This window comes from Haliotis rufescens, unplaced genomic scaffold (assembly GCF_023055435.1).
Source record: "Haliotis rufescens isolate VD_foot unplaced genomic scaffold, xgHalRufe1.0.p SCAF_12, whole genome shotgun sequence".
Classification (NCBI taxonomy): Eukaryota; Metazoa; Mollusca; class Gastropoda; order Lepetellida; family Haliotidae; genus Haliotis; species Haliotis rufescens.
This window is the reverse complement of record NW_025963802.1, coordinates 13,708,305-13,769,252: the sequence shown is the minus strand read 5'-3', so window position 1 is coordinate 13,769,252 and position 60,948 is coordinate 13,708,305. Positions and strand designations below refer to the sequence as shown.

Below are 60,948 nucleotides of genomic sequence, written 5' to 3'. Positions count from 1 at the left end.
CGTAAATATAAAACGCAAAAGTCTCGATTTTCTGCCGAAACAGGTGAGGTGAGGTGAAATTGGGTTTAACGTCGCGCCCAAGATTATTGCACTTATATAGCGACGTGCATGCACGTGTGTGTGTGTGTGTGTGTGGCTGCTTGTACTAGTCCGGACTGATGCCGATTTATACTGCTAGCCCACTGAGATACCATGCCGCAGTTTAACATAAATACCCCACTCAGACACGGTATACTGACTCCGAGCCGACCAGTCCTAGATTTAGCCCCTTAATGCCTAGCGCCAGACAGGGAATCAACAAGTACCATCTTTTAACATCTTTTGGTATGACGCGGCCGGGGATCGAACCCCGGACCTTCCGCTCTCCGGGCGGACGCTCTACCACTAGACCACGGAGGCGGTCTCTGCCGAAACAGATTCCACTGGGCGTAAAATAGTAAATACAGACTATATGAATGGATCCCTGAATCTTAATGATGACACCGGGTGTTCTTTTAAAGGGAAGACATGTCCTGCTCCGTTAGCACCCACGACTCACACACAATTTGCTTTGAAAAGTAAGTGTTTGTTTCGATGGGGTTCTCGGTGTCACCCTGAGCTGTGATGTCGTCACCTTCTGCATGAATAGTTTCGTAAAATATTAACTGTTCAAATCAAATTATAAAATATAAATTCGTGTACAACTCTTAGGTTGAACGCTCACTTGAAGAATGATAATAAACTTCTTTAAAAATATTATTTTCAAGGTCGCAAGGTCGTTGGCTATCTAGGACTGCAATCTTTATTCTCGGTGAGAGATAATGTTTGATTCGAGATAATGTTCCAGTCACCCATTGGTAAACATGCGAGAACTATTTACCCTACTCGTTTTACACATGGTAAGTATTTTATTGCTAACAAGTTCGTAAGGTGAATATTATTCGTTTTCGTTGAACTATTAGTATATGTATCGTCGGGAGACCTACCATCTCCACAATGTGTTTAATTGTGGCCACAGTGGCGTCTTCTATCACATATGCCGGGAACGGAATAAGGCCAGGCAGTCTTCACAATTGTACTGATAAGAAACAAAGTCAGTTCCTGTTGGGAACAAAAGCGACACTTAATGGAATGGTCATATGTTATGGTGGTGGTGGGTTGGTCAGTGAGAATAAGGGTAGGATCACCCCGATTGTTTTTTAAACATGACAGTCTCTTGGGGAGGGTCATATGTTATGGTGGTGGGGGGTTGGTCAGTGAGAATAAGGGTAGGATCACCCCAATTGTTTTTTAAACATGACAGTCTCTTGGGGAGGGTCATAAACATTAACACACATATTTTGGGAGGGTCATGATAAAATAGACATTTGATAATAAAATATTGGGTTGCTTTTGCATTTTGTCTTTTCAGAGAGGGCCGGGGAAAATATGTACAAGGACATGGGGAGGGTTATCCAAAACATATGACAAGCATTAGGGGAGGGTCACTAGTTTCAGTACATTAGTACGTTAAAAATCCTTGAAACCCACAGAATGACGTACCCTTAAGACACTTAACCATTTTTTACACTTTACCTTGGCTCATTAAGTGAAGGGGTTAGGTAGGGAGGTAAGTCGGCTGATTGGTTATTAAGAGTAAATATGTCGGAAACACAACGATTGAGGGTTGTCTAATTTTGCTCTGGGTGCTTTTCAACATTTGATATTTTTTGTAAATCACCGATGAAAAGTAAGATCAACATCTATTTCCCACAAAGTACGAAATTATTAAAGCTTCCACTCTCCGGGCGGACGATCCGGAAAACATGACATGTACGATGAACATTGCTTGTCGTAAGAGGCGACTAACGGGATTGGTGACTTGGTTGGAGCATGTCATCGTATCCCAATTGCGTAGATCGATCATGATGTCAATCACTGGATTTTCTGGTCCAGACTCGATTATTTACAGACCGCCGTCATATAGCTGGGATATTGCTAGAGTGCAGCATTAAACAACAAACAAATAAACAATAAACTAGGACAGTTGATAATCTTTTGTACACGTGTGTGATGTTGACAGTTATGTTACTTATCCCCTTCCCTTTTCCCTTCACTGTCGTCGGTATCAGGCGCAATCTCACCCTCTGTACCTGACAAAATATTAATTGCATTTTTTTCAGACATTAGGGATATACACAGCCCTTCCCCCACCACCTAATGACGTCACTCAGCATCACGGTAGGTGATCATCAAACATGTTTATTATTGTCTGTAATGTGCAACCAACCCTTTTTACATCATTTAAGAAGTGTCAGCTTAAACGCCATTACAGCGCTGTTTCTAGGCGTTTTCTTGTCAACTAGACCATTGAGAAACATTGGTAAGAAAAGGTTACATTAATGTTAGATTAAATTATACACACAGAAAAGGAATGCGTGTTGTGGGGACAGCTTGGTATGAGGATATAATCCGCAGACTCATTTCGTCATTGTGACTTGAATATTAATGTGGCGACACCGATGATGACGAGCAGTCAAAAAGCTAAAAATATTTAGGGTGGAGTATTTTTGCACTTTACCCTGGAGTATACAAGCAGGTTGTAATGAGCGTCCATTATCTGTGGCAGTAGGGTAGCCTAGTGGTTGAGGCGTTAATCCGTTCGCTCGGGGTCCGATTTTAACGAACTGCTCAATTCAATCTAATTCTCTCCAGGATCTATGGTACATATACCCAATGTGGATCTGTGTGTTCTGTGTTGTTCGCCTTTCCGAATTGAGGTGGCAAAGACATGATACCGAATCTTTTTTCAAAAATGCCATCAAGAATCAAGCATCCTTCATTTAGACATGATGGTTATAGTTCGCTCAGGGTTCATCTCATATGGAGGTTAGAGTGAGTGAGTGAGTGAGTGAGTTGGGTTTAACGCCACTTTTAAAAGTATTCCAGTTATATCACGGCGTGTCAGCTTAATGTGGGAGGAAAGCCGGAAGTGATGCAGGTCTTAGCCGTTTACCACTTCGGTGAAACCCACGAGCACGGGTATGGTGCTTACAAACCTAGAAACATAATCGGGGCGAACCGGGATTCAAACCCACAATCATAGGTTTCTGGCGTGCCCAAGGAACGCAACTCTGCACAGCGAATCGCGGCGCCTTAGACGACTGGACCCCCATCCCCCGTGGTTTAGAAGATAGAGCCTCTGCCCAGAGAGCGGAAGGTCTGGGTTCGATCACCTGGTCGCGTCATACCAAAACACATTGAAAGATGGTACTTGTTGTTACCTTACCTGGCTTTCGGCATACTGCGATAAAACAACGACTGGTCGGCTCGGGGTCACTATGCTGTGTCTGAGTAAAGTATCCATGTTAAACTGAGGCATGGTATCTCAATGGGCTTGCAGAATATAACCGGCGTAAGGCCGGACAAGTACAAATAGCCACATACACGTGCATGCATGTCGCTTTATAAGTACGATCATCTTGAAAGCGACGTTAAACCCCGTCTCACCACACATCCCTATGCTTTCACGCGTGCACCCAGTACACGCCGTTCCTAGTCTGAAGTGATATTTTAGTGTCAATGCACATAACTGCATCCTTTTCCCCACAGTCCGCGCCGACAGTGATGAAGTGCCTATCTGCATCCCCCCGACGAGTATCTGCTCGCTGAACGACAGAGGCCACCTACAGATAGAGTTCTCTGCCCTTGGTAGGGCCTTCAAACTCCATCTAGTTCCCAGCCATCCTCTTACTTCCGCCTACGGGGATTATGGGATACCAATCATGATCTGGGGAAAAGAGAGGAAGAAAGTCAAGATGCTTAAATTTCACGAGGTTAGAATAAAGAGAGTTTCGTATTTCTAATTCAGCCAGTATTATTTATGAGAAGTCGTTGTTGTTGACACAGAAGTCATAGTAGCAGTCAATGTCTGTAGATTTAACAGTAGGGTGAGTGAGTATGGTTTTAAGCCTGTGGGTTTTCCAGCCATATCACGGAGGGGCATGTAACAGTAGAAGTAGAAGTCATAACAACTTTACAACCGTATTAATTATTAATTAACACTTTCATCATACACGTACTCGTACATTAAAGGTGAGGTGAGGTGAAATGGGGTTTAACGTCGCGTCCAAGATTATTGCACTTATATAGCGACGTGCATGCAGGTGCATGTGTGTGTTTGTGTGGCTGCTTGTTCTAGTCCGGACTGATGCCCATTTATAGTGCTAGCACACTGAGATACCATGCCGCAGTTTAACATGAATACCCCACTCAGACACAGTATACTGACTCCGAGCCGACCAGTCCTTGTTTTAGCCCCTTAATGCCGAGCGCCAGACAGGGTAACAACAAGTACCATCTTTTAACGTCTATTGGTATGACGCGGCCGGGGTTCGAACCCCGGACCTTCTGCTCTCCGGGCGGACGCTCTGCCATTAGACCACGGAGGCGGTCTCATACATTAAATCGGTCTCATACATTAAATCGTATTTTCGTGAAGGCCGAAGCTATAATCACCGTTGGAGACTTCAAAAGCGTTCATGTCTTCTTTATATCCACCTCAGCACAACATTCACTTCTACCATGACCAGGACACACTCGGTGCATTTGCCGTCCAGTTCCACGTGTCTGCTAGCGGCACTCAGTTCATATCTCTGGTAAGATTGTTTGATTGTTGTCTAAAGCCGCATTCAGCAATATTCCAGCTACGTGACGGCGGTCTGTAAATTCGAGTCTGGACCAGACAATCCAGTGATTGACATCATGTCCATCGATCTACGCAATTGGGATCAACCAAGTCAGCGAGCCAGATGACCCGATCCCGTTAGTCGCCTCTTGCGACACGCACCGTCGCCTTTTATGGCAAGCATCGGTTGCTGAAGACCTATTCTACCCCGGATCTTCACGGGTGTATCGCTGGATTTTACGCTGACATGGTGAAAATCAACAAATAAATCAATTTTATTAGGTGGTCACGTGTGTTCATTTGATTATAAAAAGTCACTTTAGCATATTGAAAGAAACGCAACGATACAATATACATGTATACTACTCAACTTTTCATAGGATTAATCAGATGTCATTCTATTTAAATATACGCTTGACATATCATGAGAATGGAAAGATACAAATATCCCTAGCGGAGTAGTTTACGATAAGATAGGCGTTCAATCAAAAATAGCGACGTATATTTGCGTTTCATCATCAAAGTTGAAAAGCCTTCTTTTGTAATGGGGATGCTTTTAACAGACACGCAAGGAGTACGTTGGAGGAAATGTGTAATTTTTTAGGACGGCATCCTGCCCGGCATTGACTACGACGTTGTTGTCAGTCCAGTACGGACTTCCGGTTCGAGATGGGCGCAAGATGGCGGCGTCACATCTCTGCACAAAGTCTTGAAGAGAATCCCTGACAAGACTTCACACGCAGTAAGTGTTAGATGCGCCTGTAAAATATCGGATACCTGCCGTCACGTTTATCGTGTATCAGATTTTTGGATCGGGACATTAGGATTTTATTGATTATATTTTGTCCGCGAAGAGTTGGTTGGTTGGTTGTTTTTTTGTTTAACGCCGCACTCAGCTATATTCAAGCTATATGACGGCGGTCTGTAAATAATCGAGTCTGGATCAGACAATCCAGTGATTATTATCATGACGTCGATCCACGCAATTGGGATCGATGACATGCATCATCAACCAAGTCAGCGAGCCTGACCACCCGATCAGTCGCCTTTTACGACAAGCATAGTCACCTTTTACGGCAAGCATGGGCTGCTGAAGACCAATTCTACCCCGGAATCTTCACGGGTCTGTCCACGAAGAGGGCAATAAAAATACATCGAGGTATACAAAACACACAACTGAACAGACATGTAACTAATCCTTGCCAATGCCAACTTAAATTTAAAGTGAAAATTGAGACCTAGTCCAATGTTCGAGATTAAACTATGTATTTTTATCTCGAATTCAAGATAAGCGGTCAAATGTATACGAATTTATGTAGTGGGTTGGTCGGGACCGGAGAATAGGTTCGAGATATCGGTACATTCGTGTTAACGGGGTCCGAATTTAACTGCATGGCCGCATACAAGGCCGCCATATGGTGCTCTCCTGCTTGTCGTTATAACACTGAGGGGGCACGGGTGGCCCAGTCTTCTAAGGCGCCGAGATTCGCTGTGCAGAGTTGCGTCCCTTGGGCACGCCAGAAACCTATGATTGTGGGTTCGAATCCTGGATCGCCCCGATTATGTTTCTAGGTTTGTCAGCACCATACCCGTGCTCGTGGGTTTCACCGAAGTGGTACACGTCTGAAACCATCACTTGGGGCTTTCCTCCTTCAATAAGCTGACACGCCGTGATATAACTGGAATACTGTTAAAAGCGGCGTTAAACCCAACTCACTCACTCACTCACTATAACACTGAATATTTATCTGGCGTCGCCAGCCTTTTGTAAATGTATCCAATAACTGATACTTCTCATCTGACTATACACAAACATACTGCAACGACCATTTCATCAAGTGATGTGGTGGCACGTGGTCCTATGCACAGCCACAGGTAACATCAAATCAGGTGAAGTTAAGCAACGTCGGTCGCGGATAGGTGGCAGAGTTCGGCATCCTGGCTCCTGAGAGTTTCTAGAAAGTCCTGCCCCACACTGAAGCACATGCAGCACATGTGGTGTCTCCTTGGGCAAGTGACTTTGTTCGAATTGTGCCTCAGCAGTAAATGGGTACCCGGTAGGATGAGATGTGGTTGTTAACCTTCCAGCGGGCAGGCAGCTTGGGATGTATACTCCCCATGGAGCTGAGAATGATTGTTGAGCGCACACTGATACATTGACCGGGGTAATAAATATCTAAGCGTTTTGAGCATGCTTTTGCTCAAACTATTATAAGTAGTAGTATCGTACCAGTCACTTGGAGAACAAAAACATTACATGATCAAACAGTGACACTCGTTAAATTACGCATGGGCACCTATTCGACCTTTCAAACCTCATGGGCAATATATATAGGTCAACTATACATGTACCTTGTAAATAGTGGTGTCAGAACGGATTGTTCTCTTTTCAAATAAGGTCTTTCCAAATGTGACGTCAAATACAACTTGAAGTCTTTGATAGACATTTTGAAGTTGGAAGAACATGAATACATGACACTTTGTATGGATAACAGATTCTTTGTCACGACGTTTCAGAGCTATTTCTTACTCCTTCATCGGGTGATTGAGCAAGAAGTAGTTCTGAAACGTCGTGAAAAAGAATATTTAAAAGAAGTTGTTATCCATAAAAAAAAGTCTCAAACACGTCCCATTTTAATTCTGGAAACCCAAAAGTCCAGAAACTCTACGCTCTTTGCCCAGTCTCGGTTAAAGGTATTTACAAAATTAAACATGCCGTTTTCATGGGAACATACCAAGGAAGAAAAAATGAAAAAAAAATTGTTTAAAAACTCAATATTTAGACTATGTCGCCCATGGGCCTGCCCATGGGCGAAGTGTGGCCCATGGGCCTGCCCATGGGCGAAGTCTGGCCCATGGGTAGGCCCATGGGCAGGCCCATGGGCGAGAATATGTTCCTTTACTTAAAACTCATGATTTTGATTCGCAAATACATTTAATGTATTCATTCAAGTATCATGACACAATATTTAACTCATTTTAACTTAATTCAACGATTTTATAGCGATATTGAAATATTTCGCCCATGGGCGAGAAAAAGGTTTGGCCAATGGGCGAGAATGTGTTCCTGTACTTAAAACTCATGATTTTGTTTCGCAAATACATTAAATGTATTAATTTTATTGAAGTATCATGACACAAAATTTAACTCATTTTAACTTAATTCAACGATTTTATAGCGATATTGAAATATTTCGCCCATGGGCGAGAAAAAGGTTTGGCCCATGGGTAGGCCCATGGGCAGGCCCATGGGCGAGAATATGTTCCTTTACTTAAAACTCATGTTTTTGTTTCGCAAATACATTTAATGTATTCATTTAAGTATCATGACACAAAATTTAACTCTTTTTAACTTAATTCAACGATTTTATAGCGATATTGAAATATTTCGCCCATGGGCGAGAATATGTTCCTGTACTTAAAACTCATGTTTTTGTTTCGCGAATACATTAAATGTATTTATTTAAGTATCATGACACAAAATTTAACTCATTTTAACTTAATTCAACGATTTTATAGCGATATTGAAATATTTCGCCCATGGGCGAGAAAAGGGTTTGGCCCATGGGCGAGAATATTTTCCTTTACTTAAAACTTATGTTTTTGTTTCGCAAAATACATGCAGGTGTTCTTACTATTTTCATGGCACATATTGTAACACAATTTTACTCAATTCAGCTATTTTACAGATTTATTGAAATAGTTCGCCCATGGGCGAGAAAAGGTTTTGCCTTCGAAATCCTTGATTATTATATCATGCCAGAGTTCTGACATTCAGTGACAATGCTGTTGAACAGTAGAATCTGATTGACGTATTTTGCAGAACCTGTTTGACACTATGGGTTCCAGGACCACTAACACTCGGAGCTGAAAAAGTTTGGTCCTAACCGCACCCAACATCTTTAATGAACCCGGCCTTATCTCTCAAAACGTTTTGGCAGTTTATCATACGAATTCATGTGCGTGTACAACATTAAATTTTAGTTAGTTTCTATTTCATTTCCCATTTTATGACCCGTTGATACATCCCACTGTGCAATTACGTGACAGGTACGCGTGCGCGTATTTTAATGGAAAGAAACTATTCGTCTTTTATTGCATAACGTTTGGCTGAATATCTTACATTCTAACGAAATCTCGAAATAATTATTTAATTACAAGCAGTGTCGAACTGACCAGTAGGAATTATGTTTCAATGCGATTGAGGAAAACGTGAGTGAATATTGTGACACTAAAGCAACTTTTAACTGCATTGTCACTTTTGGTATGAAAATGGTAATAGTTCAGAAAAACGTAACAGCCTTCTTATGATAATTCTCATTAGTACGTTGTGTCTAATTACAGTGTCGGCCTTATTTACAGGTGATTCTACAATACTTGTTGTCGGTCAATTACAATCTGCCACACCACGCGTGAATAAACAGTTATGCATGTGTTGCTGTGGGCAAATACCTAGCCTGTACATGTATATTTTTGTGGATACATGTATTACATATTTTCGTTGATATGTGGATATATTAAGCACCAAGACACAAAAAGTTTATGAAAGATGAATTTGTGCCTTGATATATATATTCAACGCGAACGAAGCTTGTATTTTCTCCGCGATCCTGATGTGTATCATCGTTTAATTGGTCATTCATTAAAAGTATGTTGTGAGGCGATATCAAAGGAGCCGCTCAATATACACAGTGTCGTCCGTTTCGCGTGAACTACCACCCTACCCTGTCAGTAAGAGTTATGTAATCGGTACACAAATATATTTGGTGCGATGTCAGTGTGGAAGGAGTTTGAATTACGTCCGCCAGTGGCCACAGAAAGTATAGTACCAATCAACAAGGCCAATGCCGTACTAATAACCTAGTGACTCGCGTAACAACGGCTGTCAATATGTCTGCTACATCTACCATACCATCATCCCTGTCACAACTGGCGTATTAACGGCTTATTCAAAATATTAATTGTAGAAATGTCGTTACCAGACTAACGTACGTCGTATTCAGTCCTCAACTGGATGTTACATTCCTTATATCAGTTAACAGCCCTGTTTGTGAAAATATTTACTAGACATAAGATTTAAAGACTAATAAAATCAATTGTAAGACCGCATAGACCATAAAACCGAATAAAATATGTCTTGGTATCATCTCTTGTGTATTAGATGATGGCAATGACCGGAAATGTTATAACGTTAGATTAAGAAGGAGAAACATTAAAGTGTTTTACAATACTTGGAAACATGAGCAATAAGATGTAGCAACATAAACATGCATGGAATAGGGAAAAAGGATGAAAACAAATTGAAAAGGATTTTAATACAAAATTATCGAACTAAATAACTTGCCTGAACAGAAAGGGTACCCAAACTTGTTTGACAGTTATTCGTGTGTTGTAGACTGTCGAATGGGACACATGTGTGTACGTAGGGTACGCATATCTATTGCAAGTTTTAGTACTCATACACTTTCTCTTTTTGTGTTTTGTTTGTTTGTTAGTTGTATAACGCCACACTTAGCAATATTTCAGCTGTATGACGGCGGTCTGTAAATAATCGAGTCTGGACCAGACAATCCAGTGATTGACATCATGTGCATCTTTCCACGCAATTGGGATACGATGACATGCATCAACCAAGTCAGCGAGCCTGACCACCCGATCCCGGTAGTCGCTTCTTACGACAAGCGCTGTCGCCCTTTTACGCCAAGAATGGTTTGTTGAAGATCTTCACGGGTCTATTGAATGCAGGGATTTGTGTAAAGTCATTCAGACAGCATACAGTGCCAACTAAAAAATTATACTCAGTGTCTCCGCAAAGTAATATAGTACGGTACTTAGAGTACATGTGAGATTATACTCAGATTAGGGAGATGTTTTATCCATATAACGTGTTATTATTCTACCTAACAATGTATTTAGTGAAATGAATGCAAAACAAACTCAACGGCTAAAAGGTTTCATTGAAAAAAACTACCCCTAGTCTTGACTAATAAAACAACTGCAACCCGACACAGATTAAACGCAACTTACAAACACAATCATAATCTGGTTAGTCTGTATCACTCAACGAGGCCGCTTACTCTGCCCACAGTATGACAGTATTGGGCAGTTCAGTAATTAGGAGCCAAAACCAGGCAGGTACGCTGGTCACACTTGACTGGTCTGACTGATGATTAGGTCGTCTGACAATTGTGAGTGAACCATAGCAAGAAGTATCTGCGAAACTATTTGCTCCTTTTATGGGACCGATTAGTTTTATGACCATGAGCCTCGGCACAAGCGTGGTGTTGGAAGACAAGATATACATGTACATCCGATATGGTGACTGTTTTTCGCTATTCATATTCTAGATACATTCATAATACCACAACATTTTAGTACTCCTTGAAACTTTACAATCACTTCAATATGTACAATAGATTGAACGAGAACACTTGATATATTGCAGATTATTAAATCATTGTCTCTATTATCAGCCGCTACGTTTGTATCGTTTGCATTGTACAAAGAAATATTTTATCTGTCCTTTTGCAGATTTAGCCTCAGAATGTGCTCATTCGAATTAGGAACGAAAATAATTGCTTATCATGAGTATATATGATACAGTTAAAAGTTGCTTGTACACTGTAGACGTATTCACTTTAAAGTCGCATACGACCTTCGCGAGAGAGTTGAATGATCCAGGTTAATTGGAACGAAGTCTAGAGAGGGTTATACAGTTTTGTATTTGGTAATGTGTAGGTTTGTTAAATATAATTTTTTAAATTCCTTTTATTTCAATATGTAAAAACATAACTATGCGCTTAAAAACAGAGCTGACTTGATGGGAGATAGCCACCTCAGATTGTCTGTTGGACACGGTTTAACCTTACTGTGTCCTCACCCTGGTTGTTGTTACCGTTGTTATAAGGGATTAAGAGCTACGGCTCATTGCATTTTTGGTTACAGTCTGTATCCCTAAAGTGGACATGTGCAGGTGAACTCTGTTCAATTAGTATATGAAATGCCCCAAAATGTGAACTCCAGACAATAATAACCTGAGGGTAAATCCACGTGCGTCTGCCTTTCCCCTCGTTCACCTTCGAAATCCTTGATTATTATATCATGCCAGAGTTCTGAAATTCAGTGACAATGTTGCTGAACAGTAGAATCTGATGGACGTTTTGTGCAGAACCTGTTTGACACTATGGGTTCCAGGACCACTAACACTCGGAGCTGAAAAAGTTTGGTCCTAACCGCACCCAACATCTACAAGTTTGTAAGCTTGTAGACATCATTAAGAAGTAATTAACAGTCCCATGCTGAGACCTTTCTCAAAATTCAGACCGGTGGCAGGCTGCCAACAAAGAGAAGAAAATATCGCAACCCCGACACGAGTGTGCTCAGTCAATCAATGAACTGACGACCGGCAGAAAACAACACCAGTTGAGTATGCCGATGCTGTATCTCAGCCGTGTTGGCCTGAAAATTTAAACATGCTAATTAAATCCAAAATCGTATAATTATTTTTAATAGAAACCGTATCTTAATTGTTCTTGCACTGCATCATATCGTGTATTTCATCTGTATATGTGTAATATGTATATGTATCAATGACAACACTTATACCGCATATTCTGCAACAGACTATAATTAATCACCTTATTATTGTCTCTCCATTTACCATGGCTGACTGCACTAATACCCTTTTAACAGTGGACACCGATATCAGTATACATGTAGGCTTTTTGTTCAAAAAGGAATATGCAGGAAGTTATATGTAACAATTAACTGTGTACTAATTACATGTTTGAATGTTATCAGTTTTACGTTCTGAGATACAATGATCTAAGCATCTTCTAAAATCTTCTAAAAATATAATAAAATACAAAACTCTCTGCCGTAATTTTTTGTGGAAATCATTCGATCAAGTAAAAAATGACTGCGTGACAAGACGAATCAACTATTTATACCCGATAAAAGAAACTGCCGTATTTTAGGAACAGTGCTATAACAAGACATTTGAAATTTCTAACAAGCAGATACATTAGAGACAGTGACTAGACTACAGGTACGTAATCCGTATCAATCAAAGGTGTAAAAAAACTGAAAATCATATCTGTCGGGGACCTACCAAATTACCAAGTTTTATCATTACTATATTTATTACAATGCAAATATTTTAGTGATACATTTTTTAGAGGAGAGGGCATACACACAAGTATATTGCTTCCGTGTGTGAATGCAGGTTGTACTTGGTATCTCAGTTCTCAGTTTCATACCGGTTGTATAACTGAATTTGTATATGGAACCATGCGTACAGCATGACAATTACTTGCTATTCGTCAGTTTACAACACACATAACACGGTCAAAAATTTTAGGCAACGCTTTTGCGAGTTATGTAGTACAGTAATGTTTTATTAAAATCTATTTCAATTTGTTTTCACCATTTTCCCTATTGACAGTCGTTGTTACGTGCGTCACTAGGTAATTAGTACGGATTGACCTTGTTTATTGTTTCTATACTTTGAGGATTTCTGTGACAACTGGCGGACGTAATTCAAACTCCTTCCGCACTGACACCGCATCAAATATATTTGTGTACCGATTACATAACTCTAATGGACAGGGTGGGGTGGTAGTTCACCGGACGACACTGTGTATATTGGGCGGCTCCTTTGATATCTCCTCCAAACATACGTTTATTGAATGACCCCATTAAACGATGATACACATCTCGATGAATATATCAAGGCACTAATTCATCTTTCATAAACTTTTTGTGTCTTGGTGCTTAATATATCCACATATCAACGAACATTTGTAAAACATGTATCCTAAAAAAAATAAACATTTTCAGGCTAGGTATTTGCCCACAGCAACACCTACATAACTGTTTATTCACGCGTGGTGTGGTAGATCGTAATTGACCGAGAGCAGGTATTGTAGAATCACCTGTAAATAAGGCCGACACTGTAATTAGATACAACGTACTAATGAGAATTATCATAAGAAGGCTGTTGTTTTTTCTGAACTGTTACCATTTTCATACCAAAAGTGACAATGCAGTTAAAAGTTGCTTTAGTGTCACAATATTCACTCACGTTTTCCTCAATCGCATTGAAACATAATTCCCACTGGTCAGTTCGAAACCGCATGTAATTAAATAATTATTTCGAGATTTCGTTAGAATGTAAGATATTCAGCCAAACGTTATGCAATAAAAGACGAATAGTTTTTTTCATTAAAATACGCGCACGCGTACCTGTATATTGCATACCTGGTGTCACGTAATTGCCCAGTGTGATGTATCAACGGGACATTAAATGGGAAATGAAATAGAAACTAACTAAAATTTAATGTTGTGGAAAATAACTCCAATGAATTGGAGTACACGCACATGAATTCGTATGATAAACTGTCAAAACGTTTTGAGAGGTAAGGCCGGGTTCATTAAAGATCGCTACAATATGTAAAACAGGTGAAATTTGTAGAACTAAAGGAAACATCCAACCAAATGCCCTTTTTAAATAGTAATGTAATGATATAATATAAAGTATATTTCACATGATACAATATACTTTGCAAACAGTTAGTTGATGCTTGAAAGGGACTGACGTAAACATGGGCGAAATATTTTAATAACGCCGTAAAATAGTTGAATTAAGTAAAAATTAGTTAAATTTTGTGTCATGATACTTGAATAAATACATTTAATGTATTTGCGAAACAAAAACATGAGTTTTGAGTAAAGGAACATATACTCGCCCATGGGCCAAACCCTTTTTCTCGCCCATGGGCGAAATATTTCAATATCGCTATAAAATCGTGGAATTAAGTTAAAATGAGTTAAATTTTGTGTCATGATACTTTAATGAATACATTAAATGTATTTGCGAAACAAAAACATGAGTTTTGAGTAAAGGAACATATACTCGCCCATGGGCCAAACCCTTTTTCTCGCCCATGGGCGAAATATTTCAATATCGCTATAAAATCGTTGAATTAAGTTAAAATGAGTTAAATTTTGTGTCATGATACTTGAATGAATACATTAAATGTATTTGCGAAACAAAAACATGAGTTTTAAGTAAAGGAACATATTCTCGCCCATGGGCCAAACCTTTTTCTCGCCCATGGGCGAAATATTTCAATATCGCTATAAAATCGTTGAATTAAGTTAAAATGAGTTAAATTTTGTGTCATGATACTTGAATGAATACATTAAATGTATTTGCGAAACAAAATCATGAGTTTTAAGTAAAGGAACATATTCTCGCCCATGGGCCAAACCTTTTTATCGCCCATGGGCGAAATATTTCAATATCGCTATAAAATCGTTGAATTAAGTTTAAATGAGTTAAATTTTGTGTTATGATACTTCAATAAAATTAATACATTTAATGTATTTGCGAAACAAAATCATGAGTTTTAAGTAAAGGAACATATTCTCGCCCATGGGCCAAACCTTTTTCTCGCCCATGGGCGAAATATTTCAATATCGTTATAAAATCGTTGAATTAAGTTAAAATGAATTAAATTTTGTGTCATGATACTTCAATAAATACATTAAATGTATTTGCGAAACAAAAACATGAGTTTTAAGTAAAGGAACATATTCTCGCCCATGGGCCTGCCCATGGGCCTACCCATGGGCCAGACTTCGCCCATGGGCAGGCCCATGGGCCACACTTCGCCCATGGGCAGGCCCATGGGCGACATAGTCTAAATATTGAGTTTTTAAACAATTTTTTTTTCATTTTTTCTTCCTTGGTATGTTCCCATGAAAACGGCATGTTTAATTTTGTAAATACCTTTAACCGAGACTGGGCAAAGACCGTAGAGTTTCTGGACTTTTGGGTTTCCAGAATTAAAATGGGACGTGTTCTCATGTATTCAGATGAAACTTGTATTGCTGATTGGTAAGTACATGTACACGTTTCGTCATTTACTGAACAAGATCGGTTATACAGGGAAACTAATACCCCTGACGCATGCCTCATTTAGGTTAATAAAATATTCACGTGGGTTATATTGATGAACGTTCGCATGACCAATTTACAATTTCATCATATCTATTTTTAGCAAAAATCTGTCTAGACATGACTGGAGATTTCTTTTCCGAAACGCATAGCATTCACTGTTATCAAGTGCAGGATGTTTGGAGGGAACGCTACCCTCTAACCTTTCTATTGTAAATTGACAAGCGGTTTTTGGTGCACTAATTTTATGACCCTCCCCTAGAAGATTTACAACTAACGTCATTGAATATAGTTACGAGAGTATTCCAATAACGTGAGAGTATCTGGGGTCCAAATTTTATTTTCGAAACGTGGAGATGGTGGTGGGTGGAGTCAATTCAGTTATCGAAGCAATTATTGTCGCGATCCAGCTATTATTGCATTGTGTTGTATAAATGGCAGTGAGATGTATTAATCAATCAATGAAATAGATCCCCTATTGATGCCGAGTGACGATAAACTCGTGGGTTGTGAGAGGGCGATATCAACATCGTCACTTTCGAAATATATTAATAATTCATGATCATGATTTGTAGAGTGGCAATGCTACTCGTGAAAATATGAAATCTGACCACATCACTCGATGATATGTACATGATAACCACCTTCAGATATCATCTATATATCAAACATGTTGGTAAATATTGAATGGTATTGTTGTTCCTTTCCGAAAGTCGCTCATGAAAGTGTCAAATATTACCACGCCGCTCAAACAGGTGGACAGCGCATTGGTCAACGTCCATGAAATATCCTCCATATATTATATAATTTATTAGTGTTACTGTATCATGGAATGGAGGTTTTAATATCTGTGGCATGTCAGTTCTTACCACGCCAAACAGCATATTTGTCAACGGATTTCAAATATTTTTTTTAATTATTTTTAAATTATTTTGTTTTATTTATTACGTCATGATTACACGTTTTCACAACCCTACACAATGCCACGTGGAAAGAGAGTGGTGAATATCATACCTAGGAATTATGGTTTCTGTTCAAGATGTCACCCTCCCACCTTGTCCCCCGGGACACTCACACAGCCACTGCCTCACCCCCGGGCTCTGTGAAGGGCACTGTAGAGGTTCTAGTGTGGACGGATTTCTCCATGTACCAGTCGTTCCTCAAACAAGTCGGTAGTCAAGGCAACGTAGACATGGAGATCACGTGGTACGTCGCCGTGGTCGTCAACGCAGTAAGACCTTTCCTGATTCTCTGATCGCATTACTCGATAATGAAAATGGGGAACGATATCGCATTAATCGATAATAAAAATGGAGAACGATATCGCATCATTTAGAAATAAACAACGAGTGGGAGTTGTTTATTGTACAATAAAACACTGCAATAAGAATAAACCATATTCTCCCTGCAGTGTTTTATTGTACGATAAACAACGATCACGAGTAGTTTATTTCTAGTATGAGATGTCAACATTATGTACAGCCTGTTTAAGTATGATGATAAAATCTACAAGCTTTAAAACTATTTACCCGTATTTAAATAATGACGACTCCCTCAATAGAATCCGACCTCCAAAATGTCGGACAAGTCCATTTTATGAACAGATGGGTGTTTCCCGCATATTCTCACAATCCTCACATCGATTACCTGTACCTTTTCTCCCAATACCGATTGTCATATCTCTCCTGCTTTGGGATGGGATCGTTCGGCCATCGCGTTTGTCTGCGTTGCCCATCTACATCTCTGGGGAACAACTAACTGGACAAACCCCTCTCAAAAATAACGTAGTCATATAAACGACGTCATTATTTTGCGAGCGCATGTTTGATTCTCGAGAAATGTCATCATGATAGAACAATGTTTTATCGGGAACTAAACCACGCTTCGATCTTCATTGTTCTTTGCGATTTATCGCGTAGCTATCTTATATTCGATAATAAAATGGGGAACGTCCATGAAAGACCTTTATAATCATCGTAGATAATAAAATGGGGAACGTCCATGAGAAACCTTTATAATCATCGTAGATAATAAAATGGGGAACGTCCATGAAAGACCTTTATAATCATCGTAGATAATAAAATGGGGAACGTCCATGAAAGACCTTTATAATCATCTTCGATAATAAAATGGGGAACGTCCATGAAAGACCTTTATAATCATCGTAGATAATAAAATGGGGAACGTCCATGAAAGACCTTTATAATCGTCTTAGATAATAAAATGGGGAACGTCCATGAAAGACCTTTATAATCATCGTAGATAATAAAATGGGGAACGTCCATGAAAGACCTTTATAATCATCTTAGATAATAAAATGGGGAACGTCCATGAAAGACCTTTATAATCATCATAGATAATGTTAAATGGGGAACGTTCATAAAAGACCTTTATAATCATCGTAGATAATAAAATGGGGAACGTCCATGAAAGACCTTTATAATCATCTTAGATAATAAAATGGGGAACGTCCATGAAAGACCTTTATAAGCATCATAGATAATGTTAAATGGGGAACGTTCATAAAAGGCCTTTATAATCATCATAGATAATATTATATGGGGGACGTTCATAAAAGACCTTTATAATCATCTTAGATAATAAAATGGGGAAAGTCCATGAAAGACCTTTATAATCATCGTAGATAATAAAATGGGGAACGTCCATGAAAGACCTTTATAATCATCGTAGATAATAAAATGGGGAACGTCCATGAAAGACCTTTATAATCATCTTAGATAATAAAATGGGGAACGTCCATGAAAGACCTTTATAATCATCGTAGATAATAAAATGGGGAACGTCCATGAAAGACCTTTATAATCATCGTAGATAATAAAATGGGGAACGTCCATGAAAGACCTTTATAATCATCTTAGATAATAAAATGGGGAACGTCCATGAAAGACCTTTATTATCATCGTAGATAATAAAATGGGGAACGTCCATGAAAGACCTTTATAATCATCGTAGATAATAAAATGGGGAACGTCCATGAAAGACCTTTATAATCATCTTAGATAATAAAATGGGGAACGTCCATGAAAGACCTTTATAATCATCGTAGATAATAAAATGGGGAACGTCCATGAAAGACCTTTATAATCATCGTAGATAATAAAATGGGGAACGTTCATAAAAGACCTTTATAATCATCATAGATAATATTAAATGGGGAACGTTCATAAAAGACCTTTATAATCATCTTAGATTATAAAATGGGGAACGTCCATGAGAGACCTTTATAATCATCGTAGATAATAAAATGGGGAACGTCCATGAAAGACCTTTATAATCATCATAAAACATGTTTACGTCGTGTTTATTCCCTGATGTACATGGTGGCTGCTGTAATTCCAGAATTGTATTTCTTGAAAATACAATTAAAGAGAAGACATTGGGAAGCTTCCACACAGGCGGTTTGCTTCAGCAAATATTGTATTTCAATAAAATGTTGACCAGAAACTATGCTTAATAATTACCTTTGATTATAGCCTAGACTAACATTTACTTTATGAAATGAAATATTTAACGATGTGTTTGTTAAATTAGCTTTTGATATGTAATAGAAAGGAGCCCAGGTATTGCTTTCATTTTGCTGAAGAAATGTAGACTTGCCAAAGCATTGTAGACTTATTTGTTAGTTTATATATTCCTTTCAGCGTGATGAAAGACACACCTATGCATGACTCGATGGCCAAAATTATCTAAGTTATACTCACATCCATCGGTTGTCAGAGGATCCGGGTTACGACTGGTTTGGTTTGTTTTTTTAACGCCGCACTCAGCAATATTCCAGCTATATGACGGCGGTCTGTAAATAACCGAGTCTGGACCAGACAATCCAGTGATTGATATCATGAGCATCGATCCACGCATTTGGAATCGATGACATGCATCAACCAAGTCAGCGAGCCTGACCACCCGATCTCGTAAGTCGCCTCTTAATACAAGCATAGTCACCTTTTACGGCAAGCATGGGTTGCTGAAGACCTATTCTACCCCGGATCTTCACGGGTCGGTTACAACTGGTGGTCTTCAGCTGCCCATAGTTGTCGTGAGAGGTGACTAACGGGATCGGGTGGTCTGAATCACTGGCTTGGTTGATGCATGTCATCGTATCCTAATTGTGTGGATCGATGCTCATGATGTCAATATCACTGGATTGTCTGTTCCGGCCGTCATAGAGCTGGAACATTGCTGAATGCGGAGTTAAACAGGAAACAAAATCATCCATCGGAGTATACAGTGACTTTAAAGATGGAGGCTATGAGATCACATTGTCTGCAATAACACTAAACTCTGTTTTACCTAGGCAGACAAGATATACAAGGACGGTATACGGGACCCTACGCTCAACATATCCCTTACTTTGGCTGGAACTATTGTGTGCACTGTAAGTAGAAGCCTCTACCATGGAAGTCGGCTGAGATGACAGTGTGACGCAGTACAATATATACTACTCAAAAGAAGTAAAGGACCGCCGATTCATTCAGGTTACTATATTCAGTTAATCTGTCATTCCATGGCCGATAAATTATGGTAATGTGAAAGATTCGGGTGGTCCTTAACTTATTTTGTGTAGTATAGTACGGACAAAATGCTGATTATTTAATCCGGGATTAATGGGTCAGTATACTAAGGGATTGAAGGCTATCAGGTTCCAAAACGGACAACCTTATCCGCGAGCTGGTTTGTTGACGTAATTGAGACACTTACTGTTGGAGTTAGGAATTCTGAGCTTTTTTTCTGCTCTCGGGTCCTAACTGATAGTTAAGACACTGGTGTGTCACAGAAAGGGAATTCCACTGTGACGTATTTTCGTCACGTGTTTCTGTAGGTCTTCCAGCCTTTGGGTATCACTCGATGATTTCCTTTAATGAACAACCCGGCTTCAAGACTTACAGCCTTCGTGACTGTTGGTCAGGGACGAACGTCCCAGGGCCCGCTTCCACGAAGCGGACGATGATTGTAACCATACATTAAAGTGTAGGAATTACGATCACCTCAGCGTTGAGATCGCTTTGCGGAACCAGCTCTGGGAATTACGAGATATGCGATATGGTTGGCGATAAATGGCTTTACGGATTAACGGGTTGACGAACTAACAGGTCTCACGACTAACAGGTGAGATGTTCGGTATTTTTTCTTGACTAAGTAATTTCGATACCAACGTTCCGAAGAGTTCCATGTTTAACACCAACGGTATGCATTCAATACCTTACAAATATGGAAACAAACGTTTCAAAATATAATTGTTCATCTAAATCACGCGTGGAACATATATACATATCATGTATTAAATTTTGAAGTAGATGGATGTTTAAAGGGTATGAGGGTGCCCCAGTCGTCTCAGTGGGTTAGCACTGTAAATCGGCATCAGTCCAGACCAGTACAAGCAGCCACACACACACACGTGCATGGACGTCTCTATATAAGTTCAAAACTCCCATTTCACCTCACCTCACCCCACCTCACCTCACCTCACCTCACCTCACCTCACCTCACCTCACCTCACCCCTGGTTCATCGCCAGACCCCGGAATGTTCCCGCTTCACCGAGAGTCACCGCATCAACGACACCGTCAACAACCACATCGCTCTTGACGACTTTGCCGTCCAACTGAGTCAAGCCTACAAGGAGACCAGAATTCACTTTCGGTTTGACCAAGCCACAGCATTGACCAGGTATTTGTTGACGAGTGAGTGAGTGAATGAAAAAGTCGATTATCCGTAAGTACACTCGAAGTTGGTGCGCCTATTGGCTTTATCAGAGGAAACCCCTCAAGAAAATTAGACAGAGTTGTCTCCCACTTTCGAAACGAAACGAGGCAAATGATGAACACGTGACACTTTAGTTATGGGTAACATTCAGTTTATTCATTTCAGGGTCCCTTCATCAGGTGAACCGTGTTTTATAGTATATACACCATTGCATGTTGATATGCCGATACGATTAAAGGGACATTTTCGAACCAATATTTCTTTAATCCGGAATTTGTGAAATTAAAATTATTTTTATCAACGTTGTACTACTTTAGTTTAGCTTTAGCTTTTGATGTGAAATCAAAGTCTAGACCACCAGTTTCTGTTATTCAGGCCCGAAAACTGACAATATACATGTCCCCTTCCATTATAAAAACCAATGTAGTATGTTGTAGGCAGTAAAATTAACTTAGAGAGGATTTTGATATTTTGGACACCTCCTTTTTAAAAATGCTGGATTCACCCTTGACCTCGATATGGCTGTAATGCTACTGACAACTGTATTCACAAGCTCACTCACTACAAACTGAAATTTAAAACTTCTTTGTAAAAACTAAACACTTTATGTTTTACTTATCCCCATAATTCAATCATTTAATTCTTACTTTAGACTGGACATTGTCGACCCTAACGGAACACCTATAGGTGAGTGACTTTCTTCACACCAAATGAGTGAGTGAGTTGGGTTTAACGCCGCTTTTAACAGTATTTCAGTTATATCGCGGCGTGTCAGCTGAATGTGGGAGGAAAGTGATGCAGGTCTCAGACGTTTACCACTTCGGTGAAACCCACGAGCACGGGTATGGTGCTGACAAACCTAGAAACATAATCGGGGCGACAATCGACACAATCATAGGTTTCTGGCGTGCCCAAGGGACGCAACTCTGCACAGCGAATCGCGGCGCTTTAGACGACTGGGCCATCCGTGCCCCCGGGTTTAGTGTAACACCGATTTGAATAGTACAGTATAGTTATAGAGTGTCAGCTTAATGTGTCTGCAAAGGACGAAGTGATGCAGATGCTAGACGTGTAATACTTTTGTAAACCCACGAGCACGGCTTTGGCCAAATCTAACCTTAATCAGCGCCAATTCGATCCCATGATCAGAGATTTATGGCACGCCTAAGGCCAGTAAGGGACGCAACTCTGGACAGCCTTCGACGACTTGGTGGGCATGCCTCCTAATCGTCGATTTTCTCTTTCGTTACCGAGGTGTGTCCTTCACGGACAAGATATGCTCGCTGTACGATGGCAAATCCTCCTCGCTGGTAGAGGACCAAGGTGCATTCAGTTGTGTGGGAACAGTGGCTCACGAGCTGGCACACGTGTGAGTAAAAGTCTGTCAACACGTGTTCCCGAAAAGGTAGTGAGTGAGTGAGTGAGTGAGTGAGTGAGTGAGTGAGTGAGTGAGTGAGTGAGTGAGTGAGTGAGTGAGCGAGTGAGTGAGTGGGTTGGGTTCAACATTATTTCAGTTCTTTCCCGGCAGCACGTCAGGTTTCTATGAGGTAAATACCGAAATATACGTTTTCTGTGGCGGTAAGGTAGCCCGGTGGTTAAAGTGTTCGCCCGCCACGCCGAAGACCCGGGTTCGATTCCCCACAAAGGTACAATGTGTGAAGCCCATTTCTGCTTGCCCAAGCCATGATAAAGGCTAAAACCATCTTCACTCACTCACTCAACTGTGCACATGTAGATGTAGGATTTCCTATTTCATAATTTTCCATGAAATATGAACTATAACATCGTAAATACAAAATCATTTTGGTAGGGGAAGGGGGAGGGTGGAGGAAGGGGGATATGGTATCTAGGTTACCTAATGATTCTTGGATCGCCAGCGTCATATTCTAAATGGCGGGTTTCACCAAAGTGGAAAACAATGAGTGAGTAAGTATGGGTTTTCGCCATTTTTAGCTACATTCCAGCAATATCATGACTGAGGAGGGTCGGTCGGGTAGCCTAGTGGTTAAAGCGTTCGCTCGTCACGCCGAAGACGTTCGATCCCCGACATGGGTACAATGTTTGCAGCCCATTTCTGGTGTCCCCGCCATGATATTGCTGGAATATTGCTAAAAGCGGCGTAAAGGCATACTCACTCACTCTCTCATGACTGGAGAAACCAGAAACGGGCTACACACATTGTATCCACGTTGGTCCATTTGAACGACATCATTAATACTAATAATGTAACATATACGAACAGCATCGACCTATCATTCCACACTCTTAATTTCGTGGACAATGAATGTGCTGTCAAACATCCTTCAACCGGATTTGTTCATTAATAGACAAATGATACTGTGTATCATAAGGCTTTAATAAAGATTTATTTCAATAACTGTACATGAACTTTGGTTTCATATTACACATAAACCGAGATTGAATGCATTGTATATTTTTGATAAATAAATAATGACTCAGGTTTACTGCACTATTTTTCTCTCGCAGGCTTGGTAGTGATCATGATGGGGCGTACCGTGGCAAGTCATGTTCCGCCGCGGATGGATACATCATGTCTCCATTATCACCACTTGTTACGAACGGATTCTATTTCTCGCAGTGCTCGATTGATTCAATGAAGAAAAACCTGTTGTAAGTTGATGTATGTTTAACAGGGCTATTGATATTTCATTTGTTCATCATATCACAAAATCTATATTTCCATTTGGCCACTGATAAAAAAAATAAGATTAAGAAATTATCTAAGAAAGATACCAGTTTCGTTATTGAGGGAAATGGTAGTTTGAAATGACACATTCACCTACTAAGAGAAACGATAGTTTGTGTGTTTATTCATCACGTAACATAGACCCAGCCCACCAGAACCATAATCTTGAATCGGGAAATATAACATTAAAATAGAGATGGCCTAAATACAATTGTTTGATTACAGTTTCAGTTAACATTGAGAAGACTGAATTTGTGTCCTTTTGGGAATATGTAAAAGTGGCTGGAATACACAAACATCTCAAATAAATAAATAAAAGTTAGAACTAGAACTTAAGGAGACCAGCGAGACTGTTTCATATTTAGACCTAGTCAGAGTGACAAAACACTCTCCATTAGGCTGTATGACAAGAGGAATGACTTCAACTTTCCAATAATGAACTTCCGTTTATGTCGAGCAATATTCCTGCAGCTTCAGCCCTTGGTGTCTATATTTTACAACTTTTGACGTTCAATCCAGCATGCTCTTTCTACCAGATTCAAAGAGCGTCACACGACTCTTGCTCAGTAGTTGTTTGATCAATTTTACAACATCCAAGGACTCATTAAAGCTCTAAAACATTTATGGAAGACGATATGTGGAGCTCCTTTCCAAATTTGGCGCATCAGTGACAAAAATCGATTCCCTATTTTGACTTGCACCACATGTTCCCGTGTTTTTTAACGTGAACAATTAACTTGTCTTTGCATGTGTTTGTGCTCGGTGTCATCGATGTGACGGGATCCGCTCACCTTTTCGCGAACACCTGGTATCATTACTATTTGATAGTGATTCATAAAACACATGCTCGTGATATAGTCGGAATCGTACAATCGACTGTTTTTGGCGGAGATTTCATATGAATATGTAAAGGGTTTTTTCGCTTTTATTATTGTGTATTATGAACTAGTCTTGCGATGTCCACAATTTGCGGAGCATCTACGAGCCTTTAGTATGCTGAAAACTGGCAGAAGTCTAATGAGCAAACTATGGAACGGGTACCAACAAACCTAAAAGGTTGACGATCGACGCCGTCAGGGGCCAAAGGGTCAACGACAAGAGTACAGGATCGATTGTTCCGAAACCAGGCTCTACGAAATCGAGCTGAAACGGCGAATCAAATTGCTGCAAACTTTCTTCAGGCTACTGCAGTACAAGTTACGGGTCAGACGATTGGAAATCGTTTACATGCAGGTCATATCCATGCTCGACGGCCACGTGTTGTGCCGCCCCTTACAAATATTGCCAACAGATGTCAATGGTGCACACAACGTCGAAAAAGGTAATCGTCGCCGGTCATGTGTCATAATTTCAGATGAGTCCCGATTTACTTTTCATTTCCTTGATAGGCGAGGTCATGAACGTCAAGCCAATGTCCATCTGAGACCTCATGACAGATTTGGAACGATTATGGTGTGGAGTGGTATCACTATGGCTGCGCGAACCCCACGCCATATTGTGCAAGGAAGGATCACTGGACGACATACTGACACCTTGTGTTGTCCCCATTTTAAGGCGTGTGTGTCGACGTTTTGTCTTTGAGGACGACAATGCCCGTGTTCACCGTCCACGAATCGTCCTTGTTCTCCAGCAGCACAACAACCATAGAATGACATGGCCAGACCACCCCCACCTCCCCACTCCCCCATTGAACTCGTCTGCGACATGATAGGGAGACGTGTGCGTCAACGTCATTAGCCGCCGACCCCGTTGGCTGAACCCAGCCAGGCGCTGCAACAGGAGTGAGACAGACACCATCAAATCGCCATACCCAGTATGCCTCTCCGAGTGAATGGAAGTTTGACAAAATCGTAACGGTATCACGCACTACTGATTCTAGAAGACGTCAACTTTAAAGTTTACCATCTTACCCCTTCAAGCTTTAAGATCGTTGGCGGTCATAACATCTATAAATTAAGACTTAATACATCATGAACTTTGTACACACTGTGTTTCCCATTCCTAACCTAAGCAATGCATATTATCATGTAAAACCTAACTACGATCACTAGGCATACTTTAATTTTCAATGAAAATAAACTAGTCAAGAAGCCGCTCGAAACACGGCCAAACTCCATTAAGGCACTTCCGGGGACTGGACTAGAAACAAAACAAGCGCTGTTGGCCATTAGAGGCCCTCAATGCTTTGAAATGGACATTTGGAGTCATAACATGACCTTTTCGTGATAAACTCCAAAGATCATATTTGCTTCCTCCATTTGGACAAAGATTTTACATCCTTTATGTGGTGCCTTTTAGCAGTCATTATATTAGAAAATACATCTTGTATTCTGATATCTTCCTTTTGCCATCCCCGGTGTTGTTTAGTAATTGACTTATAACGTGATGCTTACAGATTAAAATGGTTGAGCAACTACATGTACATGTATGTATAATCCATCGAGTTGACGCGAGACACTACAGGATCCGACGTAATACTCAAGAGAATCAGTTAAATTATGACCTGATATATGTATGCTACTCACACTACTTTGTATTAAAATCGGATCAAGAGCTAAAGTGTCGAAAGAATGTAACCATTGTAATAGACATTGCTATGACTACGATTGCCATATTATTTTGCACTGTGAAATGTTTATGCCTGACAGAAATAATTTCTTCTCATGCTTGATTGATAAACTTGTTGTATATGTATACGTGAAAATAGATATGCTTGACGATGATGATATGCTTTCATTCTTTCACGGTGCAGATGTCCATGACTTGACTAACGAACTTGATTACGATACCTGGCAAAGCATCATAATGTCTTTCTGCCACTTCATATGGAATTTAAAGAAACATCTTATGTATATCTACTAGATACCTTACTGCTCTCAAAATGTACATTGTAAATTATTTATTCATAGCAGTGTGTAACATGATTTCATTGTATATAGTCAAGTAATTTCACTGATGTATAGTAAATAATGTATTTGCCCATGTAAAATCTTCGGATTCAACTCTGGAGGAAATAAAGAAATTCATTCATTCATTCATTCATCCCATCACTTCCTCCAACAACACAACCTCGCGTACCACTTCCTCCTTCAACACAACCTCGCGTACCACTTCCTCCAACAACACATCCCCTCCTACCACTTCCTCCAACAACACATCGCCTCCTACTACTTCCTCCAACAACACATCCCCTCCTACCACTTCCTCCAACAACACATCCCCTCCTACCACTTCCTCCTTCAACTCAACCTCGCGTACCACTTCCTCCAACCACACATCCCCTCCTACCACTTCCTCCAACAACACATCCCCTACTACCACTTCCTCCAACAACACATCGCCTCCTACCACTTCCTCAAACAACACATCACCGCCTACCACTTCCTCCAACAACACATCGCCTCCTACCACTTCCTCCAACAACATATCGCCTCCTACCACTTCCTCCAACAACACAACCTCGCGTACCACTTCCTCCTTCAACACAACCTCGCGTACCACTTCCTACAACAACACATCCCCTCCTACCACTTCCTCCAACAACACCTCGCCTCCTACCACTTCCTCCAACAACACATCGCCTCCTACCACTTCCTCCAACAACACAACCTCGCGTACCACTTCCTCCTTCAACACAACCTCGCGTACCACTTCCTCCAACAACACATCCCCTCCTACCACTTCCTCCAACAACACATCGCCTCCTACCACTTCCTCCAACAACACATCCCCTCCTTCCACTTCCTCAAACAACACATCGCCTCCTACCACTTCCTCCAACAACACATCGCCTCCTACCACTTCATCCAACAACACATCGCCTTCTACCACTTCCTTTAACAACACAGCCCCTCCTACCACTTCCAACAGCAAAACATCCCCTCCTACCACTTCCTACAACAACACATCGCCTCCTACCACTTCCTCCAACAACACCTCGCCTCCTACCACTTCCTCCAACAACACATCCCCTCCTACCACTTCCTCCAACAACACAACCTCGCGTACCACTTCCTCCAACAACACAACCTCGCGTACCACTTCCTCCAACAACACATCCCCTCCTACCACTTCCTCCAACAACACATCGCCTCCTACCACTTCCTCCAACAACACATCCCCTCCTACCACTTCCTCAAAACAACACATCGCCTCCTACCACTTCCTCCAACAACACATCGCCTCCTACCACTTCATCCAACAACACATCGCCTCATACTACTTCCTCCAACAACACATCACCTCCTACGACTTCCTCTAATACATCCTTTCTTACCATTTCCTCAAACAACACATCCCCTCCTACCACTTCCTCCAAGAATACAATCCCTCCTACCACTTCCTCCAAGAACTAAAACCCCTCCTACCACTTCCTCCAAGAACTTAAACCCCTCCTTCCACTCCACTTCCTCCAAATCACAATCCCTCCTACCACTTCCATTAAGAACACAACCTCTCCTACCACTTCCTCCAACAACACGTGTACATCGCCTCAAACCATTTCCTCCAACAGAACCTCTCATACTTCTTCCAACAACACTACCCCTGTTTCCACTTCCTCAAAACAACAACCAGTACAGAATATCCTAATGTCAAACGCCTCCAATTACGTCCTCTACTTCTTCTACTACGTAATACTACACAGCGCTTCTGATAGCAACCTCGAACGATCTGCAACAATTTCGAGCAATCTAACAAGCACATTGATTCTCACATTGTCCTGTGTTGTCTCTGTCGTGCACAGGATCTGTTCGGACACCTAACAAAGACCGTGTTCGTTTTACAGAAAGCAATCATCGTACTGCATTTACAACAAGGCGCCGGTGAATCACCTTTATGAATCTGTGTCGACCACGATGCCGGGCCAAGTGTACAACGCCTCACAACAGTGTGGTGCAATATATGGCACTGACTTCTGTCTGGTGAGATCACTTGCTAATATCTAGCGTCATCACTGCGCCTCTCACTATATACAACACCTCACAACAGTGTGGTGCAATATATGACACTGATTTCTGTCTGGTGAGATCACTTGCTAATATCTAGCGTCATCACTGCGCCTCTCCATATATACAACACCTCACAACAGTGTGGAGGAATATAGAGCACTAGTTTTGACATCACTAATATCTAGCGTCATCACTGCGCCTCTCCATATATACAACATCTCACAACAGTGTGGTGCAATATATGGCACTGACTTCTGTCTGGTGAGATCACTTGCTAATATCTAGCGCCATCACTGCGTCTCTCCATATATACAACACCTCACAACAGTGTGGAGGAATATAGAGCACTAGTTTTGACATCACTAATATCTAGCGTCATCACTGCGCCTCTCCATATATACAACACCTTACAACAGTGGGTGAAAATAGAGCACTAGTTTTGACATCACTAATATCTAGCGTCATCACTGCGCCTCTCACTATATACAACACCTCACAAAAGTTGGGGTATATAGAGCACTAGTTTTGACATCAATAATAACTAGCGTCATCACTGCGTCTCTCCATATATACAACACCTCACAACAGTGTGGAGGAATATAAAGCACTAGTTTTGACATCACTAATATCTAGCGTCATCACTGCGCCTCTCCATATATACAACACCTCACAACAGTGTGGAGGAATATAGAGCACTAGTTTTGACATCACTAATATCTAGCGTCATCACTGCGCCTCTCCATATATACAACACCTCACAACAGTGTGGTGCAATATATGGCACTGATTTCTGTCTGGTGAGATCACTTGCTAATATCTAGCGTCATCACTGCGCCTCTCCATACATACAACACCTCACAACAGTGGGTGAATATAGAGCACTAGTTTTGACATCATTAATATCTAGCGTCATCACTGCGCCTCTCCATACATACAACACCTCACAACAGTGTGTGTGTGTGGGGGGGGGGGGGGGGGCAATCGATCTCTGTCTGATGATATCGCTGGGGTCGTGAAATTCCCAGAAATCTTAGATCGCCCCTGACTATGTTTCAACACCAACACCACGTGGTCATGGGTTTCACCAGCGTGGTAAATGTCTAAGACCTGTACCACATGGAGGTTCCACTCACATTTAATTGACATGATACATTTTCTCACTCGGTCACTCGGTTACACGGCAAACGCTGTACAAAACATATGACGACCTAATGGTTTTATTTCCCCCCAGAGTACAGGCACAACACTGGCGGATATCTGCCACAAGATGTGGTGCTGGGACCCTCAACTCACCAACGTATGTTCTACCAAGTCAGCTGCAGCTCTCGGAACGTCCTGTGGCCCGAACAAGGTGAGATGAGGTGAAATTGGGTTTACCGTCGCGTCCAAGATTATTGCACTTATATAGCTACGCGCATGCACGTGTGTGTGTGTGTGGCTGCTTGTACTAGTCTGGACTGATGCCGATTTATAGTGCTAGCACACTGAGATACCATGCCAAAGTTTAACATGAATACACCACTCAGACACAGTATACTGACTCCGAGCCGACCAGTCCTTGTTTTAGCCCCTTAAAGGGGCACTGATCTAACGGACAGGTTGTTGCCTTTGTTATTGTTTTTCCCCCGTGAGTACCCGGATGATACGCAACGCAACTGAGCGTGACCAGAGACTGGGCTACCGTCTGCAAGGACAGCTAAATAAACTTGGAGGCTGGAGGCAATATTTGTTTTACGCATTTTTGAACACTGATTGGTTAACTGTGATCTATAAAGATTTCGACAAAGGGCGCATGTTAATTCATTTCTTCAGCCTAAACAAACAGACAAAAAGAACAAGGGAGCTCATCGGATGTCGTCATTTGGAAATACCCCAGATGGTTATAGTTTAATACTAAAAACAGTATCCATGCAGTGAAAGCATTTTCGGATTTCGGCTTGCGTCGATAATACGATTACTACTCCCTTGTCATCCACGTTTTCTCGTATAACCCTACACTTGTGTATTTGTCGTCATTCACTTGATGCTCAGTTAATGAATTTATTACAGGTACAATTAGTGGTAGCACCACTTATATTACCTGACAAAGGTTCCCATTTGGCATTTATTGTGTCTGGGGTAATTATTCAATCTAAATCCAGGTTTGAAGTGAGGTGAAATGTGTGTTATGTAATATGCACGTGGCAGCCCAGCAAGTGATGAATGATCAGTTGATTTACTTTTTTTTGTAAATCAACGGATCGTTCCTAGTCATCAAAGGATTAACAGAAAATACGTTGATTGATTAATCACTGTTATCTTGCACAGTGGATATGTCAAGAGTGAGTGTTTACATGTCTAGGTTTACTAAAACAAAGGGAATACACTCATATCATGGCGCGAAGTGCCGATGTAAAAACAACATACTTTGTTCAAAGGGTTAACTGATAATACGTTAATTGATTGATCATTGTTATCTATCACTCAATGGAATTTTTAGGAACCGTGGACGCTATGAAAATAGTTGTCACGTGGGCTTTCTCAGCCGACCATTGAGACTTGACACCTATGTAAAACACCTGAAACAATCCAAGCGATCAGTTGAGAAACGAACACGGGTTATAATATCCCGAAACGATATATATCTTTTAAAATATTTGATTGTTACTAAGACACGTGACATCGAATAAGTTTCTTTGTACAGCTGCAGACGAGTGGGATATTGTTCCTTTGTGTGGATATTCACGGATACATTCCTTGAACAAGGAAGCTGCCTAAAACTTATACACATAAATTTGGTAGGTTGTAATTATGATATCTGCATTTTGTTTTCCTTCATTTGAACCGATTCGTTCTTGTTTCTCTACGTCTTGGTTGGGAAATTCTTCAATGCGCGATAGACGTTGTTGTCACAGGTCTTTTCCTTTGTAAGCGTGTATATATTACCGTCAATTTGTAAAATGTGATTCGCTCAGGCAATTTATAAAATGTGTAAATATTTCAGTCATTTTGACTAAAAAATCGGTCCAGATTGATCAAGACGATCAAAAGGGCCTACAAACATCACAACAGATTATTATGTAGGATTAAAAGCCAAACAACTTAGAAATGTACTTTTCAACGTTACATTTTCAGTCTCTTGGTGATGACATTAAACATCAAAATGTTTGGAATTCGTTGTCATAATAATACAGATGGAAATGTTTTTCAGTCACTTTGTAAAATAACTGAATATTTAGACGTTTATTAAATTTGTTACACATTTGACAGTAAAAAAATATACACACTATAAAAAAAGCATATGCTCAGGTTAAATATATACTTTGTGTTGCAAGTCAAAATAGTGTGAACGTAAATCGCAAAATTACCAAGCAAGTGACTTATCAAAACTTCGTCACCATTACCGATGCTACTCACAAAGATACCTACATTTCCTTATAATCTCGAAAACTGTATTTCATTTTGTTCATCAATCTGACCATACGCCCTCTATATTACTACCCATAAAAGTGACTAATGCGCTTAAGGAATGGCGCAGCAGAGGTCGCGAACTAGTCTAGATTTCTGCTATACATCCGGGTATTCACTGGGAAAAAACAATAACAAAGGCAACAACCAGTCCCGGGGAATTGCGTTAGATCAGTGCCCCTTTAATGCCGAGCGCCAGACAGCGTAACAACAAGTACCATCTTTTAACGTCTTTTGGTATCGATCGAACCCCGAACCTTCCGCTCTCCTGGCGGACGCTCTACCTCTAGACCACGGAGGCGGTTCCCGGACAAGGTACAATAGGAAACAATGACGCGCAACTATCAATTAAGGAACATCTGTCCTGAGTGGTTAGTCAAAACAATCTCGAACCAATCAGTGAGAAACAAAACTGTGCATGTCCATGAAAATTACTAAACATAATTTCCCTCAGCTCCTGGTCGTACTTGTACTATTGTTGTGTCCAGTAAGATTCTTCCTGTATTATTGATTATTTGTGATTTTCTTGCATTCATTTCTTCATGTTAGGTTGGTCATTCTTTCATCCATTCTGTCTTGATTTATTAGTCATTCTTTTGTTAATTTGTTGCTGTGCACTTATACATGTATATGTCCCTGAGCTTTCGTTAGGAGGTGAGGTGAGGTGAAATGGGGTTTAACGTCGCGTCCAAGATTATTGCACTTATATAGCGACGTGCATGTACGTGTGTGTGTTTGTGTGGCTGCTTGTATTAGTCCAGACTGATGCCGATTTATAGTGCTAGCACACTGAGATACCATGCCGCAGTTTAACATGAATACCCCACTCAGACACAGTATACTGACTCCGAGACGACCAGTCCTTGTTTTAGCACCTTAATGTCGATCGCCATACAAGGTAACAACAAGTACCATCTTTTAACGTCTTTTGGTATGACGCGGCCGGGGATCGAACCCCGGACCTTCCGCTCTCCGGGCGGACGCTCTACCACTAGACCACGGAGGCGGTCTTTCGTTAGGATGAGATGGTAATAAGACTGTTAACCTTAGAATATCCGTTGTCAGTTAAACATTTCAATGTTGAGTACCAGTCAACGGAAATATGACAGACACGGGTGATTAAATTAACCAATGTCTGAAAATGTAATTATGATTTAAATTTTGTGGGTCTTCTCTTGTTTCCACTTCATGTCCATCGTTTCCATACCGCGACAGAAACTGTTGGTTCATGAACTTACGATTTTACGATTTATTGCTGCTCCCAAGGAAAATTCTTCAGAACCAGAGTGTGTATCGGAGGCCAAACATTGGTACTGGATAGGGGACTAGTTAAATTGGCACCCTTAACGGCATAATCTAAGAGGGGTTATTCTGTTTAGATCGGACTCAAAACGGCATAACATTACCAAGAGTATTTATAACTCCCTACTTTCAATGTGAAATTTTTTTTTCAAACATTGATATTAACTAAATCTAAACATATTGTTTCATACAAGAAAAATGTGATATTTTGTGTTAACACTTCCCGTTAAAGTCCAATCTATCCAATGTTATATTCTCAAATTAGTCTGGCGGAATATACCAGGTTGTTGGCACTTTTAAAAGTCAGAGTGTGCGAGGATGTAGTCTACCAGTCGGTCAGCAATGTAACAGAACACAACTAATATTAGTACGAGTCTCCTGCTCCTGGAATAACACTCAACTCAACGTACGACAGGATAACAGTATCTCATTAATTTCCACACACAACCAACTCTACCATTCCGCGAGGTAATATTTACAATTATAATAATTATAATAATATAATAATAGAATTGAGTGAGTGAGTATGGTTTTACGCCGCTTTTAGCAATATTCCAGCAATATCACGGCGGGGGACATCAGAAATGGGCTTCACACATTGTACCCATGTCGGGAATCGAACCCGGGTCTTCGGCGTGACGAGCGAACGCTTTTACCACTAGGCTTCCCGAGCGCCCCTAATTATAGAAAAAAATATTCTTCGTGAAATGAAAGCATTGTGTGTCCTGTTCTTAATTTACCGATCGTGTTTTATTATCATTTTAGTTTCATAGATGCAGTTACCGACCATCTATCTCGTGGGTGGTCAGGTAGCCTAGTGGTTAAAGCGTTCGCTCGTCATGCCGAAGACCCGGGCTCGATTCCCGACATGGGTACAATGTGTAAAGCCCATTTCTGGTGTCCCCCGCCGTGATATTGCTGGAATATTGCTAAAAGCGGCGTAAAACCCTACTCACTCACCCACTCTATCTCGTCGGATCTGGGAGGTACATCAGTCTTGCCTCTTTTAAAACTGACTTTGTGACACCTCACAACAAACGCAGTGCTTAATATGTATGTATGAGAAGTGAACTAAGTGAAAAAGATCTTAGTTTGCATTGTGTGGACTTGCATCAGGAGCTAAAGGTCATATCGACAACAAATAAAGACTTTTTGGTCCTCGTGCAGAGATACAACGTACCTAGTTGGAGTTGTTTAAGAATAATGCCCCTTCTTAATGAGAAAATGCTCTCAACTAGTTGTACACTGATGTACATTTTTTTGTAAATTACACGGTCCATAAATATATTAGGTACATTTCAGAGTTCAATGGGTATGCACGCTGTGAATGGCTTCTTTGGTAATGAGACCGCCTTCGTGGTCTAGTGGTAGAGCGTCCGCCCGGAGAGCGGAAGGTCCGGGGTTCCCCGGCGGCGTCATACCAAAAGATGGTACTTGTTGTTACCCTGTCTGGCGTTCGGCATTAAGGGGCTAAAACAAGGACTGATCGGCTCGGAGTCAGTATACTGTGTCTGAGTGGGGTATTCATGTTAAACTGCGGCATAGTATCTCAGTGTGCTAGCACTAAAAATCGGCATCAGTCCGGACTAGTACAAGCAGCCACACACAAGTACACGCACACGTGCATGCACGTCGCTATATAAGTGCAATAATCTTGGACGCGACGTTAAACCCCATTTTACCTCTTTGGTAATGTCAGTGTGTTACTCCACAGCGACGGTAAGTTCGGGATGATAAGAACCCTCTTCATACATGACATGTGTTGTGTACCATAAAGTGTGACCGTCCCTTCTTGGCCACACTCCATAACTGTATCGGAATAACTGTACTATAATATATCAAACTCCGTTTCGGTCATATAGCTGTGTTTCATCTTAATGTGGGGAAAAAACCCAAAGTTGTACTGCTATGGTAGACGTATATCACATTGATGAAACCCACGGAGCTGATTAATGGAGATTAATTGATTTCTTCTTTTAATGCGATATATATTCCTTTAGATACTTTAAAGTATATTAATCAACTTATCACAAAGATTCTTGCATCAGTACCGAAATCTCACATTGAATGAATCAAAGAAGTTGAAATCCATCTTTCATTGTTTCCACTTGCTTCTAAACTGCCAATTAAATATATGCCAAGGGTATGATGTGGACTGACTACGTTTTGGGGGGTACAAGGGTGGTCTAATAGGTTCTAGACGCTGCAATTCACTGTGTATTGTTAACACTGTGTCCATTGCTGGCCCATAGGTTCGAATCCAATGTTTGTCCAGATTGGAAGCCTTGGTCTACCAGTAACATACCATGTTTATTTTATTTTGTTTATTTAAAAAAGGGGTAACCGTATTGGACTTTCATCATACGATCTGGCAAATGTTTTTTTTAAATGTTACGCAGCGACACAGGAGTTATTTTTTCGGTGACATTGTCATATATATATATATTCCTAGAATTGTGCAACACATCTCGAAATCGCTGATGCTGTAATTAAAATGCGGTAGGAGAAAAATAGGAAAAAATCCCAATTGTTTTATAACTTTCTGGCCTTGCAGGCTAGATATACAAAAATGAAAATTTGAGAAAAAATATTTCTTCCGCCATTGCATAAAAACAAGCAGACACTCTTGACAGGTAAAAAAATATAGTTTAAACTCAGAAGAATAAAAGCCAACAATGGAAAGCAATACCCCATCCCTCAAACTAACGACAAAAACGCTTGACTTCAAACTTCGCTTTATTAACACCGCAATCGCTATAAAAAATGACCGAACAATCACATATATATTTGGTATCTTGATTCTTTTTGTGAAAAGGTGATAGCGTGATTACTGTCGAGTGAGATCACAAATACTAGCATCTAGCCCAGGTGGTGCGCCCCTACATACGAGCGTATATACAACATAACAGCGGTGAGCAATATATGGTATGATTTCTGCCTGAGGAGATCACTAACTAATATCTAGATCACCACTGCGCCTCTAATTATATATACCACCTCACAACAGTGGGGAGCAATGTAAGTCGTGCAATAATATATAAGGGAATGGTGGTCTAGTGGATAGAGTGGAAGGTCGGGGTTCGATCCCCGCCCGCGTCATACCTAAAGACGTTAAAAGATGGTACTAGTTGTTACCAAGGACTTGATGGGGAGTCAGTATACTGCAGTGTGGTCCATGGTAAAACTGCGGTTAAAAATGGTATCTCAATGGGCTTGCAATGTAAAACCGGTATAGTACGGACTTGTACACGCATGCGCATACACAGTCTTGAACATCGCATTTCCCATGACCTTGCCTACGAGTGAATGACGTTTTCAGTGTATACATCATCTAAGGGTCAGTTAAGGCGAACAAGGAATTCCGGTCCAGTCTGAAATATACCGACATTATCTCCCGTAGGAAATTGACTATATTTCACATGTGCATTGATAAAAAGGGATCCATATTTCCTTTTGGGATTACCACCATGAAATATATTGGGTTCTTACGTGTTGCTTAAAAGTATCATACAGGTTCTTTGATAACTTTGATCTATAGAACCCTTGATACAGTGAGTGCGTGTGGTTTTACGCCGCTTTTAGCAATATTCTAGCAATATCACGGCGGGGTACACCACATTGTACTCATGTTGGGAATCGAACAAAGGCCTTCGGTATGACGAGCGAATGATTTAACCTATAGGCTAACCCCCCATCCCCACCCCCCATCCCTTGATAAATGCTATTTCATACACCCTATGTAAGGACTTACAATATCATCTAACTGTTTGATTCATTTTGGCATTTGTTATTCATGCTGTTTGGCATCCTATAAGTTGTTGAGTAAGTAAGATACCGCACAACTTTATGGCTAACAACGGCGGAAGTATCTACATCGAAACGTCGCTATATGAAATAAACCAGAAGTTACCTTCCTTTTTCATAATGTCTTATTTCCTCTTACATTTATTTACTCCTACATACTTATACTTGCATTATCTTATTCTTGCATACCGTCCGATATCCTCATATAGTTATATATCACCTGATATCCACATATTATGCTGTATTTGCATATCATCATATCCTCATATATACTGAGCCGCAAAAGAAACGTCACTCCAAGAAACATTGCATGAAAAGTTGTCATTTAAATATCTGGGTATTTTTTGTCAAAGTTTCTAAAATTTAACATAACTTTGTCCAGAAAAATGCAATTTGATGATAAAAAAAAAGCAAGCAGATGTACAATAAAACCGATTGCCCAAACGCATCACGGCAACGGCCATGGTAACCCATTTCCCCCATTTCTTGCCCTATAAACATCCACCCAGATCGGATAACATTCATTCGTTATTGAATTTCTACCACATGCCAAGATTGACAAGAAATCAGCGACAGCAAGCCCTTTGACGATTGCAACCTGGACAAACCGCCCGGCAAGGAGCCAATGCATTTCAAGTCCTAGTAAGGACCATATACAGGCTCCAGAAACGGTACCAGACCATCAACACTACAGATGACTGACCACGTAGTGGAAGACCAAGGGTCACCACCCGATGTCAGGATCGTCACATTGTGCGACAGCATCTTCAAGATCGCTTTGTTACTGCTGTGGAAACTGCTCGACAGACCATGGGGACACACCAGCGAGGACCCATTCTGACACCACGTCATTGCTGGGACCGTCTTCAGTGGGCACCAGCATTGGCGCCACCAGCAGTGGAGCAGATCCTCTTCTCAGATGAGAGCCGTTACTGTATCTCAACAGCAGATGGCAGAGAGAATATAGCGACGCCGTGGGGAACATTATTCGGATGCTTGTTTTGTTGGCGGTCCGAGCATCAGGGTGTGGGATGGAATTGGTCTTGCACAGAGGGTCGGCCCTGTGGTCTTCCAGAACATCGGTCCAGGGAGGGTCAATGGTGTCACAGCAGCTCGGTACATTGATCAAGTCTTGAGACCACACGCCATACCTCATTCGACACGTCGCCGTAACCACGAGTTTCAGCATGATAACGCCCGTGCCCACACTGCAAGAGCAACAAGAGACTTACTCCAGCAGAATGGCACCAGAACCATGCAGTGGCCTGCCCTCAGTCACGATTTCAATCCCATTGAGCACCTGTGGGACGAGATTCAAAGACGGCTGAGTGACGTCCGACCAAGGCCGACAACTGCAGCTGAACTGCGTCAGGCGTTCCTCAGTGTGTGAGCTCAAGTGGGCCTTCATCAACCGCCTCGTCCATTCCATGTATTGACGTTACTTTTACCAGCGTGTATTCTTTGGCTTCAAACAGCGGACTCCTAGTTTTGTTTCTTTTTTTTTAAAGTTGACTTTCTATTTAATCATATCTGAATGTATGACAAAGAATTTTCGATGAGATTAACATGATGTTTCACTCGACACATGAAATATCCTCTATATATTTACACATGGTCTGAAATCATCACATGATCTTATATTTACATATGGTCTAAAATCATCACATGATCTTATATTAACATATGGTCTAAAATCATCACATGATCTTACATTTACATTTGGTCTTAAATCATCACATGATCTTATATTTACATATGGTCTGAAATCATTACAAGATCTTATATTTACATATGGTCTTAAATCATCACATGATCTTATATTTACATATGGTCTGAAATCATTACAAGATCTTATATTTACATATGGTCTGAAATCATTACAAGATCTTATATTTACATATGGTCTGAAATTCCCACATGATCTTATATTTACATATGGTCAGAAATCATTACAAGATCTTATATTTACATATGGTCTGAAATCATCACATGATCTTATATTTACATATGGTCTGAAATCATTACAAGATCTTATATTTACATATGGTCTAAAATCATCACATGATCTTATATTTACATATGGTCTGAAATCATTACAAGATCTTATATTTACATATGGTCTGAAATCATTACATGATCTTATATTTACATATGGTCTGAAATCCCCACATGATCTTATATTTACATATGGTCTGAAATCATTACACGATCTTATAATAACAGATGGTCTGAAATCATCACATGATCTTATATTTACATATGGTCTGAAATCATCACATGATCTTACAATAACAGATGGTCTGAAATCCTCACATGATCTTATAATAACAGATGGTCTGAAATCCTCACATGATCTATATTTACAGATGGTCTGAAATCATCACATGATCTTATATTTACATATGGTCTGAAATCCCCACATGATCTTATATTTATATATGGTCTGAAATCCTCACATGATCTTATAATAACAGATGGTCTGAAATCCTCACATGATCTATATTTACAGATGGTCTGAAATCATCACATGATCTTATATTTACATATGGTCTGAAATCCCCACATGATCTTATATTTATATATGGTCTGAAATCTTCACATGATCTAATATTTACATATGGTCTGAAATCATCACATGATCTTATATTTACATATGGTCTGAAATCATCACATGATCTTATATTTACATATGGTCTGAAAATCTTCACATGATCTTATATTCACATATGGTCTGAAATCATCACATGATCTTATATTTACATATGGTCTGAAATCATCACTTGATCTTATATTTACATATGGTCTGAAATCTTCACATGATCTTATATTCACATATGGTCTGAAATCATCACATGATCTTATATTTACTTATGGTCTGAAATCATCACATGATCTTACATGTGCATATCGTCTAATATTAGCATATCGTATTTATATTGATGTCATCAGGTTTAAACGTTTACAACTTTCAGTTTACAGGCATAAGGTTTTTATACAAAGAGTGATTACATAAACCTTTCATTCATACTAATTACCACCTACACAATACAATGTGTACGAATCAGAACTGACACGGAATGTGTAATTGTCCAGAATCAAAATTATTCTCATTTTATGTTCCAATTCCCTTTCACTGATTTACCCTCGTGAACAATACATATAAAGGAACAGGGAGACAACCTCGTCTGCTTCATGTTTAGATCTTTGCATAAAGATTCAGAGTGACAAAAAAAACTCACGAAAAGACTATATAACAAAAGGAATGACTTCAACTTTCCAATTGTCAACTTTCCCTTATCTCAAACAATATTCCAGCAGCTCCAAGCTTTGGTGTCTACATTTCACAACGTTTGGGGTACTATCGAGCATGCTCTTTCTACGAAGATTTCAAAGAGCGCCATACAACTGTTGCTCATTGTTTGATCAAGGTTACAACATTCGAGCCCTCAGTGAAGTTTTCAAAAGGTTTTATGGGAGACATGTAGAGGACATTTCCAAATTTGACTCATCAATGACAAAAAGGATGTTTGATGCAATTCCCTATTTTGACGTGTATCGTGTGTTCCCGTGTGTGTTTTTCAGGAGACCTATTGACTTTCCTTTGCATGTGTTCGTGACGGGTGCTACCGGTGGGGCAGGCTACCTTCACCTTTTCATGAACACCAGGTGTCATCACTGTTTGATGGTGATTCATAAACACGTGCTGATGGTGTGGTCGGGGGCGTGCAGTCTGCTTTGGGCGGAAATGTCTTATGAATATGGATTTTGTCGCTTTTGTTTTAACCAGTTCAATCACTCACTTCTGTCTGTTTGTTTCAGTGGTGTGTGGAAGGAGCGTGTCTCTATGACCGCAGGGCGCCGATTTGACGACATCTCACACGCTACGTGGGGTGAATATCAAATATCACAAGTATGCATTTTGATCGTGGTCTGGAAATGTCAGTTAATAATAAACGGTTATAACGTTTGCTTTGATAATTCACCCATGCCAACTTTATTTTAGTTTCAATCATCACAAAAATAGCTGAATAAGCAGTAAGCAGTGTCTGTTTTCTTATTTTGAATATAGAGAGAATTTCAATTTAGCACCATTTAATAACTTATTGGTGTTGAGCGAGTGTGGTTTTACGCCGTTAATTTGCAATATTCCAGCTATATCACAGCCATCACCTCTAAGAATTGGCTTCACACAGTGTACCAACGTTCGAACAAAGGCATGTGACATGACGTGCCAAATCCTTGACCAACCGTTTCTCATGTCCGTGATCATTCTTGCTTATCCTCTTACACTTATATATCCACTTACACTTACATATCATCTTACAAATACATATCATCTTACACTTACATATCCTTTTACACTTAAATATTATCTTCCACTTACACTTATATATCCTCTTACACTTACATATCCTCTTACACTTACATATCCACTTACACTTACATATCCTCTTACACTTACATATCATCTTACACTTACATATCCACTAACACTTGCATAACATCTTACACCCACATATCATCTTACACTTACATATCCACTGACACTTACATATCATCTTACAAATACATATCATCTTACACTTACATATCCACTTACACTTACATATCAGCTCACACCAACATATTATCTTACACTTACATATCCTCTTACACTTACATATCCACTTACACTTACATATCATCTTACACTTGCATATCCACTTACAAACACATACCATCTTACACTTACATATCATCTTCCACTTACATATCCACTAGCAAAAACATATCATCTTACACCTACGTATCATCTTACAAATACATATCATCTTATACTTACATATCATCTTACATCTACATATCATCTTACATCTACATATCATCTTACATCTACATATCATCTTATACCTACATATCATCTTACATCTACATATTATCTTACAAATACATATCATCTTACACCTACATATCATCTTACATGTACATATCATCTTACATCTACATATCATCTTATACCTACATATCATCTTACATCTACATATTATCTTACAAATACATATCATCTTATACCTACATATCATCTTACATCTACATATCATCTTACATCTACATATCATCTTATACCTACATATCATCTTACATCTACATATTATCTTACAAATACATATCATCTTACACCTACATATCATCTTACAAATACATATCCACTTACATCTACATATCATCTTACACTTGCATATCCACTTACAAACACATACCATCTTACACTTACATATCATCTTCCACTTACATATCCATTAGCAAAAACATATCATCTTACACCTACGTATCATCTTACAAATACATATCATCTTACACTTACATATAATCTTACACCTACGTATCATCTTACAAATACATATCATCTTACACTTACATATAATCTTACACTTACATATCATCTCACACTTACATATCATCTTACAAATACATTTCATCTTACAAATACATATCATCTTATACCTACATATCATCTTATACCTACATATCATCTTAAACCTACATATCATCTTATACCTACATATCATCTTATACCTACATATCATCTTACACCTGCAAATCATCTTACAAATACATATCATCTTATACCTACATATCATCTTATACTTACATATCATCTTACACTTACATATCATCTTAAACCTACATATCATCTTATACTTACATATCATCTTACACTTACATATCATCTTATACCTACATATCATCTTACACCTGCAAATCATCTTACAAATACATATCATCTTAAACCTACATATCATCTTATACTTACATATCATCTTACACTTACATATCATCTTAAACCTACATATCATCTTATACTTACATATCATCTTACACTTACATATCATCTTAAACCTACATATCATCTTATACCTACATATCATCTTACAAATACATATCATCTTATACCTACATATCATCTTATACCTACATATCATCTTAAACCTACATATCATCTTATACCTACATATCATCTTACACTTACATATCATCTTACAAATACATATCATCTTAAACCTACATATCATCTTATACCTACATATCATCTTACACTTACATATCATCTTACAAATACATATCATCTTATACCTACATATCATCTTATACCTACATATCATCTTATACCTACATATCATCTTAAACCTACATATCATCTTATACCTACATATCATCTTACACTTACATATCATCTTACACTTACATATCATCTTACACTTACATATCATCTTACACTTACATATCATCTTACACTTACATATCATCTTAAACCTACATATCATCTTATACCTACATATCATCTTACACCTACACATCATCTTACATTTACATATCATCTTACACTTACGTATCATCTTACATTTACGTATCATCTTACATTTACGTATCATCTTACACTTACGTATCATCTTACACTTACATATCATCTTACACTTACGTATCATCTTACATTTACGTATCATCTTACACTTACGTATCATCTTACACTTACATATCATCTTGCACTTGCATATGCTCTTACACTTACATAACCTTTTACACTTACATGTACATATCACCTTACACTTACGTATCATCTTATATTTACAAAGCCTCTTTCACCAAGTTGATTTACTTGACATGTCTGTTTAGAAAAGAAGCAAAAATGTCAGTCTAAAAAAGGCAATATTTTAGTTTTGTATTGTGTCAATATTACCGCAAAGAGATGTGGATATATGGTGTTTATTGTTACGGCTCTAGAGGGATATAAAGCAATTATGAGCCTTACTCTGAAATGTTATAGGATTTAGAAATTCCAGAGAGTCACACAAGAGAGGAATATAACTAAATAATTACGCGTGAGTATTACGTTGTGACAGGTTGTGGCATTTGAAACGTTATTTACATTCGTGTCTCTATCACAAGAAAAGCAATCCAAACATTATAGAAACATCTTTTGTTGTTGTGATAATTGACTTGCCTTTACATGTGTTTGTGATACGCTCACTGTTTGATAGTGATTCGTAAACACATGCTAATAATATACCTGTAGTCGGAATAGAACTATGGACTCTGTCTATCTGGATGATTATGGAAAGGGTTTTTACGCTTGTATTTATTGAATAAACTGTTTCGGACTGAAGTCAATGATATTCAACAGAGTGTCCGGTGTCTATTTCAAATGCACCAGAGGCAAATGTAATGTCCCATACTGTAGGTGCACGATTGCACACAATAACCCAGGTCGCCATACCAGTAACACGATCCATTCTACCCCTTCAGTCCTCTGAAACATAATGCGTCTAATAATTTAACAAAACCATTTGCTAGAAATATTTCGCAATTTTTCCCATATTTAGTGACTCACAAGGGTAATCGCGTACTTTTTATGTCATTGGGGAAAATCTGCTCGTTTTCTGTTGATTGCTTATGCATTAAGTGAATAATAGCATGCTTAACGGCTTATTGTTTAACCAATAGTCTTCCTCGAGTTCTACTTTGCCCGCTGTATCCTAGCATACAAGCCAGGAGGCTTAACACTTCCATAACCCTGATCCTAGTTTCCAGGTGAATACAGCACCCCCAACTGATACCTTAAATCATTCAATAAATGTCCAGTCTCACGTACTGAAGCTTTAAAGGGGAAGTGTACACGCAAAAATCACTTTCTTTCTTTTTCTAAACAAAACACAATTTTAGAATTAGTTAGTATCTGTGTTTGAAAATATACACTCATTTGTTTCACAGTGAAAGTAGGAAGCTCACAATAGTGTGAAAATGATATGCCGTTATGAGGCCTTCGTTTTTCGAGTTAAACAGGCCTGAGTTATCCCCCTTAGATTATGACGTAATTGGTGCCAATTCAACTAGGTCCCTGTCTATTCTCAACGCAAAAGATATCAAGTACCAGTTTGCGGTAAAACAACATGGCCAACGACACACTCCGGCGCAGTGGTGACTCAGCATAACACTATGCTGGCTGGCATCTCAGACGCTAGAATCACACACCTGTACCTACACCACGTGAAGCTGCTCTAACAAAGCATGATGACGTCATAATGTTTATCAATTGGCACCAATGACGTCATATTGCAAGGGGCATAAGCCATGGTGTTTTTGTTATGGAAATAGAACACTTGGTACATGTGAAAAATATAAATCGTTTTAATGCAAAAAATATGTTAATTAATTGTAATAATTTTATATTTTTTGTCTATGACACTTCTAGGTTAACACTTTCAATGTGGAAAAAGTACAAGAAAAATAGGTTCATTTCCGTGTGAACTTGCCCTTTAAGGGGTGAGCTATTGTTTAAATGTTGAAGTTTATGTTTCACAATATTGTGTGTGTGTGTGTGTGTGTGTGTGTGTGTGTGTGTGTGTGTGTGTGTGTGTGTGTGTGTGTGTGTGTGTGTGTGTGTGTGTGCGTGCGTGCGCGCGCATGTCTGCCTGTACTAGTCCGGACTGATGCTGATTAATACTGCTAACCCACTGAGATACCATGCCGCAGCTTAACATGAATACCCCCACTCAGACAAAGTATTCTGCCTCCGAGCCGACCAGTCCTTGTTTTAGAATCTTAATGCCGAGCGCCAGACAGGGTGACAACAAGTACCATCTTTTAACATCTTTTGGTAAGACACGGCCGGGGATCGAACCCCGGACCTTCCGCTCTCCGGGTGGACGCTGTACCACCTAACAAAATGTGAAATATTAAGAAGAGACGAAATGTATTTGAAATTTATGCAGACGTCTCCCTAAAACACATAAACGCCTGCCTCGACTAAACCCCTGTCTAGGGACCTTCCGGAACAGAAAGATTCCGGCGTTTGAAGGATTTACGGTAGGGCGTCGTGTCACATAGGCGCAGCCGGATATGACGGGCAAAAAAGGTTAAGTAAACGAGTAAATTGCTTTTAGGTTGTACATGTTAATACTTTTATTGAGGACAACAGGTGTTTTGTGAATACATAAATTCCTATGTTTTTAAGGTGACGAGCATTTGATATTCTGGGAAGTGGAGGAAGCTAAGACGTTTTTTAGAAAACTAACCTGTTCCCGTATATGCTGAAAAAATACGTTGTCTTCAGGTTTTATAAAAATAATGAAATATATCGTTCCCTTGACATGCTTGGTGTTCAAGTTGCAATATTCTGATGACCATAATAAATTGTTTCTTCTGCTTTCTGAATTGTGTGTCTTGAAGTGCTGGCTATATAAATACTGTGTCCTCGGGTTTAACAAAACAATTCTAATGGACTGGACTGAATTAATATTCTGTCTCATACCAAAATCCCAGCCAGCATTAAATGTTCGGCCAGTAAACACGTTATATTAGAACAAATTGAAAATACTGTGCCTATGTTTAAGGCAAATTGTAACTAACAAGATTGCGTAAAAGCATGCTCAACACAGGGCGAGTTCCGATGAAGATATTCTAACTCGAGTTCTAATGTCTTATCAGCAAATACGGTCTGATCTGACGATTCACATAGCTATGTTATTCACTTTGACTTTTTTTATCATATGTGTATTTCTATATTGTCACATTTGTATATTAATATCATAAAGAGCTATGTCCATATACAACATACACAATTCAATCATTTTCCCCCGTGGTGACTTATATTCATAGTCAACACATGGAACCAACTCAAGCACATTTGTTTCTTAATACGAGCCTCGATAATACCAATGAAGCAACACACTGCCGTTAAACACTATTCTTCTTCTATGGGTCAGTGTTTTCTCTGGTGACTTGGCTGTTAAGTAGGTGGAAAATTAGAAGCAGGACAAACTTGCATGGCTCTCAAATTGCAACAACTCATAATGGACTTTTGAATAGCGTAAACGAAGGGGACAATAAGCGGATGGTTCAACAGGGATATTAATCCCCAACATCCACAGTTGAGGTTAATTGAAAACTCTATTGGACAATCACGTCTCCTACATCGGAAATACCAATATTGTTGTTTAAAATGTCATCTGTGCTGATAAGCAATCTTCATCGGGTTTAAGTCCACGTTATCTGGACAAAAGTATCCATGGTTTGAACTGCTGGTCAGAAAATTATTTGTATAGGGTATGACATTATAAAATCATGTATTTACTGGTAAATATATTGATTTAACAGGTTTGTTGATTGCATGATGGCGGACACGTATTTACTCTGTAGAGGCAAACCATAAAATAGTGGTTCTTGTTTCGACACTGAAATTTCCTTTCAACAGTTGCCTTCATAAGATGGTCATGTTGATCCTACTTCGCCATAAGGGCGTCATTCTTTTCGCAAAAGCAGTGTTAGAAATTGACACTTGTCCTTTTGTCCTTGCATACCTGCCAATAGTTAATGTATAATAAGGACAAGTTAACAAGAATAAAATAAAAAAATTAAAAAAAATATATAAAAATAAGGACTAGTAGTTTGGTTTATTGTTTAACGCTGCACTCAGCAATATTCAAGCTATATGACGGCGGTCTGTAAATAATCGAGCCTGGACCAGACAATCCAGTGATTAATATCATGAGCATCGATCCACGCAATTGGGATCGATGACATTCATCAACCAAGTCAGCGAGCCTGACCACCCGATCCCGTTAGTCGCCTTTTACGACAAGCATAGTCACCTTTTACGGCAAGCATGGGTTGCTGAAGACCTATCCTACCCCGGAATCTGCACGGGTCAAATAATAAGGACTAGTAGAAATTTGCCCTTTTAAGGGTTTTGTTGTATGTTATCATTATGAGGACTCGTGGACTAAAACTGTTAGTTTCTCACGCCTGGTGTCATCACTGATTTTCAGTGATGCCTTCATATAATGCTATTTGGCCTTTTACGACCAATGGAATCTGTTTCGGCGGATAAGTGGGACTTGTTATTCTCTGGTGATGACGTATATTTCCTTACATGTGTACAGCGTGCCAGTGGCTGATCTTATTATCACAATGGCCATAGTGAAGACCTTTAACCTCATGGCTGCCCGATTCCAGGTTAAAGAAGGCCCCCATCTGTGCCTATCGTAAGAGGCGAGAAAATGGATTGGTTGGACAAGCTCGCTCTGTCTCGGTTAGACAACAAACACAAATCCCCATGACTCATGGGAAATGTCGTCGTACTTCTGATCCTTTGACTGCCTCAATCGTAGGATGTTATCAACGGCAAACCCTTTACCTCTACTATAGACAAAGACTACCTGTTACGGGAACACCAGCCCAAGTCGTCAATGTAAATACAAATATGTTTACATGATTTTCACTTTAGGTACATGGATTCTTGCAGTTGATTTGGATGATTATTATTATGTTCAGATTAAAATATATCAATGCAGCAAAGAGGGTTTGGGTGATCCTGGCAGAGCCAGGCTGGTTAGGCTCATCATCAGCTCAGGACCCTTGCGCCCCTCTACACTCAGCCCAGACAGCGAAAGAGTCTTCTCCCAGGAAGCGCTGCCTTGTCAAATCCACCCAGAACCTTTCGAAGAATGTGTAGACTCCCCAACACAGCCATACCCAGATTGTCAGAAGGGCTGTATTCCTGGCAGCAAACCCGGGTATTCTCCCAATGTCAGACAACAGATTGGGAGGTACCAAACCTAAGGCACCGAGAACAGTTGGGAGTCGGACAACTTGGTACTTGGGATGCACGCGGGACATTTCGAAAGCGAGGTCATTTGTTTCTGAATCTTGTCAATCACATTAGTGTCAAAAGGGAGAAGAAAATCAATAATATAAATGATTTCATTGGATTTATCAAAAAGGACAAGATCAGGCTTGTTGGCCTGGATACGTCCGAGGCTGTATGCGGGTCTATTCCAACGAAATTTGGATTGATCATTTTCCATAACGCCTGCTACATACTTTGGGTCGTACTATGGATGGACCTCTATGTCAAAACTACAAGCATGGTGAAGACGGTAATAAAATGATCGAGCCACTCCTTCTTGTCGCTTAAGATATTGTGTTTGTGCCAAAGCTGAGCATCCACTGACAATGTGTTTGGCAGTCTCTTAACTCCATTGCATAATCTTTACTTCATATTTACATGTTGATGCAAAATCACACATTGACGGTTTCGAATGGGAAGTGACTGGTCCTGAGGAGCAAACAGAAAGGCTTCTGTTTCCCTTTTCAATCCAGCCGTCTTCATCCAAGCGAAGGACTCTGCAGGGTTGCTGAACTTCTCAACACACTGCACATAAACTCGATGCAGTGGTCGTTAAGACAGCCTCTCCTTGAAAAGTTGACTCTGGACCGATTTGATACTGCACTTCGCTTGGTTGACACTCATTTCTGTACCGTCCAGCAGTAAAGAACCATCAACAAAATCAAAATTGACATTGAGATTATGTACCACATCCTTGGCTCGTTTAAGAAAACTGTGGAATGCCTTGTTTTCATCATGAGTCTTTATATGTTTCACAAGAGTGAAGGCCAGATGTTGGCCTCACTGAAAGGCTGAAGTTTATGTAATGCTATCGGTACCACCGAAATAAGATCTGGCCACAGGACTAATAGTGTTAAGTGAGTGATGTTACACACCACAGCAGGCACCCGTCTAGAAATGGTGAAAAATCGTTCCTGATTCAGACGAATCTTTGTACAGGTTAGAGTATGCCAACTCCCACGCTTGTATCCATAAAAGGTTTTGTGGGCACCTAAATGCATTTTTGATAAATGTTACTTGACCATTAATCAGCGTCACTGGTCACTCAACTAATATCTGCCTTCTCGAAGCGATGACACCAGGGAAATATCGCACATGGGCTACTACAAACAGTACAGCGCTACATAACACAATATGTCGACGGTTAATTAGATTAAGGTGTCTAAATTAAGGCATACACTTGTTGTCAGGGAAATGCTTTTAAAATATAAAATTCAACGCTAGAGAGCAATCAATCTCGTTTATCTACCGAAACAGATTACAATATACGCAAAAAGCAATACAGTTGTGAAAATTAGTTGAATGGATCATTGACAATTCGTGGTGACACCAGGTGTTCGCCAAACTGTTAAGCATGTCTACAATAAACAAAGCTTGAGTGAGTGAATGTTGATTTACGCCGCAGCAAGACATATCCCAGCTATATTAGTACCTGTAGGTACTCAAGTTTGGACCAGACTAGTGACTGATTGCAAATCAACGGCAAACAAATCAACTTTGACCAGTTACACGAAAGGGCTACGACGCTATTATGTAATTCAATTATGCGATACGTTCTCAACCAAAATGTTTCCTGACAAATCAAAAGGTCAGCTCGGTCATAATCAACGATCTCACGCCGGAAACATGTGAGATCATGAGTAGTCAGGGCATTCTGCAAATATTTCACGTTTTCTGACCTTCATAGGATTTCAGCAGGTGCCTGATGGATACGCTAAATATGAACGTCAATATTGAGAATAACCAGTATTATCCGCGTTTAAATTATATGAATGGATCCCTGGAAATAAGTGTTGACACCAAGTGTTCGCGATAGGGTAACCACGTCCATTTATCACATTGACCTGCATGATAATCACTTTCAAAGAGACGTCTCTTCGTTTTACCAATGTATTGCTCTCTTGCATCAAATGTTTATGAACTATTCTGGTCCGTTGATTCACATCCTGTTGTCCTTAAAATAATGATGAATTTCAAAAAAGTATTTCTGGGTGATCAAAACAAGGATGCAAATACACGTGCCGATATTTAAACGAATGAATATTGCATATACACTCTGTGGTATTGACACGGCAGTCCTTTGTAATAAATTAGTCTTTTCAACTAATGACTTGATGCTGGCATCACTGAATCACTGGTCGTCTACAAATGCAATTACTACTGTCGCTGAGTGGTCTTGCTGTAATCTATAAAACATCAGTTGTTATCTGACAACTGGCTGGGAACAAATGGTATCATTGGACAGTCTGAGTGGTATGCAGGGTATATTTGGACAACATCTATTTTAAAACGCTCTTGCATTTACTTTATCAGTTCAGTTTGTTTACATTGATTATTCTCGACGAGTGAACGAGTTGACTCAGTCGATATATTTTCTTTTCAAATAAATTTGTATTAAGTAGAACAGAAGCGGAGAGTTTATTTTGATTTTTTTTTATGTCAGAGTGAATTGGTGATTAGGGATTAAACGTCACTTACAGCAGTATTTCTGTCACATCACTGTGTGTCAGCTTCAAGTGGCAGGGAAGCCCATCAGAAACGTTGTTGGTGTTTTTGAATGTGGCGAAACCATATGGTGCTGACAACCCAGGGATCATAATCGAGCCGGATTCGGAACTAGAATCTCCGACCAGTGGAATCTTGCTAATGAAGGACAACACAGCAACAAATTAATGTTACTATCACTCGTTTTCCAGCAATATATTTTTGATATTTTTTTCTCTGTGTGTGCAACAAACAAAACAAATCTTATGTGACCACGGGGCGATGAAGTACATTGGCGCCTAAAGCATTTGATCGTCTCGTCGACGACTTAGTTCTATTCCTTATATGGAGCCTATTCTTGGTTTCCTCGGCCTTGATATTGATGGAACATTTCTCTCTTCACTCTCAGACACAGGAGACCGCCTCCGTGGTCTAGTGGTAGAGCGTCCGCCCGGAGAGCGGAAGGTCCGGGGTTCGATTCCCCACCCCGTCATACCAAAAGATGGTACTTGTTGTTACACTGTCTGGCGCTCGGCATTAAGGGGCTAAAACAATGACTGGTCAGCTCGGAGTCAGTATACTGTGTCTGAGTGGGGTATTTATGTTAAACTCCGGCATGGTATCTCAGTGAGCTAGCACTATAAATCGGCATCAGTCCGGACTAGTACAAGCAACCACACACACAAACACACGTTTAGGCGCGTCGCTACATAAGTTCAATATTCCTAAACCCCATTTCACCTCACCTCAGACAAAGGTAAAGATGACTTAAACACACCTCAGCCCTTAATAACGGAACCGTTGTATCGCAGGAAATACTCAAGAGAATTTAAGGACTATCCGATTTATTCATATTACTATCGCAATGTCATGCCATAACAAATTAACTACAGAAATATGAAAATCGGATGGCTCTTTACTTCTTTTCAGTAGTACAGATACAATAAAAAAACAACTCAGATGATGAGCCTTTAGCAGTCAGTTAAAATATACAAAATAACCACCCCATCGTCAAAAGCTAGCATTGCTACAACTTTGGCTTTTTAATCATCTTCGTTATATCTATGTTGTTAATATCCGACTTTGTGTTGTCCGAAGTTGAATGTAAAATGTTTGTGTTGATGCCTTAATAAGGATGTTCTATGTTTCCGCTAGCAACAGCCATGTTTACTTGGAAGGGTTCTTGCCTTTAAAACTAATTAAAACAATTCAGTCAGTAGCACGTCCATCTGTAAGGAGATTACGTGCAAACAGTAAAGGTGACGGCTATTATCTCTGGCTTCTTCGTCTGTGACATCGTATACGTATCGTCTCTATCACCAGTGAAGTATAATGTCAACACGGAAAGGGCCCACGTGTCAATTACCTTGGTAATTTATATATATAACTATAAATATATATATCGATATTACAAGACTGTAGGTAATAATAATAATAATAATAATAATAATAATAATAATAATAATAATAATAATAAAAATAAAAATAATAATAAATTAAAAACAAAACACAAGACAACAATCATATTCTTGATTCTCTAAACGCAAAGTTAAAGGTTGGGCAGTAAGAAAAAGAAAGTAGGGTAAGAAAAATAATTTCATAAAACAAAATAAATTGTTTAAATCAAATGAAAACCGATTTTACAGGCAATTAAATCTCCCAAAGAAAGGTGATCTGACTGACCCTAAAAACTTCCGTCCAATTACTTGTTTGAACACACAGTACAAGCTATTTACAGGGTGTCTTACAGCTCTCGTGTCATCGTACTGCGCTTCCAATGACATTATCTACATGGAGCAGATAGGAGCCAGAAAGGGATAATGGGGTTGTGAGGATCAATTGCTGGTTCAGAACATGATCCTTGAAGAGGTTAAAACTTACCACCGTAACCTCTCAATGTGTTGGATAGACTACAGAAAAGCTTATGATTCTGTACCTCACGAATGGATTTTGAAGTCACTGGAATGTATTGACCTCCCTGAGTGGCTACTTGTTTTACTCAAGTCTTTAATGAATTGCTGGTCAACTCAACTTGAGATGTATTCACAGGGGCAGGTGGTGACTTTGAAACCCATTTCTATTAGAAAAGGAATATTTCAGGGCAATTCTTTCAGTCCTTTTTTTTCCTGTTTGTCATTAAATCCTTCAAGCTTTTTGCTTAGCAAAGAGGAAGGTTATCATCCTGGACCTCCTCAGCACAGATCCCCAACACCCCTTACTCACCTCCTTTACATGGATGACCTTGAACTTATTGCCAATCGAGGATTCACACTCAAAAAATAGATTCTCCTTGTCGAGTCTTTTTCTAATGATATCGGCATGTCCTTTGGACTCGACAAATGCAACATTCTTCATCTGAAACGTGGCAAGGTAGAAGAGGGAGGATCAGTCAGTTTACTTGAAGGGGGTTAGTTATTGACCATCTCGTTGAAGGTCAGGCATATACGTACTTAGGGATGCAGATTAGGGACAAACTCCAGAATGCCCATATCAAGGGCAAACTTCGGGCAGAATACAAATGTAGTCTTAAGAAAGTCTGGAGTTTAGAGCTGAACGCTCGCAACAAAGTCAAAGTCACAAATACTTATGCTGTGCCCATCATTTGTATTCTTTTGGTGTTGTTGATTGAACGAAGCAAGAAATTCAGGGTATTGACACCCTCACACGAAGATTCATGCCAGACAACAGATCCCACACAGCCTCACTCTTCCCTCAATCGCATATATCTACCAATCATTATGGGAGGACGTGGTTTGATTAACGTTGGGGCTCTTCAAGATAGAATTGTTTTGTGCACCTTTGCACACACAAATATTTGTCTGATGATCATCTTGTGAAGCATGTCAAGACTCATGATGAAAACAAGGCATTCCACAGTTTTCTAAAACGAGCCAAGGGTGTTGGACATAATCTTAATATCGGTGTTGATTTTGTTGATGGTTCTGTACTGCTGGACGGTACAGAAATGAGTGTCAACCAAGCGAAGTGCCATATCAAATCGGCCGAGACTCAGTTTTTAAAGGAGAGGCTATCTGAACGACCACCGCATCGAGTTTATGTGCAGTGTGTTGAGAAGATCAGCAGTCCTGCAGAGTCCTTTGCTTGGATGAAGTCGGCTGGATTGAAAAATGAAACAGAAGGCTTTCTGTTTGCTGCTCAGGACCAGTCACTTCCCACTCGAAACCGTTAATGTGTGATTTTGCATCAAATGTAAATATGAAATGTAGATTATTTCATGAGACTGTCCAACACACTGTAAGACCCGGAATATGTAGAGGGCGTCATGGAAAATGATCAATACAAAAATCTTTGGAATAGGCCCATTTACAGCCTCAGATGTATCCAGGCCAACAGACCTGATCTTGTCCTTTTTGATAAATCCAATAAAATCATTTATATCATTGAATTTTCTGTCCCCTTTGACACTAATGTGATTGACAACATTGAAGAAAAACATGGCAAATATGCAGACCTCGCTTTCTTAATGTCCCGCTTGCATCCCAAGTACAAAGTTGTCCGACTCCCCATTGTTCTCGGTGCCATAGGTTTGGTACCTCCCAATCTGTTGACTGACATTGGGAGAGTACGCGGGTTTGCTACTAGGAATACAGCCCTTCTGACAATCTGGGTAATACAGAAGATTGCAGTTGTGGGGAGTCTTCACATTCTCAGAGAAGTTCTGGGTGGGTTTGACTAGGCAGCGCTTCCGTGGAGAAGTCCCATTCGCTGCCTGGGCTGCGTGTAGAGAGGGCAAGGTCCCTGAGCTGACGATGAGCCTATCCAGCCTGACTTTGCCAGGATCACCCAAACCCTCTTAGCATCATTTTTTTTTTTTAATCTGTAAATAATAATTCAAATTGAATTTTTCAATTCAAACAAAGACATTTTCCCAAGGAGCCCCGCCATGTAGCATGTGTTTCAGCGTTGGACATATTGAAAACATCTAGGTATATTCATTTATCATATAATGGGTAGGTTTCTCGGCAGGATAAAGCCAACGGATAAAAACGATATCCGTTGGGGTCATATGCGGTCCAAAGTTGGGAGGAGGTGAGGACGCAGGTCTGTGTATCGGTTTGCTGTAAGATTGCCCTAGACAACCACTAACTGTGATCTACCAGTGTAGGATATGGCTCCCACAACATGACACTACCTCCACCAAATCGGTCCACCTGTCAAACGCAGTTCGGCGCAAAACGTTCATGTCGAAGTCGGTATACACGTTGTCTTCCATCCCGTCGTTGAAGAAGAAAACGTGACTCACCGCTGAACCAAACGCGTCGCCAGTTCCTGAGATCCCATGCCTGACGACTGTCTGGGTCGGGTGGTCTGATGCTTAGGCGTCCTTGTGCCTGGATGGTCATGATGCACTCTTGCAGTGGTCTATTTGACCAGCAGGTTAATCAAAGAACATCAGTGTGTCAACGCCTTAACCGACCGCCTCCGTGGTCTTGTGGAAGAGCGTCCGCCCGGAGAGCGGAAGGTCCGGGGTTCGATCCCCGGCCGCGTCATACCACAAGACGTTAAAAGATGGTACTTGTTGTTACCCTGTCTGGCGCTCGGCATTAAGGGGATAAAACAAAGACTGGCCGCCTCGGAGTCAGTATACTGTGTCTGAGTGGGGTATTCATGTTAAACTGCGGCATGGTACCTCAGTGAGCTAGCACTATAAATCGGCATCGGTCCGGACTAGTACAAGCAGCCACACAAACACACACACATACATGCACGTCGCTTTATAAGTGCAATAATCTTGGACGCGACGTTAAACCCCATTTCACCTCACCAACGCCATAACCACCAGGCTACCCCGCCTTCTTGTGCTTGTAGTTATAGAGTCAATATCAAGCCAATGGCATTGTCTGTCCAAACATAATTATTAACAAACAGTCGTGATAGAGCTGAAATACGTATGATATTTATTGGGGGTACGGGTGTCCCAGTCGTCTAAGGCGCCACAAATCGCAGTGCAAAGTTGCGTCCCTTGGGCACGCCAGAAACATATGATTGTGGGTTCGAATCCCGATTCGCCCCGATTATGTTTCTTGGTTTATCAGCACCATACCCGTGCTCATGGGTTTTTACCGAAGTGGTAAAAGTCTGAGACCTGCATCACTTCGGGCTTTCATCCCACATCAAACTGACACGCTGTGATATAACTGGAAAACCGTCCAACTCACTCATTCAATATACCTATTCATTTATATAATCATTTACATCCACGGTATTAAATCACGGTACATCCACGAGACATTTACCATGCGATTAACATGAGTGATTGTCTACACTTCCATTTACATTTACTACTCCTTTGCCGTATGCTATGCCCAATGGAAAACATGCCTATTTAACTTATTAAACATTTACATATTTTCCAGATTCAAATTATATCCACGTCTTATAGGGGCAATATTCCAAGGGCCAACTTCATTGTGATCTTGATCTCATAACGGATGCTGCCTCTAGCCCGACAGGATACCCCGATTCGCGAGCACTTACTGTCCTCTCTCTACGGTGACTCGTGAATGGCTCTTGAACTTGTTCCTATTTTGTTCCGATTGCTTTTCTTGTAACAGAGACACGAATATAAATAACACCAAAGCATTGACATATTTCAATTGTCACAGCCTCTCATTGGAAATACTCATGTGTCATTATTCAGTTATATTTCTCTCTCGCGTGATTCTCTGGAATGAGAACATTTTATAAACTGTTAGTGTAAAGCTCGTATTTCCTGTTGGCACTCCCACTAGATGCATTAAAATAAACACAATATTTCCACATCTCTTTAGTGTAATATTGACGCAACACAAAAATAAAATTGGGACATTTTCAAGTTGATATATTTGCCTCTATTCTGGAGAGACATGTTAAATATAAATAAACTTTCCTGAAATTGAAATTCAAGAGAATTAAGTGCAATCAGTAACATGTTCTACAGAAGATGCAAACATGCGTAGTTTAATTATTGTGACAGTGTGGGATGCAATCCACTAGTTATTCTCTTATCATCCACTACATTGGTATCAAGTATTGATGCAAAAGTAGAACAAACGCTTTCTGTAATCATAAGAAATCTCAGCTAAAAACAAAGTCGAGTGTACGATTCCGACTATGTCCTAAGCATGAGTCTGTATCATAACCATAAGTTTTATGAATCGCTTTCAGTTAGTGATGATTCCGGGTGTTCGCAGTGGGTGAGCAGTATCCGAGTGAGTAAGAGGTGAGGTGAAATGGGGTTTAACGTCGCGTCCAAGATTATTGCACTTATATAGCGACGTGCATGTACGTGTATGTGTGTGTGTGGCTGCTTGTACTAGTCCGGACCGATGCCGATTTATAGTGCTAGCTCACTGAGATACCATGCCGCAGTTTAACATGAATACCCCACTCAGACACAGTATACTGACTCTGAGCCGATCAGTCCTTGTTTAAGCCCCTTAATGCCGAGCGCCAGACAGGGTAACAACAAGTACCATCTTTTAACGTCTTTTGGTATGACGCTGCCGGGGATCAAACCCCGGACCTTCCGCTCTCCGGGCGGACTCTCTACCACCAGACCACGGAGGCGGTCTCCCAAACACAGGGAACGTGAAGACCTGAAAGACACGGGAACATATGGTACAAGTCAAAACAGAGAATTGCATCTGACATCGTGTTTTTCACTGATGCGTCAAATTTAGAAATGTCCTCCACATGACTCACTCAAAGCTTTTCTCAGGCCTTGAATAGTGTTACCCCGAAGAAACAACTTTTGAGTAAGAGTCGCCTGACTCTCTTTGAAATCTTCGTGGAAAGGGCATGTTCGATTGTATTTCAAAAGTTGTGAAATGTAGACACCAAAGTCTGGGGCTGCTGGGATATTGCTCGATTGTTGGAAAGTTGGAAGTCGTCTCTCTTGTCAAACAACCAAGTGAGAGTTTCTTTATGCCTATATCTAAAATTGAAACAGATGAGACGATTTCACTGGCCTCTTTTATTTCTTGTTCAAGTGGGTATGTCAATGAAAGGGGATTGGCTATTTGACCATCATTGTACGGTAACATATAATCGATATACCTGAAGCTTATCTTCAGAGTGAGTGAGTGAGTATGGTTTTACTCCGCTTTGAGGAATATTCCAGCAATATCACGGCGGGGGACACCAGAAATGGGCTTCACACATTGTACCCATGTCGGGAATCGAACCCGGGTCTTCTCCGTGACGAGCGAACGCTTTAACCACTACCCTACCCGACCGCCCCCTTATCTTCAGAATTCCCCTGAGCTTAATATGACAATGCGAACAGAAATTCCGATTCATATGCATGAAGAAACCGATCAGTTTGTGCCCATGAGGAAGCCTACGTCTTACCAAAATGCTAAATGCTTACTTCGTACCTTTTTAGAAGTGTCCACTTCATGTTGGCTACGGGTGTATTAGTGCTAATGCCTGCGGTGTCTGTCATGTGTCTGAGTGAGGTATTGCGATATTTTGGGGCTACCTACGCTACCATATGTTCTATCCCAAAATTTTAAACATATTTTATTTTTCCAGCACTTCAAATATAGTTTTCTCACTGACAGTGAAAATACCCCATAACGCCAAATAGACAGGCATGTACACGTTAGACGCCTTGTGAAATAGGCACCTACGTATACGGTTGTTACACGATGAACTATTAAACCCTATGTGTTTGTGTTATCAGCACTGATCATATTCAGAGCTGATCGTGTTGGCAAATTACGATTATATTTGGTCTTCTCTTGATAGTATTTCGTCCTTAATTCGACACCCTGTGACGAAAAATCATGAGAGTGTTGGATCGTGTCGACTTTTAATCAGAACAAATCCCCCGATCGTTATATCGTCTAATTTGCAGCCTTTGGGTACACAGTGAATATTTAGACCGGCGATAAATCAATTAATACTTGATGAATGACTCAATTGTATCAACTCTAATTGATATTTCGAAATTATGTTTTTTTATTTTTCGTTATCGGTGACAAATTGAAGCACCGAGAACCCCCACAGTGTCACATAAGGTCCTTAATTGTGTAAATGATCCATTAACTAAAATAGTTCCATTCAGATGTTAAGTGATCGTACATATCTGTATCTGTCACCATGGCAACATATCTTATGAATGAGTGAGTGAGTGAGTTGGGTTTAACGCTGCTTTTAACAGTATTCCAGTTATATCACGGCGTGTCAGCTTAATGTGGGAGGAAAGCCCGAAGTGATGCAGGCCTCAGACGTTTACCACTTCGGTGAAACCCACGAGCACGGGTATGGTGCTGACAAACCTAGAAACATAATCGGGGTGAACCGGGATTCGAACCAACTCTGCACAACGAATCGCGGCGCCTTAGACGACTGGGCCACCCGTGCCCCCACATATCTTATGACACCGTACCCGTTCTCGTTGGTTTCATCGAAGTGGTAAACGTCTGAGACCTGCATCACCTCGGGCTTTCCTCCCACATTAAGCTGACACGCCGTGATATAACTGGAATACTGTTAAAAGCGGCGTTAATCCCAACTCACTCACTCACTCACTCCAAACTGCTTATAATGTGTTTCGGACAAAATGCTTTTGTATTTTGTCGTTTAGTCAATTTCTGTAAATTCGTTTGTCGCTTTACGTATCCATGTTTCATATTTAAATATCATAATATCTTCTTGAAGACTTCTTTCGTCATCAAACGGAGCAAGTGTATCTGTGCAGGGTTGCCTCCCGTAGCCTTGCCCGGATACACTGATCGGCATGTTCGAATCCCAGTTTATGTTTTCCTCTCAAATAGATATGCCCTAATATAGCTGAAATACTGTTAAAAGCGGCGTTAACATCATTTGCGCACTCACTACACTATACATAAAGCTGCGCATGAAGTTACGCTATGACAATAGCGTCTTTCGCAGCCAGCGCCATAATGTGTACACGTACGTTGGCGTATTTAACGGTACCTCCACTGTGGTCGCCATGTCTGTAACAGTAACTCAAGGTAAATATCTAGCACCCTTCACCAGTATACACGTTATAAGTTCCTTGTGATAAATGACCAAATGTATCCGTTACACACGACACGTTTTGATGGATTTTCTTCATTAGAGTGATCATCTATTCGTCCAAATGCCACAGACGGGCGGGGAATTGGAACAACATTTAAAACGATATGTTTTCATTCTCATTATCGTCACAAATTGAGTATCATCAATAGTCGTGTTATCCGAGAGCGACAATGAAGGTTCTATCAGACAGGTAGTAGGCGATAGGAGGATA

General features: G+C 40.1%; 1 protein-coding gene across 1 annotated transcript; it reads left to right on the top strand.

Moving 5' to 3' along the window:
• The first annotated feature begins 795 nt into the window (after positions 1 to 795).
• Positions 796 to 41,519, top strand: LOC124142057 (A disintegrin and metalloproteinase with thrombospondin motifs 18-like). Its single transcript, XM_046510321.2, has 14 exons — positions 796 to 878; positions 2,142 to 2,199; positions 3,571 to 3,794; positions 4,524 to 4,616; positions 5,250 to 5,387; positions 16,645 to 16,836; positions 19,921 to 20,001; positions 21,141 to 21,292; positions 21,981 to 22,015; positions 22,583 to 22,697; positions 23,816 to 23,959; positions 28,822 to 28,957; positions 30,216 to 30,335; positions 41,357 to 41,519. Exons 1-14 carry the CDS (start codon positions 843 to 845, stop codon positions 41,402 to 41,404), a joined length of 1,572 nt encoding a protein of 523 aa, XP_046366277.2. The 5' UTR covers positions 796 to 842; the 3' UTR covers positions 41,405 to 41,519.
• Positions 41,520 to 60,948: the final 19,429 nt, after the last annotated feature.

Excerpts from the sequence above, each read along its gene's own strand:
- LOC124142057 (XM_046510321.2), top strand. The coding sequence starts at position 843 with ATGCGAGAACTATTTACCCTACTCGTTTTACACATG. Across the intron at positions 2,200-3,570 it reads TGACGTCACTCAGCATCACG|TCCGCGCCGACAGTGATGAA; the intron begins GTAGGTGATCAT and ends TTTTCCCCACAG. Across the intron at positions 28,958-30,215 it reads ATGGCACTGACTTCTGTCTG|AGTACAGGCACAACACTGGC; the intron begins GTGAGATCACTT and ends ATTTCCCCCCAG.